Here is a 72,089-nt window from a genome sequence, read left to right as displayed (position 1 = left end):
AAATAAATACATCTTTTAAAAATTACTTATTTAAAGAAAAACACTTGTGTTATCACCCCCCAAAATAATTCTTATTTAATTAGCTTTATCTTGCCATCTCACAATATTTCAATGCATGTATTTGAAAATATCATGGTATGCATGATAAATTCAAAACAAAAAAGATATAATTTTTTTTATGAATGATCCACTACGCTTGATACACTTGATACTACTCAGTGGTTTAAAAAAGTGATGGAGAAGAAATAAAAAAAAAATAATTTGTTATTGTATCACAGAGGAAAATTTTTTAATTCACTGGTTTTCCATGTTATATGTTTTGTTTTATTATGTAAATGGTATACGTAATATTCATACAAATCCTTATTTAACAAATTCTAATATGTGTTAAGATGTTTACCACTGGGGGGGTCCAGCATGGTGTCCTAGCACCTAAAGTCCTCGTCTTGAACACACCAGGATCCCATATGAGTGCCAGTTCTAAACCCGGTAGCCCTGCTTCCCATCCAGCTACCTGCCTGTAGTCTGGGAAAGCAGTCAAATACTGCCCAAAGCTTTGGGACCCTGCACCTGCATGGGAGTCCCAGGAAGATCCTGGCTCCTTACTTTAGATTGGCTCAGCTCCAGCCGTTGCAGCCACTTGGGGAGTGAATGATCGGACAGAAGATCTTTCTGTCTATCCTCCTCTCTGTATATCTGATTTTGCAATAAAAATTAATAAATCCTTTTTTAAAAGATGTTTACCATTAGGAAACCAGTATTGTGTCATGATCAGTAGAGCCTCCAGCACCCTCTAAACGGCCTGGGAAAAGCAGAAGAGGATGGCCCAATCTCTTAGGTCTCTTGCACCCACACGGGAGACCTATATGGAGCTGCTGGTTCCTGGTTTCAGCCTATCCCATCCTTATCATTGCAGTGACTGGGGAGTGAATGGGTTTGATGTAATTTCTCTCTCTTTTGTTGTTTCTCCCTCTATTTTCAACTGCAACCTTCAAATAAATAAATTTTATTAAAAGAGATAACTGAACAAGTGTTTTCTGAAAGAGGTTATCAGACAAGATCGGGCACGTTCAGGGTGGTATGGCCGTAGACCGAAAGAGGTTATCAATGAATGACAAAGGAGATTTAATAAAAATAAAATTAGCATTTGCACACTGTTTAAATTAATACAAAATATATTTTCTATAAATGACTCCTAGATGTTTACTTCTTCAATTATGTCTAAGTATTGTGGATTTCTGAACTTTGCCACTAGATTGAAGATAAAGAGCAGAAAGGAAGCAAGGAACATACCAAAGTTAGAAGTCATATTTACATTATACCTCTGACCTGAACGTGTGCTTTCATAGCCTCATTTAATGGTACTGATTATATGTATGCAAGTATTTATTTAAAATAGCTAGTCTCTCCGAATTAATATAAGTGCTACATGAGCCAGGCATGATGGCTCAATGGCTGAATCCTCACCTTGCAAGAACTGCTATCCCATAATGCCATCATTTCGTATTCCGGCTACTCCACTTCCCATTCAGTTTCCTGCTTATGGCATGGGAAAGCAACATAGGATGGCCAAAAGCCTTGGGATCCTACACCCATGTGGGAGACCCAGAAAAAGCTCCTGGATCCTGGCTTCAGATCAGAAAAACTCCAGCCATTGTAGTCACTTAACCAGCAGATTAAACATCTTTTTTTTCCTGTCTCCTTCTTTCTGTAAATCTGCCTTTCCAATAAAAATTAAAAAAAAAAAAAAAATTTCTAGGGCCCGGCGCAGTGGCGCAAGTGGTTAAAAGTCCTTGCCTTGCACGCCCAGGATCCCATATGGGCGCTGGTTCTGGTCCCGGCAGCCCCGCTTCCCATCCGGCTCCCTGCCTGTGGCCTGGGGGGGTGATCGAGGACAGCCCAAGGCTTTGGGAACCTGCACCCGCGTGGGAGACCCGGAAGAGGCTCCTGGCTTCGGATTGGCATAGCATCGGCCCTTTGCGCTCGCTTGGGGAGTGAATCATCGGACGGAGGATCTTCCTCTCTGTCTCTCCTCTCTGTATATCCGCCTTTCCAGTAAAAAATAATAATAATAAAAATAAATCTTTAAAAAAAAAGAAATATATATGCTAGAAGTTCTATTGTGCTCATGTAAATGGATAGCTTTACAGGTACACAGATTGTAATAGCTTAGTGCATAGTATTTCATATGGCATACTTTAACACTTAGGTATGGATAATAAAATACTAGTACTTTCTGAGTAATGGTTTTGGGGATGATTTTGACATTTATACCTTTTGCTTATCTATATTTTTTCCTAAGTAAACCTAGGCTTTCCCCAATAGAATTAAATATAAAATTACTGCTTTATAATATGGAAAATATTTAAATGGATATCACAAGGGGAGTGAATCATCAGACGGAAGATCTTCCTCTCTGTCTCTCCTCTCTGTATATCCGCCTTTCCAATGAAAAAATAATAAAAATAAATCTTTAAAGAAAAAAAAATTTCTAAAAAAATACTATGTTATTTAAAGATAGAAATGGTAAAATAACATTGTAAATAGTTTTCCAAATTGTTATTAAATAGCATATTTGGAAATGGAATATTGAAATCATCTCTTTGGGCAGAAAGGTATGTCTACTTTTTCATAGTGCTGGGGGGAAGGAAATTGCAAGAAATTGCTAGAGCTTTCTAGGTGCACTGGGAACTCACTAATTGTCAAATAATCAACATATTATGTAAAATGTTTCAGCCTTGATATATGATGTATATTGTATAAGTACTGGACAATGATTCTTCTATGATAATTCGTAAATGCCCCATTAACACTTGTGTATGATACTGTCTTTTGGAAACGGAAGGGACACATCAAATTTTGGTCAGCACACTGTTTATGTACTGGTGTCAGGGAAAGAAGAAGAGGAAGGGCAAGGGATTCTATACTGAAATGTTTGTGATAAATGAAGGTTAATTCCTGTCTCATACATATGCGCACTTGCTGTATTTGTAGCAAATATGATTTAAAAACAAGTTTAATTGTCTGTCTTATCTTTCAAAATGTTAGTTTACCATTATATGCATAAAGTAATACATTTTGTATTAAAATTCATTTTTGAAAAAATCTTGTAGAAATAAAATCATTAATGTCACCTTCAAGCATTTCAGATGCTTACATTGATGCAGATGGCTTCATAGAGGTCAGAGAGGGAATAATTCAGAGCCCAAATGTCCCTATTTACAAGATGTTTTTAAATAATAGCTTCTGTTGCATGTGCACCATTTCTTCAAGTCATATTTCAAATCCTTCATTATTTTAAACTCCAGTGGACAATATGTGCCAAGAGCAAAAGATGCAAAATCGTACATTTCTAAATATTGAGGGCTTTTGGGCGGGGCGGTCTGATACTGTGAAGTATGATATACTAGATCAGTGCTCTGTTCCCTGGTAGGTGAGGCAGGGGAAGGGAAGTAAGTGCAAAGGATCGTGTTCTTTTGAGGATGCTGTTCTTTTGAGGATCAGATTGTCTAACTGCTATTCTTTAACTGCATTTTAGATAATATTACTATGAACTTGTAGGACAAGCAAGCATAAGTACCCACAAGCACGAGCAGTAATAAAATTTCTTTTAAAATATACTTTTGTTCATTGGTAGGAAGTATTACCTGTTGGGAGTGCTTCTTATTAAATAACCTCTGAAGCTCTGTGTACTGATGTCATTGGAAGTACCATGCTGAAGGGGAAAACTCCCTTCTTATACCATAACATAGAGCACAGTTCTATACACTTTTGCAAAATATTTGTGTTCAATCAAGACAATATGCTCGTCTTACTGCCTCTAAGACTTTTATATGGTCTCCATTAAAAATGTAGACAAAAAGAGTAGACTTAGTGAAGTACATTATACATCCATTTTGTTCTAATTAAAAGAAATACACTGAGTAAAGACTTGCTCAAACACTTTGAAGCACTAATCCAAGCTTATTTGCTAGACTCATGAAGAGGATCAGAAGGAATAAAGAAAAGGGTATATGTTGTTTTATTCATATTTATGATTTATCAAAATTGATATAAATGTACTTCTCTCTGACTATATGAATACACTGTTAAAAGAGAGAAGAAAATAGTCAGCGTTTCTAGTACCACAATAGAGGAAGGAGCAAAAAACAAATGGGACATCTATCTGAGCCAAACAACGACAGCAAACATCTGGGCAAGTGGAAACCCTAAGATCAAGTATATCAGCCAATGGACATTGGAAAGGGTTCCTCATCCTTAGATGGTGAAATCAACAGGATTTGATAACTATAAAAACCATAACCCTCAGAGCATGTGCCACATCAGAGACCCTGGGTTGACTTCAAGAGGCCATTCCTCATTCTTGAGTACTAGTGTCGTTGGGAGGCTGGGTAGGCTTCTCTCCTTATTTCCTCCTACCCCATCCCTCAGAAACAAGGAGAAAAAACAGAGAATTTGAAAATCATGATCACACCCATTTTTCCCTAACCCTCCACCCTTTCTGCCTTGATCAACTATGTAAACATCACCAAAAACAAAATTTTTGAAATTTATTATAAAAAGTTAGTGCTCCCATTGCTAAATTATTCCCCAATTGTCCACAAGGACAGAAAAGTTAAAAACAGAAACTGAGTCCAGGGCTCCTATGTGAATAGCATTAAAGGATCACTGCTGTTCTTCTGGGTCTGCATCAGCTGGGAAGTAGAATCAGCAGCTGCAGGTGGGAACTGAACCCAGATAATATTGCAGTGAAGGTCAGGGTATCTAACCCTCCATTGTCCGAACTGTTAGATCAACACTGCTAGATCTAGATTCCAGAGCATAGGATTTTAACACAACTGCATCAACATCTTTATCCAATACCTTCTGCCATTTTTCTATTTTAGAAAATATCTTTTATTCTGGATTATACTCTTACCAAAATATGGTGGCTTTGGGACACTGACATGGTAAATGTTTACAACATATGGAAAAGCATAATGCTGACTGCAAAATCTTAACCAAACAAAAATATTTTCCAACTGAACACTATATATATATGCATGCACACATAGGCATTCAGAAAAGCTGCAAACTTTATATAATTATGGATGCCTTAGTTTTCTTCATGTGTTTTTCATTTGTAAATGCACATATGCAAAAGTTTGAAGACAATGTTATTTTAGTAAAGAGAGCAGTATCTTTTCTTTAGGACATAATGAACACCAAAGTAGCATACACTATTGGTATTTCTATGTGACTCTTATAAAGAACATATCGTTATCAAATAAAACTGTTATCTACTTATGTGCCTGCTACTGAAGTATAAAATGTTTAGACGTTCATGGCATAATATTTCTGAAAATATTGATTATTTTCTCTGGTTAAACAGAGTGTTATGGTTTTAACTTAGCCTCTTCTGTCACGTGAAGATACAAAACAAGGAAAAGGTTTAAGAATGAAACATAACAGTTACTTGCTAACAGAAAATTGCATCCATTAACAAACTTAAACTGTATTTTATTGTAGTGTACTAACAAAAGTATATTATTATCAAAACTAAAGGTAGGGAATCGAAAACATCTCAAGTACATTTTCATGAGGAACCCAACAGCTTAACTCCTATGATAACAGTATTATTTAACTGATCTCATCTACATGGTTTTCACTATTACTGGTAAATGTGGAAATTCTAAATAGAGATATCTATTTCAGTAAAGCAGTAGGTTTTGGGAGCATGGGAAAGTTATGGGTTGCATATGTGTATAGAGAATCTGAACTGATATTTGACATTAAAAGTCTCAGGGCATTTAATTTTCCAAAAATACCTGGGAGTATTTCATAAATTAGTACAACTTTGCAGTCTCAGAATCAAAGTATCCATTACATAGTTCCACTGTGTGAAAATTGCTAAGGTCAAAACTCAGAACTCATATTTCCAGACAGCACTGAAAATCAAAAACTGCTACTGATTTTCTCATTGTCTTATGTCATGACATATCAATTTTAGCATATTTAGGTTATCTTCCTTTACCCAACATTAAGACGAAGTTATCAAATCTAAAATTTTCTGAACCACCCCCAAAAGAAGTTGGTGGAGTCATTAAAAGTGTGTTAGCCCTTAAATCTGCTTTCCTGTACTCTCACTTAACCTATTCTTGAAATAAAAATCTATCCTACTTTCTAAAATGGCATTTCAACTAACAATAATTTGCATTCTTCCACATCCTTATTTTGAAAACTATTTTAAAGCATTAAAAATAATTCCTTCATCAGTACTAAAGTCTGTATCTGAAAGTTTTTCTGTAAGTATGAAAAATGTGAGATATAATCAACCAATAACACAAGCAATAGTAAAAAGAATCATGCATGTGGGTCACAAACTCATTCCCAGTGGCAGAGATTACAGCATTTGTGTGTTAGCAGGAACATGAAGTTTCTACTCCACAGTTGCTGCTTCAACTCAAGGAACAACAATATTTCTCAGACTAATTAACTCTAAGTGGTGATTTTTCTCCAATTAGAAACACTTGGTTATTATCACTCAAATTATTCCAAAGAGGCTTTTAAAATTTCAGGGATCAAATGAACTTAGATTTTCTGCAGATTCAATTTCCTTCTTCTCTGCTGATGATAGACAAGGGAGCAATATGCCTTCAAATTGTGTATTTGCTAAAACCACCATGAACAAAGCAAACCTGATTCGTTTCTGATAATCACTCATTTTATCATATCCATGCCTTTCATTGTGCATCATTTTGATAATGAACAAAAATCTTTACATCCAAACACTGTGTATTTTGACGATTTCAAGTAACAAATGCGTTAAATGCCAAGCTTTGAGATAGATGCCTTTCATTTGTTTGTGTAGCCAAAATTTTATTGCTTTTCTTAGACATAGCATAAACCTGCAGTAAATGAGCATGTAAACTTGAAATCCAGAGTACATCAACAAGAGGAATATTTGCTCCAAGACAGATTCATATATCTTAAAATGATTTTGAAATTGTTTTTAAAACCAGTTCATATCTCACATGTAAAACCACTGTTATTTAACTTTGACCTAACTTGTCTCTCACTTATATCTATGCATTTCTGGCAAGCATTAATTTTTTCCTTTATTATCGGACAAAGACTGACAGAAACAATGGTACTCACACTCAAACACCATGAGAAATGATGGTACTCATAAATGAGAAGCAAAGAAGCGAAAACAGTTTCATCTACATGTCTTTACACCAGAAGCTATCTATCTCAAGAAACAAACAAACACTAAAAATGAAAACCTCTGTTTAAGTGCTGTATTGGGGCTAACATATTTCAGTTGGGTAAATTCACACAAGCACCTGACCACTTCTTCAATGAAAGTTTCCTTAGCCCACTACCCAAAAAAGTTCCTCTGCCTTCCTGGGACCCACAGCGGTTCTCTCTAATGCAGCTGGAAGGGACAGACACTCTACTTCAGGTCCCTCACACATAGAGGCTGTTCCTTGTTAAAGTTATTCATATAACATTTCAATACCAAATCTCATTACTCCAAATAAGCTTTCCTAAGGCGTGGAATAATACAGATGTCTATCACCTGATGATGGAAAAAGAAAATGCTGTATTTGTACACTATAAAACTCAGTAACTCAGCCAGAAAAAAATTAAAATATGTCTTATGCAATAAAAAGGATGTGAATGTAAATCATGGTGCCTAGTGAAATGAGCCAGTATAAAAAAAATCATACATTTTCTCTGATATACTGCAGCTAATATAGAATATATGAATGATTAGGAATAAAATGGTCCTGGGACATGTTTATTATTTTTAGACACTGTTTAGAGTCCAGTGGGATTGTGGCTTTTCTACATTTTATTTTTCAAATGTTATGATGAGTGGCAAATTAAGCCTGTGATTATAGATTAAAATTATGGCTTTGCAAAACCTGATGATAAGGGGGAATAGTGAGGGTCTGTCCAAGAGGAGGAGGAAGGTAAGGCAAGAAGAGTTGTCTTCTTGGAACTGTACTTACAGAATGCACAAAATCTGTTCCATTTATAATTTAAAAACAGACAAAACACCCTAAACTTTCCCTGTTAAACTATCACGTAATATTTTTTTGGATTGGACTGTAATAAAGACTTGGTTACAAAGAAGTGAATATTTAATTTTAAGGAAAATATCAAAATAGTTCTTCCAAACACTGTACAATTATATATCCCCATTAATGCAAAGGAGGTCTGGTTGTTCTTGTTTCATGGCAGCATTAGATGTGTGCTTAATTTTAAGCCTAATAGTGGGTGTCCAGCAGGATCTTACTGTGGTTTTGATTTTCATTTCTCCCATCACTGCTATGCTTAGTGACTATTTTCATTTCTGAAGTTAATCAAAGCTTCTTTATTTAACATCACTTGGAAAGTCTGTCATTTGATTAATGAGCTTCAAGAGCTCTGGAAATATTATAGATACAAGTTTATGTCTTCCAACTTGTGGCATGCCAATTTGCTTTCTTAAGTATGTCTTTGATGCGAAATAGTTCAAAAAAATCAAGTGCATGATTTATATTTCATTTAGATTTCATTTTTTCTGTGTATTCCAGGAAACTTTTATTCATTCCAAAGTCATGTAGTATGATACTTAATAGAGAGTTGATCGTCTTCATATTTTTTCCACATTCATATGTACATCTATGTGATATAGGAAAAAAGAGTTTTATGTACATGATCTTTATTGGTTTGATGATATCTTCTACTACTAATCTTTTTTTATATAAATGCATGAACTTCGAGAAAAATTTGCACTACAGATGATAATATTATTGGCCATTTTTATTAATATCGTGAATAGCACTGTATGTACATTTTATAACAGCCTTGCTGTCCTGGAATACATCTCACTTGGACATGGTGTATGGGAGAGTACCTCAACAATTTCAAGGAAATTGAATTAAACAGATTATTTTTATTTAAAATGTTTTTGAATTATATACATAACATAAAAATGTTGAAAGTCCATGGGATGCTTATTCTGAGATAGTTATGCATAGATTTCAAAATTTCAATATTTTTGTAACAAGATAAACTTTCAATTTTCATAAATGTTTCACATAACATTCAGCTTAATTTGCTGATTTGTTAAAGATTTCATTCACGTGTTCTGTTTTTTAAGATTTATTTATCTATTTTATTACTGGTTGACTGACTTATTTGAAAGGCACAGAAAAAGAATGTGATACCCATAAATAAATAAATCTCCCATATGCTAATCCACTCCACAAATGGTCACAACAGCTAGGTCTGGGAAAGGCCAAAGCCAGGAGCCTATAATTCCATCCTGACTTCTGATTTAAATGATAGGGACCCAAGCATACCTCAGCAGGAAGCAAAACCACCTGCACTCGAACCATATCAGCATTCTGACATGGAATATCAGTATCCAGGTAGTGACTTAACCCACCCTGTCATGACAGGCTCGTGACTGTTCCTGAGGGATACTAAACTATAGTTTGTGTTATATACATGTCTGGTTTTGACATCAAACTAATGTCTCATTAATGAACTGTGAAGTATTTCTTTCTGTCTTCTAAATTAGTTCGAGATATTTAGCCTTATTTACTTTAAAATATTTGATTGAAATCATCTGTAAAATCTATATGGGTTCTTTGCAGAAAGAAACTTTTTCTCATTATATATTCACTGAGTTACTGCTGATTGTACTGGATGTCTCGTTAATTTAACATTGCTGTCTTTGCAGACAGATAGACAATATCCTCCCCAGACCTCATTTTTACACATCCCATGTTTGATTTGCCAATACATGATCAGGCATAAGTTTTGAAAATGACATTGAAGCGCTGGTCATTGTTCACTATCCATCCAGAGGAAAATAATTCAAGGAATCTACTTTAGATTAAATGACTGATTTTCAACCTTTCCAACAATGTTTGAATTTCTAACATGAAATCTAGAAAACACAAATAAATCATCTGACATATTTTTTCAAGGGGTATGCCTCTTTGAAGAACAAAATTTCCACCATATATTAAGAATTTGGGGGCTGCTACACTCTGGGGTACTCTATAGTATGAGCACTAATTGCCTTTTCTTGGTGATCCTACTTGGCCATCCTATTCATATAGGATTAAATTTGGCATTTAACATCCAATTCTCTTTTATTACTGGAAAGGGTCATTTATATCCTGTAATAAAGTTGGGATGTTAATGGAACACTCCATGTAGCAAGTTAGGGGGAAGGAATGTTCCTCAAAAACAGAGACCAGTGCAACAGCTGCACAATCAGATCTAGTCCTGCACATATCGACAGTCCATGGGAGCACGTTTTCTATTTAGTGTACGTTGTACTAAGCGGAGAATGCAGTCTGGAACATTTAGGTCATCTGGGAGCTATTCCTTAGCCAGGGCAAACAGTACTGCATACATTAATAGCTCTTAAGGGCATCTTTCTAACACAGATGAGTATACTCACCAATGCTCATTATGATATGCCTGAGTCATCAAGAAAAGGGTAAATTATGCTCAGCATGCTCTGTTTATTAAGGAATGCCCTTTTCAAAAGACAACAGAAAAATCTTGCTTACAAAAGAGATCTAATCACAGAGGGGAGAAAAGTCACTTGTTTTTCTTCATTTCCCTCAGTAATCTTCTCAAGTATTCTCAGGACAGAATCTGATTAAGAAAACATTCCAGCTCAATTCAAGATTCCACAATATACACAAGTTAATATGTTCTAAGACAAAGACAAATTAATAGCTTTTTTCCTTTCAGGTATTACCATAGGCCCCCTGAATTAGGTCCTACAGGATATACTGTCTGAGAAAATAATTTCCCTTTCAGCTCATCTTCAGCCCAATTAAAGGAGGAAAATGGGGTGTCAAGGTAAGGGATGAGAAAAATCCCAACATTTCTGCCCTTTGTCCCACCTTAAGTTAGTAACTCCAAGTAACAAGAGATAAAATTTCCAAACTGAATGAGCACATAGCCTAAACTCAGTATAAATGTGCATACTGTCTGCTTAAGTGGTAACAGCAATGATGAATATTACATTTTCTTGTCATTTTATCTTTCTCTACAATAATTCAATTCTTTTTAAAATGGATTTAAATAAAGGTGTTCAAACTTCACTGAGCTGTTATAATTAATCAAAGATAGGTTAATAGAGAATTGTTTTATAATTAATCGAGGTTACAGCCTAATTTGTTAACACTCTCTGCAAAGATCCCTAAGAACTGCATCTTTCATTCTTACATTGTCTTTTCTCATTTTGTTATCAAAACATCTTAAAATACGCACAGCATTGTTTCCTTGCTTTTTTTGGATATTAACATAAACTCAAATCATTTGGGGGAAAACAAAGCACTATGAAATCCTAATAAAATATTTACCATGTTTGGATGCACATGTAATAAATTTATTGTCTGAAATCATGTTGTACTAAATAAATCTTCCTTAAAACATTCCAAGTTATAAAGATAGAAGTGCTTTCATTGCTTAATATTTTTTAAATCACAACATTATAAGAAAATATGAAGGAAAAAGAATATACATTATCAATGTGGCTAGGGCTATTCAAAAAGTACAAGGAAAATAGAACCAACTAGAATGATAAATTCCATAATAAAATATATCATTCGTATATCATGGCCATCAAAAGTGATAATACTGCATTTGAACTTGTTCCTCACTTTCCTGTTTAGTCACTGAGAATTTCATTTTATCCCCTGGCTTACTATACAAAATTAAGTAAAACAGATGAATATCATAGATATGAGGACTAGAAAAGGAACTATCAGGCAAACAGAAACTAAAATCAAGCAGGAGTAGCTATCTTCCTATCAGATGAAAACTGACTTTAAATCAAAAAACTGTAAAAAGAGATGAAGAATAACATTATAGTTTAATGAAAGTTTCAATTCAGGAAGAAGACACAACAATCAAAAATATATATGCGCTCAACACAAGATCACCTTGATCTATACAGCAAACACCATCACATCAAAAAAGGAGAGATAGACTTCAACACCCCACTCTCTTCAATACACAGATCAACCAGACAGAAAATCAATGAGGACACACTGGTATTGAAGCCTACTACAGAGCAAATGGAACTAAATGACATATACCAGACTTTCATCCCATGGCTACAGAAAACACATTTTTAACAGCACATGGGAACATTTTTTTTTAGGATAGACCATACATTATGCCACAAATGAAGTCTCAAAAATTTAAAATGACTGAAACTTATCATTTATGTTTTCCAACAATAATGGAATAAAACCAGAAATTAACAATAGTAAAATACTCACAAATACATGGAAATTAAGCAACGTGCTACTGACTACCAATATATCATTGAAAAACTAAAAAGCAAACTAAAAAGATATTGAAATAAATGAATATGAAAAGAACATCAAAATTTGTGGAATGTAGCAAGAGCAGTATTAATAGAGAAGCCTCTCAACTATATGACAGAAAATGCATCTCAAAGATTAAATAAAAAAGAACATATCAAACTTGAAATCAAAATGAGATGAAAAATAAGGATCAGAGTAGAAATGCATGAAATTGAAACTAAGAAAACCATAAAAAAATCAACAAAGCAAAAAGCTGGCCCCTTTAAGAACAAAAACAAAATAAGACAAGCATTTAGCCAAACCTGCTTAACAAAAAATGCAAAGAAAATATCAAAGGCATAAAATCAGACGATGAGAATGAGGATATTATAACCAACATCACTGAAATACACAGTATGATAAGAAACTGATTTGGAAAACTGTATATAAGAAACTGAAAAAATTCAAAGAAATGGGTAAACTCATGGATATATATAATTACTCAACTAAATCAAGAACATTTAGACAATCTAAAAACACCCATGGTTTGGGCGAGTGAACCAGCCAATAAAAGATTCCTTTCTTTTTGTTCTCTGTTGCTCTGCCTTTCAAATAAATAAATAAGTCTTCAAAAACTAATGTATATATTATTTATGTTTCACTAATTCTGCCTTTAATAAGTGATTTTCGATTAAAATTTTCCTTTTTAAAAACATACATTTCTTTAATTAACTAAAAGGCATACCAATGAAGAAACAGGTGTAGAGGGATAAGTGGAGATTTTGCACTTAGGGTTTCACTCCCCAAAAGTCTACAATAGTTGCTCAGTGGGGATGATGCCAGGACTCGGAAATGTTACAGGGAGGCAAATGTCTATTTCCACGGGATACGTAGAATATATAGCACATAATAAACTCCACTGCTATAGAAAGAAGACCAGATGACATCTATCTCTTAATCATTATTTGCTGAGGAAAGAAATGAAAAAGGCAACAGAATCATCAAGGGAAATTTCTCAATTTCATTCCAAATATTTCTACCAACAAAGAAAAGTAAAATGTTTTATTTGCTTTTTTTGTGAAATAATAAAAAAAAAACTTGAGAATTCTCACTGTGAAAAAAAAATCTGCTTAAACTTATTTAAATGTTAGGACTAATTATAAGTGAAGACTCTAGAATTTATCTAACTAATTCACCAAACTAAAGTAGTCCCTCTTCAGAGACAATGCTACATTTTTTCCACATGCACTAAAATCTCAGAAAGATTAGTGGTAGTCATAGAAATCTGAGGTTTGTTGAGGAAATATTACACACAATTACATATAAAAAGAAGCCTTTTCTTAAATTTCACATCCCAAAAACAGGATCCTTAGCCCTTTATTTACTTAAAAAATAGAACTAATATATAATAAGAAAAAATGAGTACTATTTTGGTAGGTCACTGAGAACAGAAATAATTCTCTTGACAATAGAATAGTAGCTACTTTGAAAGGTACATGCAGAATATTAAAATCCTAATGATTAAAAAAAAGCCACTGATGTTATTAAAAGTGAATTATGTATACACTATTTCTTCACTAAGCTCACCACTGGTTATGCTGAAACTGTAAGGAAGAATCAAGGCAACTAATTTATGTTACCATTCTAACAGTGGCTAATGTGTTATGATGTAACATGTGTTTCATCTTTTGAAAAGCGCAAAACTTTGTAGCTTCTAGTCCCAAAGTAGCTACTGCAGTGCACAGCAGTGTAACAAAGAGTGGCAACTGAAAATGGAAAATCTTTCATTTCGCCCATAAAACCCTATGAGAGTTCTTGCTTCATGGTAAATCAATTTTGAACTAAGGTTGAAAATATTTTCTGGCTTGATATGGAAGTTTATTTTAGGTTGATTCTACTTTTGTCTCACAGTGAGGAATAAACCAATATATAAACTTTCAGGTTAAACATCACAGAAATATTTTATGGTAACTTTCACTACCGTTTAGGCAAAAGGCAAAGCCATGAGGACCTCTTTCTGGAGGGGATGCTCACAAGCTTGCCACTTTCAGAATCTACTCACATTAATGGGAGAAAAGTGCAATACACAAGTCGAACCAGCATCTTATTTTCAGTTAGATGAAATATTAAAATGTTTTATTTTTAGTATAAGAAAAACTAAGTGACAAATAGAAAAGGAGGATATAAATGAATTATTTTTTCCATAGTTGTTATTCAGCTTCACATTAGAACATTCTTTCTTTGCTACTTTGCTCCAGAGAAAGACCCTTCTTTCATTTCCTTTACTTAGCTATGCTGTAGTATTTCAGCATGTTAAATGACATATCATATTTTGTTAGGTTATAGTTTCCTAGCTTACCCCTTTTGTCTACCTGATTCATACTGATCTTTCAAATGTCAGTTTCAATATCACTATTTTAGGTAAGCCCAGGTTGACTCCCCAGTATTCATTCTAAGCTCATCTCTGTGGTTTCTTCACTTAATATCACAGCGTTGTGCAATAAACATTTCTTTGATTGCTTCATTAGCATCTGTCCCTTATAAAAGCTCCACGAGTGAGGGTCTATCAAACTCATAGTACTTGAGGAAAACAGAACAAAATGAAATGTAAGTATTAGAAATGACTGGATAGATGAATGGTCTCTTAAATATGCACACAGAAAATAAATGAAAAATATTAAGCATGTATGAACTGCCAGATACATCTTATTAAAAAGGTCAGTGAGACTAAGTAAAATGATAGTATATTGGAGAAGCAGTTTTTATCTTTTGCATCTGATATGTATAGCATTTTTGCTTACTGTAAGTGGAGAATGGTTAATGCACATCATTGCTTTTTCTGATAATGCTCATGTTAAATGAAAATCAGATAAGGTTCTTATTTTACATGCTTAGAACCTTATTCTATACTTTCAGATGTGTAGCTGCCACAATAAGCATTAAGAATCACAGCTTGGATGTTATGTTAGATAATTTTTCTGAGAGCTAGCTGGGACAGACTTTTCTAAACTATCGTATCTTCCTACTTCAGAATTATTTGGAAGCTGTGTCTGTACATCAGCAACTCTACGACAGAGTTGTCTAGATACACTGTCTCACAGAGACACCGTATTTCTGGAGCATCTTCACAGCACAATTTCCTACAACGTATGTGAGATCAACATCTGCTCATGCTCATTGCTCATGATTTTTCTTTGTCTTTAGTTCTTATCAGAGGTTCTTTAAACTCTAATTGCAGTTTGCATTCTTGAAACATTTTTTTTTTCTCCTTAAAATGAATCACTGGCTTTTCCAATGACAGAGGGAGGGAATAAAGTACATGGAGTCGGATGTCCATGCAGAATTGTAAGTAGCGGATTAAGGACAGAAAAGTCAATGAACTCTGCACTGATTAGCATAGCGGATTTAGATGGGAGATAAGCCACTGACAAAAAGTTGAGTCTGAAGAATATTTGGTTAATGATACTTAGCTTTCTTTTGGTGATTGTGTGTCTTCTCTAGAAAGTTTGCCTCTGAAATAAATACTACACAGTCTCTCTTTATAAGGTTATCTCTTAATGGTGAGAGGATTCTAATCAATCATGATTCTATACTAACAAAATGGCTATGCCTCAGGAGAAAAACAATATAATAACACTGTGAGAACTGAACGTAAAAGGTCAGTGATATATTTACAAAGAAATTTCCTAGAAGCCGAAAGAGATAAAAGGTTGTGGCAAAGAGAATCTAGGGGGAAGTATAATTTTATTTATGCATCTTAGTGTTCTAAGTTTTTTATGTATGTATTGTGGCGATTAAGAGATGCTTTAGTTCAATGGTATTAACTAAATAAATTGCAAACTTAAGTGAAAAACATGCTCTTAAAACTTACCTTATAAGTATGTGTATATATATATATTATATACTTATATACATATATAGTATATGTGTACATACATAGTGGAAAACATCTCTTAAAGTTTACATATATTATACATATATATAGAGTGTATATATATATATATATAAAAGAAAATGCCACTCTTGATCAGAGATTGCTAGAAAATTGCTGCCATATTCTTCTGATATCCATTGATGCTTGTTTTGCGTTTAGCTTTAAACTTTCTTTCAAAGATATATTTAGAACTATATACTTCTCAAGGATCAACAATTTCAAGTTTAGAGAAATTCCCAGAGATTTTCAACAGGAATTCAAAACACAGGTATTAATACAAATATTGACTTTATATTTTGTTGAACATCTAGATTTATTGTCTCCCAAGGCAAATATTGACCCTATCTTCCAGGTCGATAAATCTCTGTGTTCACTGCAACAAAAGTCAATATCTGCATCATATCCATTTTCCCAGACAATATCTATTTCTATTCAGGCTACAATGACTAGTGTCCAAAAACCAACATTTGTGAAGAAAAGAAAACATTGATCAAATGCTAATTGACAAATAAAAGTTCAAATTTGTTGGCCACACAAATAAGTAAGCCTAACATGATCCAATGATGACTTCATATGAAGAAGTTGGACTTACAAATTGGCTAATGCAAGAAAAACAAAACTATTTATGATTAGAAACAGAATGTGGAAAGGAATAATTAAGCAAGTTATATGCAAGTATTATCGTAAGAAAATATGACACTTGTAAGTTATTTCTCAAAAAGGTACAAATTATTAGAATTTTCCCTATAACTTATCTTTAAAAGATACTTTTGTTGTATTATACTTCCGAGGCTTACGATCGTTCTTTCAGCATAACCTTGTCAACAATACTGATGTCATCTCTAATAAAATAAAGTGGTATGGTAATTGAGACATGAGCTTTTAAAGTTATAATATCCTCCATATAGTCTTCTATATGCAAAATAGTGGAAAATATTAGGGGTAACATTCTATAACTTCACTGTGAACAATTTGTGATTCCAGACATGATTTTAACTTTGAACTTTTTGTGATTCCAAATATAACTTTAGCTTTTTCTGATTTCAGTTGTTCATATTATGTGTACACTGGAAGTTAGAGTTCCTGTCCACCTTAACTAAACATCTGTGAAAACATACAGAGTATCTGGAGTTTGACTTGTGCTTCTGTTTTCTAAAAATTTACTTATTTTTATTTGAAAGGCAGATTTCAGAGAAAAGGAGAGGCAGAGAGGGAAAGATCTTCCATCCCCTGTCTTATTCCCCAAATGGCCACAACAGCTGGAGCTGAGCCCAAAGGCAGGAGCTAAGATCTTCTTCTAGGTCTCCCACATGGTTGCTGGCTCCCTAGGACTTGGGCCATCCTCAACTGCTTTCCTAGCCAGATGCAGGAAGTTGGATTAGATGCAGGAAGTTGGATTAGACAAAAAGAGGTGCCCATATGTGATGCTGGGGCTTGAAGGTAAAGGATTAGCTTGTTTAGCCATGGCACCAATTTTGTGTCTAATTTATAAAATAATGTAATTTAAACCACCTGCGTCTACTTGTCCTTATAATCACTACAACTATTTCCTAATATACCTAGCTCTCATCTGTATCCAAAGACACAAAAAGTGCATTCCTCACATACTACAATCTATTATTTATTTTACTATGCTATTCAATTCTGCTTGATTGATCCCTTAAAATTATTCTCCAGTTTGCATTTACTTAGTTTGGACAAAATCCCAAAGTTTCCGATCATGGTTCTCATAAAAATTCTAATTGCAAGTTATTCTACTGTAGCCTAATTAAATTAGTTCCTTCTTTGTGTGTATTCAGCAATAATGGTGCCACTTTTTAACATGCTCTAACTATATTTAATTATTGCTTTATCTAAAATTTAGTGCACTATAACTTCTCGAGCCAATTTTATAAGAATTATGGTCTTGACAGAAACCTAGTCTCAAAGAGATTGTCCTGTGTCATCATTATGAGTCCCTCCATGGCTGTATATAATCCTATCACTGAATGACAATGCTCATGGATTTTGGCACTGAGCTACATAAGTTAGTGGCAACAAAATTGGAAATGGCATCCCATTCACCTTTCAGGGTGACAGCATTAATACAGCTGCTTCTCTTCATTTGTGCTCCAGAGGCTGACTCAGGAGATGGTATGAAGGAAACCTTGGGGGAAAAAAGTTTGTTACAAAGAAACAAAAAGAAGGGAAAGGCTCCTGATACAAAACATCTTTTCTCCTTGCCAAACTGTCCTTGGAAAGTGACTTCACGGCTAATTTCAGGGTACAGAATGAGAGAATGGAAGACATACTGATTTCAATATATACTTGTCCTTGCTGAAAATTAGAATCTGGAAATCTTTTGACTTCTCTAAATTCTTTCTTTTACTCTTTTTCACATGCAGGACCATTTTCTGTACTTAGTTTTTAGGCTTATTTTTTACTTACTTATCATCTTAGATAATAGAATTAGATTAAAAACTAATTTCTCAGAACACTTAATTTCTCCTGAAACTATATGAATTAAGCTGCAATCCTGAAAAATGTTTCACAACTGATTCTAACAAGGAAAGTGAATAGTTAACATTAAAAAAAATGTTTAACTGCATCAGAGACTGGGGGAAATTTGTAATGATGTCATAATCAAAGAAGTTACATAATGAGGTCAAGTTTACTTTCTTAACGTTGATTTGGTTTTCTCTTCCCAATATCTTGCTTTAAAGTTGAATCAGTTATAATAAAATGGTGTCTGAGGACCCCTTTTTTTACATATCCTGTCCACATTGCCTTTATCTCTCCATGGCTAGATACCTGATCCCCCAGCTCAATCCAGCTCAGCCATTATTTAATCTTGCTTTACACTGCAGGAATCCATCTGAACTCCAGTATACCAGTTTCGAGTTTATTCCCCAAAAAGCCCTATCTTAATACCCAAAATTCTATTTTTCACACCGAGGCCCTGAATTCTAATTGCAGAAACTTTTAAAACTAAGAGCAATTTCTAAGTGGAAGTTCACCATTAGAAACAAAAATTTAAAAAAAGGAAAAAAGCAATCTGTAAGATAAGCAACAATACAGGTCAGAGAATACTGCTTCTTCCTGGAACATTCTTTCTTCCCCTGGGTAGGTAACCCATGTAACAGCATTTCTGAATCATCCAGGACCCATGGGCTAGTGCTACAGTCTCCCAGAACTATTCTTCTGCCAGCATGATAGAATTCCTCCCTCTTTAACTCTGAAATGGCCCATCACGTCTGATTACCAATTCTCAGTCCCAAACCTGTCAGGATATATACAGTTCAAATTTAACCAAAACAGTTATCTGTAAATCGCAATGTATCTTTCCTATAATTTATTACAACTATTACTCTTTTATTCTTTTTCTAAAGCTTTACCTCTTCTCCAAAGACAGGCAGTAGACATGCATAAAATTTACTCAAAATGAATCACTGCATTTAATTCAAGAAGATTATTTTTTTTAAGATTTTTTTTATTATTATTTTTTATTGGAAAGGCGGATATACAGAGAGGAGAGACAGAGAGGAAGATCTTCCGTCTGATGATTCACTCCCCAAGTGAGCGCAACGGCCGATACGATACTATGGCGATCCAAAGCCAGGAGCCTCTTCCTGGTCTCCCACGCGGGTGCAGGGTCCCAAAGCCTTGGGCCGTCCTCGACTGCTTTCCCGGGCCACAGGCAGCGAGCTGGAAGGGAAGTGGGGCTGCTGGGATAGAACCGGCGCCCATATGGGATCCCGGGAGTGCAAGGCGAGGACCTTAACCACTTGTGCCACCGCGCCAGGCCCTCAAGAAGATTATTAAAGAATTTAAAAAGCCATCTCTATCTTTATATGTCTAATGTGGTATTCTGTTTGTATAAATACTATTTACATATCCATGCACACTTGTATCTGGAGTGTTTACTATTGACATATTTCCTATATCTGTATGCTTTAGTGTGCACATATTATTGAAAAAAATACACAAAACATGGTCATACCACTTACTGGATTCTCACAAAGTGAATGCACCATGTCACTAGCACTCAGATCCGTAAGTCCCAAATCCTCATTCTTCCTGGAACTTCCTTCTATGCACAGACAGTCATTCAGGAATCAACCTCACTCAGAATAGAAGGCAATAAAATCAATTAATGGATTTCACCTGCATGACTTTTAATTAAAAAATCATATTAAGAAATAACAGCAAAAAATGGAGATGATACATGTATATCACACTATTATATACTAGTTAAGCAATATTCTTGGTTTTAATGCAGTGTTGGATATAAAATAAGTCTGCAGGAGGAGATACAAGAAAAAAAGACAAAATTCCATTTCAAGTGATAATTTAATCATCTTGAACTAACCACTCCCCTTTGAGATAAAAGTTACACAACCAATATCAAGAAAAACACTAGCAAATTAGAATTATTTTTAAAATAGAAAAATTAAGATAATGAAACCTATATAAAGCATACTGACACACGCTAAAGCTTAGAAAATTGAATGAAAAACGCTTGCTATAATGGACCATGACAATGTCAAGTATGGTAACCTTAAATTGCAAATGTCATTAAAATTCCAACTCTGTCTAGGCACAACCTGAATTATAACCATAAGTATGTTCTTAATTTATATTTTGTTTTTGTCTGAAAATTCCCTCCCCTGTAGCTGTTGTAAACCACACACACACACACACGTGCACAAAAGGTAATTATTTCCACTTTTGTTCATAATTGCATACCATTTTCCCTGACAGCTTTATATCATTAAATAATATTATTCTTAAGTACAAAGACTCTAGAAAAATGGAATTAAAAGATAAGTTTATCTTAATGCAAAAACATTTGAAAAGAATATATAGCTTTTCCATAACAAATACTGTCCATAAACTTTTTTAAGTATGGTCATCTATTCAACTCTTGTCTCTCATTTGTATCCTTAATTATCTGGAAATGCCTAATTTTCTCTACATCTCAAAATTAAAATGTATTTTATCTGTGCCTCTTCTTCTGCTTGTCATTTCTTTATTCCATGTATAACAGTGAATTCAGGAAACATTCTTCTTCACTCATTTTTCCATTATTTTATCTATCCCTTATTATCTAAATAATTTCAGTCTGGCTTCAGCCCTTACCACTCCACACAATTTTTATAAATCTATCAGCAATAACCATGTTGCTACAATCAAGAAAGATTTCTCTAGTTTTTCACAGAACCAGCCAGGACAGTAATGGATTAAACAACAGGAACTATAGCCTTGCCAAATTAATACAACTCAGTACAAGCATAACTTAAAAAGCCACTGCAATAACAATAGATTTCTCAGAATGGGAACAGATTTTTCAAAATATATTTCTGCTTTACTTTAGTGAGACCTAATAACTACATTTTTAATCTTAATGTTTCATAATTCTTAGAAAATTGCTTCACTAGTTTTACTACACTAAGATCTTAAATCTATTCTAAAGACATTTTTTTCTTTCTTTTTTTTAATGGCCATCCCTTCTTAATTTTTAAACACAAAATATTGGCCAGGCAATACCATGCGAAAAGAACTCCTTGTGGGTCTCCCAAATGAAAATCAAAGATCAAGTACTTAAGTCAACAAGTATTATCTCCCAGGTGCAACACTAGGAAATTGGATCAAAAGTGAAATATCTGGGACTCAAATGAGGCACTTGATCCAGCAAGGAACCCCAAGTAGTCGTTTAAACTACTGTACCACAAAATGTACCATGTAACTACATTTTTGGAAAATGGCAATTTAAAAACATGATTCATTTTAAAAAGTCACATTTTCCTCTGCAGTATGGAAGACCACATGTCCTAAAAGTTTTCCCAAAGGAACATTTAAATATTGGATAAGATGGAAAGCATTGTTTAATATATTGCATATTTGTCATGAAAAATGGGGAACTACAGAGGCAAAAACTAAAGTTCATAAATATATACAGAAAGCTAATCAAATGGCATAGTCAACATAACCACTGCTGCTTCCTGCTAAGACCCAAGCACTCAGCAGACATATAAGCTGCTGCCCTTCCCTAAGGAGGACATCTTTGAGGGGACCTACAACACAACACAACATTTAAAAAGCTGCATACACAGTAAGAATTAATGAGAACTAAAATATGGAACCGCAAAAATTTAACATCATGGAATTTTGCCAATTTTGAATGGAAACTTTCTCCAAAGAATTTGTAAGTTACAAACAGGCTTATATGTAAGTTTTTGAACTGAATGTGCATAATTTGCTTGATCCAGAGCTAGAAAAAGAATCAGTGATTTGATTTTCAAACAGAAAACTTAAATTAGATCCAGGCTAGGGTAACCCCAAGAGAACCTAAAATAGAACTCTTCCCTTACAGTTTGCCCATAAAAGAAAAGTTCATAGTTTAATAAAAAAAAAAAAGGGGGCAAGGAAAAAAGATACTATGACAAACAGCAAAAACAGAGATGAATCAGATAGTCAAAAGTAAGAACATTCATTAAAGTGAATTGTAAAGGTAAACTTATCAGAGGATATAAAATAACTTACTTAATCTATTAAAAAAAAAAACAGTATCTTAAGCCAAAGAAAAGTTCAACCAGATTGTTAGATTGTTGAAAGAATTAAGTTCTGCATACTAAATACATGTGCACATGTTTATCTGTGTGTGTATCTGTGGGTGTATACAAAATTAAATACTACAGAACAGTGTTAACTACCAGCAATATCATTTTGAGGATTTTTTTAGAAATAGAAAAAGAACTAAACAATATGGATTCTTTTTATTATAACACATCTGTGGCAAAATTGCTAAGAAACTTAAGAAAGTTATTAATAGAAAAATTAGACTTTTTGTCTCTAGGATGAGGCACACAGAAAGAATCCAAAGTAGCAGTTCCTGTATGGTCTTGGGACTCAACTCCAGCCCAAGAGACACTTGCTGGCACTCTATAAAGACAAAACTTCATAACTCGTTGAATCAATATTTCCAAAATGACTAATTCATAATGTTTTAAAATTATAAATTACAAACTATTTCTTTAGATTACTAGATAGATGGGTTTTAATTTAACGAATGTTAAAAGTTCATTTATATGCTTTCAGGTTCCACACTGAAATTTAACATCCATAATTATTTGGAAGTTTTATAAAAACTTTTCCAACTACGTGTTTGCGTAAAGCTGGATTGCACCATATATTTTGAATAAAGGCAGATATTTCAGCAGACATGATAATAAACATCCATTTGTTTCTTAAAATCAGATATTAAAAGTCTGAAAATATATAAAACAATGTAATGATTACAGTTATTTTGCTTTTTAAGATTTATTTATTTTTATTACAAAATCAGATACACAGAAAGGAGGAGAGATAGAGAGGAAGCTCCTCCCTCCGATGATTCACTCCCCAAGTGACCGCAATGTCTGGTGCTGTGCAAACCCAACACCAGGAGCCAGGAACTTCCTCCAGGTCTCCCACATGGGGTACAGGGTCCCAAAGCATTGGGCCATCCTCAGCTGCTTTCCCAGGCCACAAGCAGGGAGCTGAACGGAAGTGGAGCTGCCAGGATTGGAACAGGTGCCCATATGAGATCCCAGCGCGTTCAAGGCAAGGACTTTAGCCACTAGGCCACGGCACCAGGCCCAATTATTTTGCTTTGAAAAGATATTCACACAAATACCTAATACTAACAGTTACCAACTTATGTTTGAATTAACAAATTTAAGAAAACTCTTTGCATTAATTTATAATGGTAAAATTGATAGATAAAATATACCTAACAAAACCCTTTTGAACTGTATAGCAATTTTAAGAGTATAAATTCAGGTGCAAAAACATTAGAGAATGACAGGCCTATCATTCTATCAATGTTTCCAAATGCAATTCAAAGATCAGACGAGTGTAAGAAACCAACAGGCAAGATGATAAAGATGGCAGCAGCCTTAAGAATTCTTTAGTGCTCTAGATTCTTCAATGGAGAAACGAGTAGCTAATAATTTTTCCCTTACAACAAAATGCTTACAGTTTAATTCTGAACTCCTCAGGTATCTCAGGATATGAAGCCTTTCCAGGTCACAACATTTACCAACGTCTATTACTTTCATTGTTTTCAACATTCACCAGAAAAATCCCAAACTTGGTTCATGCTGTTCTAAACAGGGGCAATATCTGCCTGTCAAGTTCTAGGTACAAAAGAACTGAGACTCTGTCATGCTATAAATACTCTGAGAGCTAAAAAAAAAAAAAAAATGTGAGTTAACCTGAATTGTTATTTATTATTTTTTAATATGTGAGTGAAACACACACATGTGTGTGTGGAAATGCATTGTTCCCAGCAGGGAGCTGACATACCAACTGTCCAAAATGACTGAGTCTGATGGGCTTGAGCAAGGAGCTAGAACCTCCACTCCTATCTCCCACGTACATGGTACCAAAGCTAACTACTTAAGCCATATCTGTCACCTTAGAGGGATTTGGAATCTAGAGCACATCCAAGAAAGAAATTCAGGCACTTAAAATGGATTCAGCATCTTAACTACTGTACTTGGTGAACTTTTTTTTTCTGAGACAAAATGTCTTCTATTTCATTTTTGTTATTATTATCACCTTTTCAATTACAAGGAAAAGCCTGTAAACTTTAGTAACTGAAGAATGATTTGGTTTTACTAAGTAGAAATAAGAGAATAACCAATAGGTCTAAGTGAACTTATGAACATGTATGGTTCAGCTTTCAATACCAAATTATTTTTAGTCAAAAAGTAACTGTCTACCATCAGACTGTTGTAGCAGGGTGAAATACCAGGCCAGTTTTCCGACTGTGGCACTGACATACCATGTAGACACTGCTTCCCATGCAGCACCCTGCCAACAGCCTTCGAAAGCAGTTGAGGATGGCCCAAGGCCTTGAGCCCCAGCACACAAGTGGGGAGACCCAGAGCAGCTCCTGGATCCCAGGCTGAGACCAGGATGCCTGTGGCCATACTAGTCGGAGAATGAACCAGAGGATGAAAGATCTTGTCATATCTCTCCCTTTCACTCTGTGATTTTTAGGTACAATAACTAAATTTTTTTAAAAAATTCTGCTACTAGACATATTTGGCGATTTTATGGATTATATTGGGTTAAATGCATTAATTATAAATAATACTCAGGATGTTTAATATTAAAAGACCAATTTTGATTATAATATTTGCAAAGTTTACATATGGGCCAAATGCATCTAAAAAGTCTAAAGATAAGCATAACTAGTCCTTAAAAGAATATCACATAATTCTCTAACAGAAGGGATAATATTTGTTTGCTTAAATATATATCTTAAAATTAACAATTATTTTTCTTTTCTTTTTCAAGATTCATTTATGTTTATTTCAAAGGCAGATCTGCTGGGAGAAGGTCTTCCATCCACTGATTCACTACCCAAATGACCACAATGGCCAAAGCTGGGCCTATTTGAAGTCAGGAGTCAAGAGCTCTTCCAGATCTTCCCACAAGGGTGCAGGGTCAGGGTCTCAGGATCTTGGGCAATCCTCTGCTGCTTTCCCAGGCCAGAAACAGGGAGCTAGGTAGGAAGTGGGACAGCCAAGGCATAAACTGGCATCTATAATGGATACCGGTGTCACAGGGTGAAAGATGGCACTAGCCACAACATAACTGTTTTCATGTTAAATAGAAATTTCCAGCAAGAAACACCTAAAATGAAAAATCAGTTAATTATGTAAGCAATATAATGAAGTAATGAATTATTTATTGGCCATGATCATCATGTTTAGGAATCAGACTTGAAATTTGCCTTGACATTTTTTTAGGATTTATGGATTATGGGAAGATTATAAAAGCTACCATTAAATAACCAAAAAATAATAAAATAAAATGCTCACTTCAAAAATTACAATTAATTGAGTGGCCTTAATACTCTGATCAAACTGAGAAAGAAGTTTATATAAACAAAATATTCAAGATTTCAACACAAAAAGTGAATAAAAGCTTAAAAATAATTAAATTATAAAAAATACTATAGAGCAGAAAAAATGTCAACTACTATTAAAATTGTGGACATTTCATTAGCAAGATTAATAAAAATGTGCTGAAATCATTAGATCTTTACAATTTTTAGATACCTCCACCAATGTATAGTCACTTTTCAGAGAATATTTTAGGTCTTTACCTAAAATGGATAAAGAAAACTAATCATAAAATACATACCAAGACAATGTCATTGTATCTATTCTTCCTATACCTTTATTTTCTGAATTGTATATTAATTTAGCAGTTAAAATCTAATTAGTATTAGCAGACAGAAGAAGAGTCCAAAAAAAAAAAAAAAAGCAAATGTCTCTATAATTCAGTTTAAAACAAACATTAGGTAATTACTCAAACTTACTCAAAATTGTGAAGAGTGGCTTGCCTGCCAGAAAAAGGAACAAACTTATTTTGCCACACACAATTAGTGCTAATGCACTAGGGAAAAAAAAAAAAAAAAACTTTTCCTAGCAGATCAAGTAGGTATGCCTTCATTTTTCTAATGAGAAAAACATGTAATGAGAAGATAGAAACATCTACCCTTTGGCATTACATATGTTTTTCCTCTAAGCACTAATTTAAATGCTGCATCATCATCAAAAATAAAAAATATCATCAATGAAACAATAAAACCGCATTAACGAAAGCAAAGATCATTGATGACTATCTTTTCATGAGCAAAAATGGAATCCTTCGACTCAATACTAGCACAAGTAGCTCGGTCTCTTTCTCTCTCTCTCTCTCTCTCTCTCTCTCTCTCACACACACACACACACACACACACACACACACACACACACACATCTGTTATATTCCTCTTTTTTCCTCCTCTTCTTATAGGGATTCCATTACACATATGAAACACTCTATGGAGTTGACCTGTGTCTTCCCACCCAGGCCCCAAGAGCAGAAGCCAGAATGGACTGTTAACAGCACTGATTCCAGTCCACGTACTAGAGACCTCTGGAGGACTTTCTGGCCTGACCTGCATGGTAAGGCATATTCCTTCTACAGAATTTCTAGACTGCTGAAATGTGCAAATGGAGTGTTATCAGTCACCTTGTCAACAAATAAAAAGAGACATGTTGATCCCCAGTGGCAAAGACACAGAAACAGCTCTGTTGTTACACATCAGTGGCATGGCTTATAAAGATGCAATTCTATGAGTATATAGAATATCTATTGTGGAAATCTAGGGTCCTGTTGCTAGAATTAGATTTTGCAAAGTCTCTGCTTGAGATATCTAAGACCAGAGTCTACCTAGGTCAAAACACATTTATATCATCCTATGCTTAATCCTTGTAAAGAAAATATTGGAAGAAATCTCAGAGATGTCTTCAAATATAATCCCCAAGCCAGATTCTACTGAATAGCATTTTATTATAGTAACCTTTGCAGCTGTATAACAGTCATTCCTTTAATATCACATAGTGGAATGCTCACCTCTGTCCAACACAGGGAAAGGAAGTTTGTTTCTAGGAAAAAGAAGTCCAGTTGAAAAGAACACTGGTTGTAAGACCAGCAGTGGTAGTTCCTGTGGATGCTTTTGCCATCCCTGCCATTGCCAGAGAGTGCTGATATTTTCCTCCAGGTCAACTGTATCCTAACAAAGTAGAAAATTCCATCCAACTTTGTTTTATATGCATACTTTCATCCTCAAGTTATCTCAACTTTCACAATTTTTTTTAATTAGTCATTGTCTACTTCTTCCATGAGCATCTCTCCTCCATTATGTTCCCAGTTCTCCAAGCCAAAATTCATTGCTTAATTCTGCATTCTTGTAGTGTATCCTGATACATGTATCTTATGCAATTTTGTGCATTATTAGTTGCCTATTTTCAAGTCCATCACTCTGATAGAACTGAAAACTTAAAATTATTACATCTTTTTCATTTGTAGGTAACAAGCTTCTAGGGGGACAATTGTTACAAATGTACTCAATATTGGTTACATGAATGAATAAATTTTCTCTTGCATATATATTTTTAAATGTGAAGTTATGGTAGAATGTTAGAAGAAACAAGCCCTATAAAAACACTTAAATCATATCTCTGAAACCAGAGATCTATCACAGATAACGAATATAAAAAATTCTTCACAATCTCTCAAAATTAAAATCAGATCTCAGAATTTTTAAGTTTGGAACATGATGATTCATATGTTATCTTCAAAATGTTAACTCTTTCTTGGAAGAATATGAATGATAATTATTATTATTATTATGCTATTTATCACTAATCAATAAAACAAATAATTTTAAATAACAGGTTAAGAAAATTATAATAATAAAAAACAGAATAATGTAAAAATAAACAGTCTGTAACATCAAGCTCTCTGACTTTAAACTCATAATTTCACTAAATGATCTTTCTTAACTTTGTCACTGGTTTGAAATATTTATCTATACACCCGACAAGTGTGATTACCCTGATACCATCTCTTGCTACGATCTTTCATAGTCCAATACCCTAACAATGAAAAATCCAGAGCAAGAAGTTTGCACCTCATGCCCTCCAGGTAACACAGACTTTCACGTTGCATTTCCTAAGACCAGTCTCTGCCTTTCCTTGACCTGAAGGAACAAGACCCTCCATGCTAGAAATGCCCTGGAAAAGTTGGTCCTCATCCCCATCCACTCCTCCATTATCATTAAATTCCCCCATTCCTAGGAACACTCCCAAGACTGAAAATTATAAAAGGCCCCGGCTCCTGAAGGAGCGGGACCCTGCGCCAGGTTTGACTCTACCCATCTGGCTGCACTGTGAATTTCTACCCTGTAACAGTTCTGTACCTGATCCCTAACAGTAAATAAACCACTCACTTTCTAAGTCAAAACTTGACCTATCATCTTTTCAGTCAAAATAGTATGAGACATCAAAATTTTGGAAGAAAAATGAAATTACAAGAAATGTACTTTTCTGAGCACAATTTTTAAATTCATTTAAACTTTTTTTTACATCTTCCATGAACTTTTTCAAGAGACTTCATATGCACAGATTTCAAAATGTTTTCTACCAAAATATGTATCTTTTAATTCCATTGTCCACAATTTTTTTGAGAGGCAGAGATATGCAGCAAACAGAGCTTGAATTCACTGCTTTTCTCCCCAAGCCCACAAAGATGAAGCCAGCTGGGAACTCAATCCAGGTCTCTCACACAAGCAAGAATCCATCACTTAATTTACCATCACCTTTCTCCTATAGTGCACAATTTCTGAGAATCTGAAGTGATGGCTGAAATCAAGACTGGCATTCGGGCACTCCAATATGGAAGACAAGTATCCACCACTGGGCCACATGCTCATTCCTGTACAAACTTTCTGAAGTACCCTCACATGCTGTATAGGAATAAATAATAGAACTATGAATTTTCTGAATTGAAATATAGCTCGAGGGCTGAAGTAGAGGAAAATAAATGGAGAAAGTTAACAATAAATAGTGTTTCAAACAACACTCCTATGAATTTGAAATATTATGTATGAACCAACTAAAATTCACTCAGTAGATATAATATCAAAGAAACAGACAATTTATCTGCAATGATTTGTGGAAGTTTCCATGGGTTATTATATGTACTGCACACAAGGTAAACATCATCTATGATAATCACCATAAAAAATCCTAAGCACCAAAATATTCAGCGCTGTGCAGCTCTGTAAGGATTCTATCTCAGGCAGTAATGAAGATGTATGACCTTTTGTTGTATTCCTACGGTGCTGACAATCTTTGTATCAGGTAACCTAGGCGACAATGCAACAATAAGACAAACATTAAGGATTGTATTCTAGTTTTTGAAAGCAGGAAACAGAATGGATGAACTGATTAGCACATTTGAATGCACTGGCCAGCATAACTTGACATTCATTTGAAAGGTAGTAGATTGCAGTTCTGAGGAACCTATTGCAATGTTAATCTCCTCCCGGGAAAGCATGCCTCAGCATGTAACATTTTGGGAGCACTGATTTTCTTATTGCAAGTAAAGAATAACAAAAATAAATGCTTTCATATCAGAACTGACTATTGTTTGAATGAATTTGAGCAACAAAGAATTCTCTAAATTATGAAAAGTAAGAAGCAGGCCAGTTAGCTTGGGGAAAACAGTGCTTTGAACTGGTCCTGTCAGAATAAAATGAAAATCAAAGAATTACTCACAAGAGGCATTCAAATTTCCATTTTTATTATAGAGGGAAGAGGCATAATTAGAAACTAAAAACTACCGACTTCATGAAAAAAATTCAACTAGAATGTATTGATCATATGCAGTCCTAAACTAGGAATTATTAGGACTAAAGACAAAACAGAACATCTCAGTCATTTCATAACTATTTAGTAAGATTTATTTTCAGAAAATCTCTGGCCATACATTTTATGGTACAAAAATTATAATCATCTAAGCAAATATATGATAATATAAAAAAATCACAAATGCCTTGAGGTGCCATTGTTGCAGAAGCTACTGATGTGAAGAAATATAACTGATCTGATTAAGATCTCCATATTTCAGAGAACTTTATATTTTATGAGGCAAATAACATCTTAACTCCCTAACGGGCAGCTGACTAAAGTCTTTATACTTCCATGTTGGACATGAGGTTCAAACCTAAGTCTAAACTCTAGCTGTATCAACCTCTGCTTAACAATAGACAATTTATGCAATGTCTTTGTGTTCTGAATCCCCCAGGCTAGTATCTATTACAAATGTTACTGGATATACAATGTTGCTGTTTCTCAATATTTTTTCCAAGTGAACATAAGGGTAAGAGAATTTTATGTATTCTTCCATATGTAAAGAAAACTCATTGTAGTAATATTTACAATTGCAAGAAAATGGGAAAACAGAGGAATACAATGCAGGTTAATATTTCAGTGGCCTATCCAATTTAGAAAATATCTGGAATAGTCCAGAATAGGGTACCTAGTCTGAATAGGGTACATAAAATTTCTTGTCAGCAGCAGGACAGGGTGGTATAGTCGCAGACAAAGGAATCTGCTCTCTCAGCACGATAAAGATGATCACCCCATGACAAGAAGACAGACCCTACCTCCTTCAGAATGGCTGCGTGGTAGTGTAAGTCAGGAGACTCGTTACGAAGGCTCTGAGGAGGTGTGTGCTCTTGTGCAGGGCTACAGAAGACCTATCCTGAAAAATCATTAAAAGCCAAACAAAGAAGGAAATATTTTGGATGGGATAGGACAGTGTTCTCCAAAACATGCTGCATGGAAAGGAGAAGTGTAGATGGTAAAAAAAAAAAAAAAAAAAGATTAATCCAATTTAAACCAATCATATTAGATTGGATATTAGCGTTCATTACTATAATTTAATACAAATATGATGTTAAGATTTGGAGGGACAAAGTTGACAATAATTGTACTACTGGATCAGCTATTATGATATTTAATAATAAAGCTCCAAACACTAACATATTTCTGATATGCACTAAACAATATCTACAGTGGTTAAAGATTCCTAAGCAAGTCAAAATAGTACAACTGATGAATTTATTGAGTTCATCCACATAGTACAGTGTTATTTAATTAATTTAAAAAATATGTTATCTGGAGCTAACATTGTGAAGCTGCTGGCTGAGTCACCAGCATGGCAAATTCCAGTCTCAGCTGCTCCTGCTCCACCTCCAGTTCAGCTCCCCACTAATGTGCCACAGAAGCATCAGAAGATGAGCTGAGTCTCTGAGCCCATACTATCTAAGTGAGAGACCTGGATGAAGTTCTAAGCTCCTGGCTTTAGCCAAACCCAAACCTAGCCTTTGTGGCATTTGAGTATTGAACAAGCAGATGGAAGAAAATCTGTGCGTGTGTGTGTGTGTGTGTGTGTGTGTGTGTGTGTACATGCCCCATCCTCTAATTCCTTCAAATAAATCTTTTTACAAAGAAAAAAAAGAAAAAATTCATAATTAATTCAGTCAATGTGTTAATCCTAGTAGGTATGAAACAAGAGATATAACCTTCTTTTTTGTTTCATTTTATTGCTATTTGTTATATCTCAAGGAATTGCCTGTCTTAAGTCTGACAGGTAGATCATAAGGTTATTTCAAACAGTTTTACATACTAGTGAGAGTTTTCATTGCACAATAACACCAAGTTCACTCAATTATAGCATAGAGCTTCAACACTACTCTATTCAGACCTTCTCTTTCCCCAGCTCGATCTTGTAAAACTCACACTAGGGTAGGCAGGACATCAATATTATTAATCCTAGATGCACATGGCCAATTTTCTGGTGTGTTAAAATTACTTTTTTAATAACTAGAGGTAGGTAAGACAAGCTCTCTTAGGTTGCTACAATACAATCTTCAGGGACTCAGGCTCCTTGAACTAGCTTATCTTTTTTGTTTGTTTTTTTGCCTATGCTTTCCATCTCAACTTCAATATGATTGAGAAAACTCTGATTATCACATCAATATTTTCCATGTCAGGAGGAAAGCGAGATGGAGAAGGTTCTGTCCCTTCTATTCAAGCATACTTCTCGGAAGTCACAAATGATGTTATTGTTTCCATCAAGCTGAACTTGATCACATAAGCTGTCTTGGTTGTTAGAGCACCAAGGCAAATTGGAGAAGAGCCATGTACTCAGTTGAATATTATGACATTTTTCACCAAGAATAAATTTAGGAAAAAGGGAATTTGTAAACAATGAACAAAATTTGGATCCTTCAACAATTTTCCACTGTATAGTTGACTCATGCAGTTACACACAATCTGGTGTTGAAAACTTTGTGAGGAAGTTGCCCACTCTAAATCATTCTTCATTAGAATGCATTGGCAGTTTCCACTTGACAACAGGCAGTCATCTCCATGATAACTCTTTCTAATTTCAGTTTGCTGAAATTAGGGTTGACACCTCCAGTGGCCATGAACAACCTTGCTTCATTTCTGAACCTGTGCCTATCTGTACAACACATCAGACCTTTTGACATCACCTTATCTCCAGATGATCTGTGTATTTGGAACTCCTTTTAAGACAACTTAGGGCCAGCTTCCCTCTGTGTGATCAACATATAGTCAACAGAGGAAAAACAATTCTTGGATTTTTGGGGTTAAGCTCACTTACGTACTACGCCTTTCTTTCTGCTCTGATATCAAAAAGTCAGCCAGACTCTCAGTTTTGGCATACACCAATCAGGTGCCAACTTTTGCCTGCCCCAGATTGTGAAGCTTGAAAGCCCCCACTTGCACACTGCTTTAAGTTGATGTTGATCTACTTAGGTAAATTTCACACAATCATGATTAACACAGCTTTAACTAAGTCTTAAAACTGGGTGGCATAAATTCCTCAAACATATTTCTTTTCAAAATTTACCTTCTTTGAATAATTCGAATTTCTATATGAATTTTACAAAAGATTTGTTTCTATACAAAAGAACTATAGGTTGTTAATTAATTTTACTTTGAACTTGGGGAGAACTGACAGTTTAATATTTGATTTTTAGATCCAAATATCTCTCAACAGTTTAGATCTTCATCAATATCTCTCAGCAATTTTGTGAACTTTTCAATGTAACGGTTTTAAATCTCTTTTGAAGTTTATCAGTAAACATACAGGCATATAAGGGTTTCCATTTCCCTGCATCTTTGCTAGCATCAGCTATTACTTGATCATTTTGATTATAACTACTGCTAGTGAATGAGACACTAACTTTTTTTTAACATGAAGAAATTAGAACTTTATTTTTAAAATTTGGTTTCATTTTTTTCCTTCTGTTTTATTTTTAATTTTTTTACATTTTATTATTATTATTATCATTTTATGATACTGTTCCATATTCCCTTATTCCCTCCCCATCTCCCTCCCCCCTCCATCTAGCTCCTCTAGATCATTACTAACATATAGTTCTTCATACACAGTCATATGTCCATCATTGCAGACATGGACAATGGCAGAGAGTCCAGAATCCTATTGTCAAAATATAGTAAACAGTTTCATTGTAAGTCCATCTTTGTCCGGAAGCAGAAACGCATACTACACTGCATCCTCACATCTGAATGTTAGTCTCCATTTCACAGCTATTGTACATCCCCTTAAATGAAAAGTCATCATACAAAATCAACAATAGAAAGAAAAATAGAAATTTACAATGCCTTGAAGTTAAATGACATGTTACTAGATATGACAGTCTCCATTACACTGTTACTATACATCCCCTTAAATGAAGAGCCACAAAACAAAATCAACATCAGGGAGAAAAAAGAAATTAACAACACCAAGAAGTTATAACATGCTATCAAATGACTAATGTATAGCTGAAGAAATGAAAATCAAGAACCTTTTTGAAGCAAGTGATGCCACTACATGATCTAGACACTAACTCTTTATGCCTTGGTTGACACCGTCTGATGATCGGTGACACTGAGAACTTCTTTCATAAACTGATTAAGTATTTGTGCACATTCTCTTTGGAAATTTTTTTCAAATCATTAATTTTTCATCATTCTTAAACTGAGTTTTTTCTGCAGAATTTTTCAGCCTCTTTTACACTCCATGCCAGATGAATAAGAAGAAAAAAAATCTCTTCTAGAAGGTGTTCCTTTTACTGTATTAAGGTTCCCTTTACAACACAGAAGCTCTTCAGTTTGATATAACCCCCTTTGTCTATTTTTGCTTCTATTGCCTTGTGCTTTTGGAGTCTAATAAAATATTTTGATGTTAATTTTGATATTACTGATTTCTTTAATTATTTATCCTATATTTTTCTAGTAGTTTCACACCTTTAGTTTTACATTTAAGTCATAAATCCGTTCACAGCTGTGTTTTTACATGGTTAAAGACAGCAAAAGCAGTCTAGTTTCATCTGTAATCATATTTTATCCCAGATTTAATCTAAGATGGTAGCATGAAAAGTATGACTGCACTTACGAACATACATTACTACATGACTATATATACTCAGAGAAGACATTAGTATGTCTCAATAATAGGAGAAATTTTTAACTTCTTCACACTCTACCTTTTCCGCCAAATGTAACAGGTAATATTTTGATCAAGAAAGCAATGGATGCTATTTTCTTAGAAAAATGTCTTAAGGCAACAAAGATGGCAGGCTGTAGAAAGAAAGATCTGGGAAGCAAAAGAAGTGAGTAAAGAAGTATTGCCATTGTTCAGTCCAGAGAAGAAGTTGAGATGAGCTGCAGTAGCAGTTGAAAGAGAAAGAAATTCAGGATGCAAGAACAGGATGTGGTGGCCACCTGGAATTGAGGATCAAAGAGAAGATAAATGCTGAGATGACAACATTTATTCATTTGTGGGCAGGATACTGTTAAATTAGCCAGAAATGATACCAATGGAAAATACACCAGCTTTCAAACAATGATACATTCTGCTTTACAGTATCGAGTTTTAGGAACTATGGAACTTATTCTTACTTGGTTCTCATCACTGTAAGTCAATTAATCACTATGATGAATCCCTTATGTGCTTGCTTGCTTTTAATCACTAAATTTTTGCAATGAAAACAAAAATTATTGGTCTCATTTTATAAATATGGAATCTTCAAGGTTAACTGGAGAAGGCAAGATTCCTGAGAAAAGACTCTTGTACTAACTTTGCTAACAACACATAGATGGGAAAGCCATGGCTACTGGCAACAGGGTCAATACGTGGTTCCTCGGAGATAGTGGCTTTCAGGAAACACAGATTTCCCACTTGACTCGTTTTATTCTTTAAAGATAACAGGAAAGGAGAAAGCATCTGGTATTTGAAATGCTGTGATCACAAAAAAAATAGTACTTAATTTAAAAACCAAATAGAGAAATGCCTCACTCTGCAAGGAAGTCATGCAACATTATTGGATGGACACAATAAGATTTCCATTACAGGAAAATATAAAGTGGCTTTCCAGAAGAATCTCAGTAGTCCAACACATATTTCCTCCATTCTAGTACAGTCAACTTACACCTGTATTTTTATTATTATATTATTAATTTCTATGATAGCTTTGTAAATATAGGGATTTGCCCACTTTCCCTCCCTTTTCTAATTTCCCATTTTTCTACGTACCATTTTACATCGTATTTTAATATAGTCCTTCAGCTACAGTCATAATTGCAACATTTTCTTATTGAAGTGTATCATGGTATTTTTTTTAAAGATTTTTTTTTTATTATTTTTTCATTGGAAAGGCGGATATACAGAGAGGAGAGACAGAGAGGAAGATCTTCCGTCCAATGATTCACTCCCCAAGTGAGCGCAACGGGCCGATACTATGCAGATCCGAAGCCAGGAGCCTCTTCCGGGTCTCCCACGTGGGTGCAGGGTCCCAAAGCCTTGGGCTGTCCTCGACTGCTTTCCCAGGCCACAGGCAGGGAGCTGGAAGGGAAGCGGGGCTGCCGGGATTAGAACCAGCGCCCATATGGGATCCCGGGCGTGCAAGGCGAGGACCTTTAACCACTTGCGCCACCATGCCGGGCCCGAAGTGTATCATGGTATTATAGTTCTAGGCAATGCTAGAAAATCTAGTATCATACCTTCAAAGTATATTAGCAGTTTCCTTGGCAGTTGTTAATTTATTCAGGAGTAGAGATACATAATATAATATTTCTACATGTCCTAGTATGCTAGTCTCTATCATATAGTTCATTCTATTTGTTTTGTATTTTGTTTGAAGGTTGCCTTCCATCACAGCAAACATACAGCATTTATCTTTTGGGGATTGGCTTATTTCACTGAAAATAATGGTCGCTAGTTGGAACCAGTTTGTTGCAAATGGTAGAATTTGTCTTAATCATTAAGCAGCATTCCAATGGAGTAGATATACCACAATTTCTTTATCTATTCCTCTTTCAATAAAATCTCAGCTGTTTCCAAGTCTTTGCTATTGTGGGCTGTGCTAATACGAATATAGGGATGCAGGTTGCTTTTTCATGTGTAGATTTCCCTTATTTGGATTATTCCCAGGAACGGGATTTTGAGCCATATGGTAGATCAAGTTTCCATTCTCTGAACACCCTCCACACTGACTCCCATAGTGGCTGAATAGTCTACATTCCACTAACAGTGGGGCACGGTACCTTTCTCCCTGAATCCACATCAGCAGGTATTACTAGATTTCTGTATTTAGGCCATTATCACTGGAATTAGGTGGAACCACAATGTGATTTTTCTTTGCTTTTCCCTATTAACTAGGGAGCCTGAGCATTTTTTTCATCTATTTGCCAGCTGAAATTGTTCTTTCGAAAATGTTCATTTCCTTCATCCATTTCATCACAAGGATGTTTGTTTTGCTGTCATTAAGTTTCTGAAGCTCTTTATAAATCCTGGATATTAGCTCCCTATTGGTTGTATAGTGTGTAAAGGATTTTCCCAATCTGTTGATTACTTCCTCACTTTGATGATGATTTCCTTTGCTATACAAAAGCTTCTTAGTTGGATATAGTGTCAATTGCTTACTTTAGCTTTGATCAGCTGTGCTTTTGGTAACTTTTGGTGACGCAGAAGTATTTGCCTATGCCCATATCTTGCACAGTGCTTCCTGTGTTTTCCTGTAATAGTTTGATGGATTCAGATCCTTGATTCATTAAGAGTTTATTTTCTATTAGTTGATTTCTTACTTCTGCAATGTGGATATCCAATTGTCACAACAGCATTTGTTGAAAAGACCAACCTTTCTCCCTGAGTTATTTTCAGTACTCTTGTTCAATAGTTGGCAGTACATGTGTAGGCTCACTTCTGGGGTTTTTATTCTGTTCCATTAATCTTCTTCACTGTTTTTGTCCCAGTAGTAGGCTGTTTTGATTAGCACTGACTTATAATATGTCTTGAAGTCTGGAACTGTGATTCTTCCAGCCTTATTTTTTTTTTAGGATATCTTTGACTGTTTGTGTCCTCTTGTGCTTCCAAATGAATTTCTGTATCATCTTCTTTACAATTAAAAAGAATGTTGTTGGGATTCTGCTTAGGATTGCATACAATCTGTTTATTAATTTCTGTAATATGGACATTTTAATGATGTTGATTCTATTGATCCAAGAACATGGTAAATTTCTCCATCATTTAATTGCCTCTTCTATTTCTTAATTTTCCTCATAGAGGTCTTTCACATCCTTGGTTAGGGTTATTACAAGGTGTATGTATACTTACAAGCCTGTTCTCTGTTGCCAGTTCCCTCCCACGTGTCCAGAATGCTCACTGAAAAGTTTGACTAGATCCAACCAACTTATATGCGTTATCCTTGGCACATTAACTGAATTCCCTTCTATTCTTAAAAATTTCCAGTTTTGAGAATTTGTGATTGCCATAAGGGTCACTACAAAAACATCTGGTTTTTTGTATAAAACTACAAGTTAAGCTACCAAAAGATTGAAAATGTACCTATCAAAGCACATAGAAATGCTGTTTCTACCAAGGGCAAAGAGTTAATCTCACCTGAAGTGTCATCACAAGACATATGCTAGTCAGATAATTCTTCTAAATGTAATATGTTCTTTCTCCAAATTATTCTAGCTACTGCCACTTTCAACCACAAAAAAAAGAACATTCACCTAAGCTGAACACACCACTTCAACCACATGTCATTGCTAATAACTAGGTAACAGGATGACACCAGAAAGAAAAGACAAAGTTTCTGGGATTCAACCAGAAAATCTTTTATGTTAGACTATCATCACTCAAATTTCCTTAAATTTTTATGCCTGTATTTATAAGGTGTTTATAAAACTTGTATTTATTTTTAACACTAAAGGCATTGTTGCAAAACAGACATTTGGGTAGGTAAACAGCTGTTTAAATTCAGGCCATATAATCACAAGACATTAAGATCTTAGGTTATAGACCATTTAAGTTAAATCTTGTCTCACATTCTTGGAATGTTTCAAATCACTTATGTCTGCTTTTGTTTCAGTATCTGCTATGCTGATTTCAACAGTTGGAAGAAAAATATGATAATGCATCAACAATCAAGGTGAATTTATTTATCCTTAATAATATATATTTTAGAAATCTAAATGAGTAGAAACAATAAACTTCCAGATGTATTGACAGAAAAATAGGGTAAAAATAATAATCTTTTCAAAACAAAGAATGCAAATATCAAATTGTATTCTTGTGCAATTCTTGTCAGATATTAGCAAATTCAATTGCAACTCCTTTAATTGCAAAATGGATACCTAGGACAAGTCAGTAATTTATAATTGTAGTTGAATAAAAAATTATAGTTCCAGGAATGATTGACATGAATATATCATTACCAATTATATGCAGGTGTAAAATACAACTGTGTGTTATACTTAAGCTGATATCTGAGGTTTCTAGAAGTAAAATTACATTCATTTAACATACAGATAATGTATAAGAAAACTGCTAGGTGCGAGCATTTGACATAGCAGTTATGTCACCACTTGGGATGCCTATATCTTGAATTGGAGTACATGGTTTGAATTTCCACTCAACAGCTTCCAACCCAGCTACCTGCTAATTCACCCACTTCTAGATTTCTGCCTGGCCCAACCCTGTTTGTTGCAGAAATGTGATGAGTGAACCAGGGGATAGGATCGATCTCTCTCTTGCTCTCTCTCTCTCTCTCGCCCTAACCCTATCCCTCTCACACTCTTCCCTCTTTCCATTTCATCTTCATCTTCCTCTTTGCTTCCTTCCCCCATCCATACACACTTCCAAATAAAATGTCCATAAATAAATATTAAATACATTTTTTAAAGAGAAAGATCTACAACATTTGAATTTTTATTTCCTGGATTTAAACATTGGCTGTTGGGTTCATGATGTGGGAATAATTATTCATGGGTGTGAATAATTTGCCATAACACAACATGGAGCTTCCTGACTTATTCAGGCTTTGAGCTTGAGCATATCCTCCTTCTTACAGAAGCATCGTTAAAACTCCTTACTTGCAATTACCAGAAGCAATAATCTATTAAAATAAGGCTTTTACTAATTGTTTTTGATGTAACCAAGTGAATTAAAAGTGGTTTGAAGAAAACATGAGAAAGTATATTGAATTTTAAAGTAAGTTACAAATTACCATAATTCATTCCTATTGTGTCTTCTTTTTGTGGATGCCTAAAATAAATGTCATGAAAGTGAACAGGATTTATATTAGTGTTGCCAACACATACTTTAAATATGTTGTGTCTGCTGTGTAAGCTTTGTTTCAGTTGCTCTGTATCTAACTCCTTTTCTTTTTCACAAAATTTAATCCTTTAGAACCAGGCTGGCCTTATTGGGTTAAACAAACCATCACTTATACTATTAAAGTTTTTCTTTATTTCCAAACTGCTCTTTCAGTTGACCCAACAAATTGGTATGCACTATTATGCATGTTTATCCAGTGGGGAGGAATGAAGCCTACCCAGGATTCTACATTTTTAAGTAGCACCTAGATGATGGTGATACCATTGATACTAGTGCCACAATTTGAATAGTATAGACACTTTCACATCTATCAATACAAACTGACATCTTCAGTGTAAATAAGAATAAATAATTTAACTTTTAGAAAGCATAACAGCCTCTTGGATTCAAGCACACCACAGCACATTCCTCTGTGACATGCTACGGCCAAATCATAAGTACGATCTGAAGTACAAAAGGAATCAAGAATATTCTGAAGAGATGGCATAGGTTTTTGTTCACTTATTTGTACTTAGCATACATATTAGCCAAATGAGATGCTGATAATATGAGCATAAATCCTCTTTATTTTTGCACCATTTAACTTTCTTGGGAAATCCCTGAGTGTATCTTAATGGATAAAAAAGAATGTATGGATCAAATCAGACATTCTAAACTACAATAAAAGAAACATTTGATAGACTGGGAGTTTTCAGTTTTAAAACCAGACAGGAATTTTATGTAACATAAAACATTAAACTATTTTTTTACCTTAAAACTGAATCTAGTGGTTGGCAATTAATGAGTTCCTCTATCAAATTTACTCCCTTGAATAGTTAATAAATGGGCACTGAATGGTACTGAGGCATTACAGATTGAAATTTTCTCCCAATGCTATGAGTGAAAATAATTAGAATAAATGAGGAATCACAAAAATGGAGAATCAAGATTCATCCAGCCAAGTGCTCTTGCAAATGGGTTTAATCCTTAATTAGTCTTAACATTACATTAATTCGTAGTCCCATTTCTATCAATTCACACATACTTTACTCTCGACTCAGATGTAAGTCTCTTCAATAAGCACTATTTAAAATTTAAATTAATTTTAACTAACACAAAAATGTACATTTCTATTAGGTATCATGTAATGTTTTTACATATGGATGCATATCCCATAATGTCCAATCAGGGTAAACACATAATCTAGCTTTTTAAATATTTAACAATTACAAAATTGTGAAGCCATTCAAAAACTCTTCTACATTTCAGTGGTCTCTGCACTACCTTGCCATTATCTGTATGCCCGCTCCTGTGTTACAGAATATCAAACTATTTCTATCTGACTATAACTTCATATCTATTAACTAACCTTTCTCAATCCTCCCTCTCCTACAAACTCTGCAGATGCTGGTATCCACCTTTATGTTTTTTAAATCACATATGAGATTAATTTATTTAGCTTCACATATTAGTGAGATCAGGCTGTATTTGCATTTCTGCGTTGGCTTATTTTACTCAACACAGTGATCTCCAGTTCCATTCATGTTGTGGCAAAAACAAAATTTCATCCTTTTTTGTGGTTTTCTATTACTGAATTGTATGTATGAACCACATTTTATTTATTCATCCATTTATAGTCAGCTTGTTTCCATTTGTTAGCTAATTTAAATGCAGAATGACAATAAACATGGGGAGGCAAATATATCTGACACACTGATTTTATTTATCTTGGGCCATGCTGAAGCCAGGAACTCGATCTTGGTTTCCCACAGAGGTGGCAGGGCCCAGGTGTTTATGCCATGGTCTGCTGCTTTCCTAGACACATTATCAGGAATACAGAGCACAATCAGAGTAGCCATGACCAAATCAGCACTCTGATATACAAAGCTGAGATGGCAAGAAGCAGCTTAACCTATTATGTCACAATACTGGATCCAGAAAGTTTTCAAGTCAGAGTTGCATAAATATAAATGTGCAGGCCATAGTCTATATTTGTACATATCTGTAGATACATTATATATCATTTTTACATATGTACACACACACACACTTAGGAGTACTATCAACAACTCCATACCATCTTATTAATCTTGATATGGTTTAGGCAGGCAGTTAGTTCATGGTTAGGAATTTGGAAGCCAGAGCTCCCTTGCCTGTGTAATCCTTTCTGTCCACGTGTGAATTAAATGACACTCTCCTGTCATTACCCACAGACCCTGAGGGGCAAGGTGTTGCATTGTTGTGTAACCATACCTGCCCCAAGGCCCTTAATGCCTGTGCTAGAATGGGGCTCAGGCTCTACACTCTAAGTTCTGTGCCTCATGGCTTGGGCTCTTGGCTTCTTGCCTACCTATTTGCTTTCTTGCTTTTTTGTGGACAAACTTCGAGGACAGAAGGTACAAAATTTCCTTTCTGGCTCACTTTCCCTGAATACTAGCCCATTTATGTCTGTATTCTTTACCCTTTAAATCAACCTTACGACTTCTTAAGCCATGTTGCTGCCTATGCTTAAAATGATTTTTTAAGAGAGAAGCAAAAGCCTCGGAAATAAATATTCAGTGCAAACCTAGGCCACAACAGTCTGACTCAAAAGTCAGGAAGCAGTGGATTCCAACAGAAAAATTTCCCCCTCAAACACTAAATACTAAAATAAGAATCCTATACTCAAAAAGGACTGCATAATTTGTCATTACTGTTCTTATGATTAAAGATCAGTCAAGTATAATTGAAATAAAACTTATACAATTGGACAAATGAAATATTTTAGAATGGGTGCAGCACAGGTTGTCAAAATAATCTTAATAAAGGAAATCTAAAGTCAAAAAGAACAAAAAGATACCCTTTAAAGAATATGCGCAAGAAGTAATCGCATGATGATGATCATTCTGCATGTAGGTTATGAAGAGGAAGACTTAGAACATTTCAGTTGAGACACTGTCTCCAAACAGTATGGTAAACAGAAAGTAGATCTTAAGACTGGATAACAGACGGCTTGTGAAGAGAAGTCAGTCATGCTACCAGCAAGGCTTCTACTTAATATGGAAGATCATATAAATGTAGATAAAATAGTCCCCACATTAGAGAGCCAGGAATATTCTTTGTGATCTCAAGAATAAGATCATTTTCAAAGTATAATTTCACACACAAGACATACTAGTATGGTAATGAAATACATTGATCCTAGGTAAGATGATATACATAGCATTTGAAAAATCAATAACCCATTACAAAATAGTACATTATTTTAATACATTTTAATATTTATTAACACATGGGTCTCCACATTTATAACTTTGAAAAATACATTAATTTAGATTGAAAAGAGTGTTCCAAAGGGCCAGTCTAACGGTACTTTCTGTTGAAGACATATATTTCTAAGAAAATATAAAAAGCAGAGTACTGTAAAAGCTAATTTAAAAATTAAGTGAAGATCAGCTTTGTTTACCAACATGATTGGTTTAAGGGACAGGTGACACTTAGTGAAACATGATCTCCGGGTCCCAAAAACACTTGCATTTGAGTTAGCACCCCTAGCAAAGCAGATTCCCCCATGAATGTGGTCAGCCAATCTGATAAGGGCCAACCTGAATAGTACCAAAATGTGAAGCAAAGACAAATTCTCTGCCCTTCGTGATCTGAGACATTTCATTACTCCTACTCTTAGAGGTAAAATGTTCTTGAGCCCTCAGCAATCATAGGACTTAAACCAGCATCTCTTCCTTATCCATTCCCAGGCTTTCATCTTTGTGCTGAGAGTGACATCACTGCTTGCCCTAGGTCTCAGGTATTCAGAGTCACTGAATTACACCACTATCAACTTTGCTGGTTCTCTAACTTGCTGCAAGCAAACGTGAGATTTCTCCTCAATAATCATATTCCTGTAATGAATCTCTGTTATATAGTTATTGATAGCCAATTGGTTCTGCTTTCCCAGAGAATTCTAATACGAATGATTTATCAACAATATAAAGAGAGGCATTTACATTCTGATGCAAGTGTGTAAATCATACTTGCCTTGCTATCTTTCCTCATTCCTTTCTCAACTCTAAATATTTTATTTCTTATTCTCCACACACGTGTTGCCACTAGGCCTTCAAAAGGCTTGGTTTCAAATCAAATAGCACTGAAATATTTTTTTCTTCTATTTCCAAATCAAAATTTCCTGTTTCCAAAAAATACAGCTATTATCAAGAAGACATAATTGACATTCCAGTATGCATGATTACTACGTTTAATCATCTCAGTAATGTATATTCGTATTTCAAAAGAGGAAATTACTCTTAACTTTTTCAGCCCATCAATGTAGCCATATCATATTATTAATAAAATAATGTACTTGTCTTTTAAATATTTAGGAATACTAAACTAAGAATCTATACCTTGGATTCTTTCCTGTTTATTTCACCAGTTATATTTGATATTTTATTTTAACCACACATAAATTTTCCTAAGCTTAAAAATGTTACAAGTGATTTTTACAGGAGGTTCCATCCCCAAGTCCTTTGTTAAGCACTATTGTACAATCATTATCTTCAATTTTCAAAGGAGGGCACGGCTACTTGAAGAGGTTATTTTTATTTCCCAAGTATATTTGTAGAAATGGGTTGGCATTTCAAGACTTAATTTTAAAACACTTTGGTATGGTATTGTGTTAGTTCTTTTTAATCCCTGCTCCATAAGTGTCTTGTTCAGATGTCAGATGCCTTAATTAGCAGTACATATTTACACCTAGCACTTGATTGACTCTATTCGGGCTTTCACACTCATAACCTTCTTTCATATCTGATTGGCACAAGAGGCCTGCTAATTTGTCTTAAAGTATACAAGAGAATTTCACTGATGAAAAATAATGTTATGACAGGCAACTAGAATGGCTAGAAAAATTTCAGGGATTTTCATCCTTGTAGGAAGAGGATTTAAAAGTTTATGATCCCAATAGACCAAATACAGTTTGTTAAGGCACTGTGGCCCATTCTGATTTGAGAATTTGTTGAACAGCCTCAAGAACTATAGTTGGGAAAGATCTGTCAGCGTGAAGACTTCACTGCCTAATTTTGTTTCCCTTCATCTCCTCTTCCATATGTTACTCTCTAATAAACCTCTGCAGTCCATTTCAGTGCCAATTTAAATAAAGAACGCAAAGCTGTACTGAGGTTTTGGATTTAGGGATATAATTGATCCCATGTTCATTCATCAAGAGATAATTCTGTTGTCTAATTCTAATTAGTTAATTAGATGAATCCTGCCTGCCTAGAAGACTGCCGCAACTCATTTCGTTAAGATTTATTTATTTGTTTCTTCATCCATTTACCTAAAAAGCGGAGTGGCAGGAAAGGAGAGAAAAATGCAGAGAGATCGTCCATCTGCTCATTCACTCCAAAATGGCTGGAATAGCCAGAGCAGGGTGAGGAAACAGGAAGTCTCACACCGTGATCCGGTGTTTTCCCAAGTGCATTAGCAGCAAGTGGGATCAGAAAATGAGAACTCAAACTGGCATTCTGATATGGGTAACACCACACTTTTAATAGTCCCTTCATGCAAGACCTAGTTGAAGTATCTAAAATACAGAGGATTTACATCAAGCCCAAAATGCAGGTTTTATTAATCTTGATTTTATAGTAAAAATGATTTTTTTCTGGGAAAGGATCCCATCTAAACCTAGCTCTTCTTATAACTGACTATAGGTTAAAACAAAAAATGTGGATTGAGACAAAACCTATAGCTTCCATCAAAAGAACTCAAACAACTAAAATGGACAAATGTTAAGTTAAATCAGTTCAAACATGAGGTCAGGTCTGAATTCAGGCAGGTGGTCTAATCCCAAAGGCCGCTTCCTTAAGCCACTACGCCATAATGTACTTCTGAACTCTTGTATTCAGCGATACATTAGAAAGATATTGGAAGTTTGAGAAGTCTTCCTTGCATTTCTTTTCTGAGGATGATTAATTTTAAAAAGAGGGGTAGGGGATTTAAAAACTCATCAGGAAGCAAAATTGGTAAAGAATTGTCTAAGGAAGTACATAGGAGAATTAAGAAGACTGAAGAGTCAAAGTTTCCCAGCCAGATTTCAGGTAAAGCATCTGTCTGACATAAGATATATCCCTTTCTCTGCCAAACAGGCACCAAATAGCACAAGACTGATGATTTCATCTGCCAACCAAAATCGGAATCTCCTGGACAGTCATCTCCTCTTTAGGATCTCAATAAAGTTACTACACAAGATGTTTTGGTCTTCCATTTGCTAAAATTCAATTGTCTCAGTCATATAAATTAACTTCTTCATTTATATACACTGTGTATATCATTTATTTACTTCTCTATTTAAACCAATTCTTTCTTGACTGCCTCAAGACCAATAATTTAATGTTACAAATAGAGACATTAATCACCTCAGATAAAAAAAAAAAACAAAAGGACTTATGGTAGTGCTGGATGGGCACATATATCTATACCAAGGCAAGGGGACACTTTGATTAAAACTGGTCATTTATTTCATCAGTCAGCCATGTACTTAAAAGTGTCCAGATTCCTAGAATTCTAACAGTCATTTTCTTTAAGCAAATTTCATAAACTAGTTTCTAACACACACACACATAAACATATCTATACAGATTTGATTTAGTCTTATTATCTTTGTAGTCAGTTACTTATGAGAGGACCTCAAAAATTATGAAAAATTGAATTGAAAGATAAGTTTATTTTGATGCAAAAATCTTGACATCCATACATAGTTTTTTATAATATTCACTTTCCATGAACATTTTGAAAACCTCTTACATGAGTCATAGACCAGCATTTTCTATTTATTCTTTATATATCAGCAATATTATTAAATTATCTTATGGGTAGACTTATGACACATTATTCTATGTAAAAAATGTGCTCAAATTTTACAATGTTTATAATGAGCTTATCTTTATAATGTCATTTGAGAAATCACTGAATAATTGTTTATTGAATAAAATTGTCTCATCAAATCAATTGGTGAGCCTCAAATTAGTTATTTAATATTCATGAATGGTGATTAGGGACTATGAAAGGCCATGATTTCGTGCAAATGACTATACGGGGGCAAATGGTACTACTACCTTGTTTTGTTGTTACTCCTGTATGAAGGAGTTTGTTGAGACAATATTTAGGTAGAAATCTGAAGGTGAGTAAAAGCAAATTAAGAATAGGTTGTACTTCCTAAATGTCTATTATTGTTACAAATAGGCAATCTTACTCAAAAAGTGACCCCTCTAACATCACATAACTTTCAAAATTATATTTCTTATGGAACTCATGCTTGAAATACCTCTGTCCCTCTTAGAAATCCAAGAAACAAAAACATCTGACATCTAGACATTCTTGTACATAATCTCTTAACACAGAAGTAAGTAGTGATTAAAAATTTCAGTCCCAAACTTGCTGAGTGTTTTTAACTCATTTCCCAATGTTCACTACTATATAGCATTGTTCACGAGCAGAGGCTTTGGAGATAGGTTTTTACAAATTCACTGAGTATAAAATAAATAAAAACCAGCCTTAGGAAAAAAATATTGTATTGTTTTGTTTTGTATTGTATTGCTTTTTTTTAAACAACTATCATTGCCACATTTGGAGCTGGGTGCAGCAAGGAATGTTGTTTTGATTAGTAAGACAAAGTGTGTCTGTCAATTCTGTACAAGGAAAAGAAAGAAACAGGTACCTCAGGCACACACCTACACATGGCAGACTAGTTTCCAAAAGGGAAATCAAAACAAAACAATTCCAAGTTGCTCTGAATGGTGAACGGTTTGATTATGTGCATAGCTTTACAAATAAAAGTGTTTCCTTTACAAGCGATGGGAAATAAGAAAGCCCAGAGTTACAGGTCAAGCTCTAGGAGAGAGAAAAGAGATAGAATAAAAGAATAAATAGAAATCAAGTAAGAGAAGTGGTCAACAGAGTATTCCCCCTCCTCTACCCACCCCACCAAAAAAAAAAAGCGTAATAGTGTGCTCTGGTAGAAAATGTTGAAAGAACAAAACAGGTAAAATCCAAGGTTACATTTTCTTTTCTTGGTTGTGATTACTTCCCTAACTATAGAAACTCTGTATATATATATATATATATATAGCAATTTCTTTGATACCTTAGGGAATAGAGATCCCTGACTGTGAACAGGAATAGAAACAGAGTATCTGCCTTCATAGAGGGTACAAGAGAATAAATTCGAAAGAGTTGAAGCTAGCAGCAACAACTGAGAAATATGTAAAATATTCTCTCTGAGAATATATAGACACTATTTTGATAATCCTCAGAAACCCTGAGCCTTTTGCAGTTCTACAGCCCATGCCAGATGGTGCTTCTGATCACTTTATTTAGGTAGTGAAAAAGGGAGTCTAGCCTGAAAATTATTAAGAATGTTGGGCTTCTTTTGTTAGTCATGCATTACTGTAATTCATCAATAACAAATAACTCTAATTCCACAGGGCCTATTTACTGCTCTGTGTGTAAATAGAAGACTTTGGTGCCCAGGTAAGAAATGGAATTGGCCAGTAGGCAGGGAAGGCAGACACTTTCAGAAACGTAAGACCCTCTGTAAGTGTCCTGGGGGGTCCTTTAAGAATAAGATAATACAGTTAGAAAGCAATGATGACACTGAAATCAGAATTTCCATTCTTCCTTGTAGAGAAATGAACATCTCTTGGGATGCAAAAAATAGTTAAAAACAAATATTCAAGGAATCTTATCATCCGAAATATGTAAGAGCATAAAACAATTCTTAGGCACTAATTACCTTAACAATGGTAACATTATAGACTTCTATTTAGTAGTAAGACAGAAACATGTTTACTTAAGAAAAAGGGAGCTAAGAACCAAAGAGAGGAAAGGGGTTGTTCCAATAAGTCGGAGTAATTCCTCAGAAAATAGTGTTTCTTTGGACAAAAAAAAAAAAAAAGAATGAAAAAGAAATGGACAAAAAAAATGAAGAAGTAAAATGAATTGTACTTTGTATTAACATTGTACCAGATCATGCCCTTAACAGCAGAGAAAGACTGCTTATCCTAATGGTCTTAACATTTGAAGAGGAGAGCAAGGTTACTGTTTACGGCACAAGATCAGTCAATGAACAGGTTCAAAGAGCTTACTGAAGTCACAGACACAAAGAAATAAGCACTACAATACCCAATTCCTAACTGTTTTTTCATATATTATTCTATCTGCTTGTGAAATAATGAATTGTATCAATACAGCATCATGTATTTTGTTCACATAACAAAGTAATACTGTTTGCACCTTCTCCGTTCTGTGAAATCACATTGACAGTTCATATTTAGTTTTAAGTAACGGTTAACAAATTTTTAAGAACCGATAGCAATCAACTTTTGTGAGCTAATATTAGATGAGTCCAACATATCAGTCACATTCTAATTTGCTACATCCTCAAACTCACAACATGGACTAGTAAAGAATGTGGATGCCTGATAAAGTTAAGAAGGGATTAACAGCAGGCTTGTGCGGCAGCTGTGATGTGGGATTTGGTAAAGCAGCAGCACTCACTATTAAAAAATGACTCTGCTTATCCCACACTCACAAAGATTTGCACAGCTACTGCACTGTACAAGGTGAATGAAAAGAACATGTGTGTTACATGGGAGGGGTTATTCCTTAACAGTTACAAAACACTTTGGGAAATTATCAGAAATTAAAATCCAGGAGGCAATGAAATGAAACAGAAAGCCTGTACTCACAGGTGAATTTTGGGGTTATTGATTTTCCTGACACATAAAGTACATTCAAAGGCTGTCAAAACCTAGACAATAGATTCTATCATCTGCCAAAAAAGAGAACTCATTTGCTCAAGATCCCTTCCGCTGATGGCTTTTTGATTCTGATTGCAGTGAGGGTCACAACACCCTGGATTCAGTACTAAAACAGCAGCCTCCTTTCTGAGGTTACCATGGAGGGTGTGCTCCAAGTTACCCAGGTTAGAATTCTTTATAAAAGCTCAACTTTGAATAATTTTTAAACACTTAATTGAGCAAAATGTCTGACCCTCTTCCATTTTGGTGAATTATAAATGCGAGAAGAAAAATAATAACAGTTTTGAAGTGTAAGATATAAACAAACAATAGGTAAAACACTTTTAAATTAAATTATTCACTTACTAGTGATGTTTTCATTAACAGCAGAAAAAGATCCTATGCTAAGCTTATTATTTTAAAAAATTCATTGTTGCATATCTTACTTAAGATAATCCTTGAATGTGTCAATTATTCATAGAGATTACAAGAAACATTATTTGTGTTATCTTAATGTTCTCAGTCTTAAAGTCTTAAAAAGTTTTTTAATAATGTAAAATCTTAGCAAAACCCTATTATTTTCTCTTTATAAGGTTTTTACAAATATTGAATGTTAGGGGAATTATTGTAAATAATATTATTAGCTCATCCAGAAATCTATCCACATTATTAAACATTCTCACCAGAAACCTGAGCAGCAAGGAAAAATAAATTGGCTTACTATAATCTGTAATATTTATAAATAGAAATTTACCAAGATTGCCTCCACAGTTCTTCAAGCAGTATAACACTAAAATCAACATCACCCTTCTAAGGCTGAAAAACGTTTCCCACAGTCTTTTTTTCAGATATTGCAAGACTTAAGAGGTGAATCACTATGAGTTTTGTAAGGTACTGAACCTTTTTATCTGTAATGCTTTTATCTGTAATGCAATAAACAATGCTCTGTTGATTTATTTTTATGCTGCACAACACCAACTAGATAGCCATAGCATGAACAACCACCACTCCAGAGGCCAAGCTTCCTCCACACTTGTGTTCTTTTGTATCAATGACCCAAAGAAAACATAAGCAATAAGCATATCCACCTGTACCAAACTCTGCCGCTTCCCTTGGCTCCAGCCCTCTGGGCTAGAGGATACATTTACTTTTGCATTTTGTAGATGGTCTTCTACTAAAAAAATGAGCCAAAAACTTTAAAATGAAAATATCTGATTTCAATCAAAACAATTCTCCCTTTTTAAAGAACTATCCGCCTATAGAGACTTATATATAATAATCTGCAATGTGTTGGTAAGGCTTGCATTTACTTCAGTTATTCATACAGTTGATTTCTTGTGAATATGTAAACACCATATATTTTCATATGCTATTAAAATGCTTGCCAAAATTTTGAGCAGACTCAAGAAAAGATCATGCCAATATATTTCAGGATAAAATAACCTGATAAACAGGATAGCCCACCTCAAAGAAATCTCTCATCTAGATTCTTTCATAATATGAAGAAGGATCTAAAATTAGAAATATGAGTTCTAAATCACAACTCATTTGGATGGAAGGGCCTAGTTAAATTGTGATTCTTTGAATAGTACTTACTTAATATAAATATTTCAATTTTATGTTTATACAATTTAGTTTTTATACTTAAATTAATCGGTATTGCAAATAACATCTTAAAAAGAAGTCAGTCAGCATAAGCATAGTGTAATCATGAGCTAATAGTTCTTCCATTCCAGAAAAATACCTTTATGAGAGATTGAAACTCACCAAAACTTTCAGACCCACAAATGTATAATGTAAAAGGTAATTATCAGAATTTCATATATTAATAGAAATAATTTCCCTGGTATAATCACAATTCTGAGGAATGAATCTGAAGACAACTATTAGTTTATATTTTAGAATAAGAAGGAAATACATGGTGACTTCCCAAATATTAGGAGAGAACTTCATTGTAGTATCTCCTTATTAACAGTTATTTGTTGAGACCTGGCTAGAACATTGCAAGCAGAAATTATTAGGGAACACAGTTGTGGACAGAAAGAAGCAGAAATTTCCTACGCAAAAGTTTAAAGAGATGTTGTTATATACAGATTCAGAGGAAAACACACACAAAAACTAAAAGATATAGTAGTAACAGAAAGGAATAACCAGGTGTCAACAGGCTGGTCATCTTCAGAGGAACGAATGATATCTATGATGGCATTTTCTTTGCTTATAGTAGTTTGTTGGCAAATGTGGACTTTCCTTGATTCACAGAAACAACATCCCAGTCTACACCTAAAACTTCACACAAAGTTCTCTCTTTTCATAGACGTTAGTAGTAACACTGGTTTAGGGATTTGCTCACTCTGGTGTGAACTCAAGTTAACTAAATGCAATACCCAGGATTCTATTTCCAAATAGGGTCACATTCTAAGACTTTACTTAAGGCCTCAACAAATAAATTGTGGGAGGAAGAGGAACAAAAACAAAAGTAATCAATATTAAAATTCCTAATGAAGTTATTATATCAATATATACCCCAATTTCATGAGATGAGAAGTTTGAATCACCTATGACATCTCCAAAATCTTTGACATAAGGATCATGAGAAACACATATTAAGTAAAATCCAAACAGAAGCCAGTATTACCTAATCATGTTGAGACACAGAAAGACAAGGGAACACTAAAGAATGATCACATATTTAAAGATATGAAAGACATATAAATAAGTGTAATGCAATATCTTGATATGGATTCTGGAACAGAAAATTAAGATTAGTGGGAAATTGGAGAAAACAGAATTGTTGGTAGCTCGGTTAATAGCACTGTATGAAAGTTACTACCTTGCTTTGGTTTACTATGATTATGTAAGATATAAAATGAGAGGAAACTGATTAAAGTCTATACAGTAAATCTTTGTACAATATGTATAACTCAAGAAAATGGAGATTTTGCCAAAAAGGATTAAAAATAAGACAAAATGAATCTGATGTGACAGGAAGTTGAAGCTGATGGTGGAAGTAAATGCTTGACAACAGTATTTTCTTTATTTTTATTGGAAAGTCAGATATACAGAGAGGAGGAGAGACAGACAGGAAGCTATTCCATCCAATGATGCACTCCCCAAGTGACCGCATCGGCCAGTGGTAAGCCGATCCAAAGGCAGGAGCCAGGAACTTCCTCCAGATCTCCCAAGCAGGTGCAAGGCCCCAAGGCCCTGGGCCATCCTCAACTGCTTTCCCATGCCACAAGCAGGGAGCTGGATGGGAAGCTGAGTTGCTGGGATTAGAACCAGTGCCCATATGGGATTCCAGCACATTCAAGGCTGGGAAAGCAAGACTTTACCTGCTAGGCCACCGCACCAGGACCATTAACAGTACCTTCAAAAGGTGGTTTCCTGCCCCATGAGGACAGGTAGAATTCATGTGAAGATCTGATGATATGGGAGGTGGGATTCATCTAAATCATCTAAATCATGGCACAAAAGTACAAAGAGGAGACTAAGGCTTCAACACAAATACTGCTGCATCTAACATCTTTATAGAGGCTAAAGAGAGACTGCTATATTCAAGATGCTGAAAATTATCCTAAATACATTAAAAAATCATTAGAGGCTAGCAATGCAGTATAGTAGTCTAATCCTCAACCTGCAATGCTAGCATCCCATGTGGATACCATTCAGGTCACAGACACTCCACTTCTACTCTAGCTCCCTGTTGATGGACTTGGAAAGCAGTAGAAGATGGCCCAAGCCCTGAACCCCTGAGCCCATGGGGGAGAACTAGAAGAGGCTCTTGAATCCCAGTTTCACACAAGCCCTGCTCTGTCCATTGAGGCCCTTGGGGTGTGAGCCAACAGATAAAAAATCTTTATGTCTCTCTGTCTCTCCGTAATTCTTTCTTTCAAGTTAAATAGATAAATCTTAAAAATTTTTATGTCATTCATAATAGGAAGCACTGTTAAAAAGTATAAGTAACAATCTTTTCTAAAGGTAATGTGGTCAAGGCATGTATTTTCAGGTAAAAAATATGATTAGCTTCTTCCAAAAAAAAAAAAGCCACTGCTCATTCAAAAAAGTGAAAATTATGGCACATGGTTTTCAATACAAGAGCAAAATTGACATGGCTGAAGAGACACATTCCTATAATATTGAAAGGGATGTAGATTGACACAAATGTGTTTATTTTAGCAAAGTTTAAAATTAGTCAAATTGTTTGACCCAGAATTTTTACTTTTAGTAATTAAACTGAAGGGAAAAACATTAGAAGTATGTGCATCAATTATTAAGATAACTGTCATGCTATAAATATAATTAGAGGCCTTATGACTGTACTGTGGTATAGAGAGCTAAGCATCTGCCAGCAATCCCACATGGGTGCTGGTTGAAATGCCAGCTGCTCTGTGTGTAATCCAGTTCCCTGATGATATACCCAGAAAAGCAGTGGAAGATGTCCCTTGGAAGACCTGGAAGAAGCTCTCATCTCCTGGCTTTGGACTAGTCCAGTCATTGTGGCCATTTGGAAAATGAACCAGCAGATCAAGGATCTCTTTGTCCCTCCTCTGTGTAAATCTGCCTTTTCAACAAAAATAAATCTCTAAAAAAGCATTACACTATAGATGTAAATATTATGTATTGAAGATCTCAGTGCTATCCGTAATACTGGTAAATGTGAAAATCAGAATAAAAATCCATAGATTCACAAAAATATTCTAGTCTATCTGTATGTATATGCATGTTGATATGAGAGGCAAAGAGAAAGGCAAAAACAAATATCCAAGATGCTACAGTTATTACTCCTGAATAACTGCAAGTTATTACCCCTAGATAATTCTAAACATCCATTGTTGGAGCCATTGAATGGAAACAGCCTGGAACCAGATCCCCTGCTACAATGACTGCACTGTCCAGAGAACAGGGCAAGCAATAAACTAGCCTATTAAGCCACTGACACTGATGATTTTTGTTACACTGTGTCTCTGGTAGGGATTTGTAATGTGGCAACTTGTCATTACTGAATCACGTTTCCCAATGGTTGTGTTTTGTTAATTGAATTCTGATGATTGAGGATTGGTGGTAGTAGGCAGCCTCCAAGACAGTCTCAATGTACCTTGTCTTTGGGGATTACTCTGAGAATTTTCTGTTTGTTTAATCTTTGCTTCTGGGTTTTTTTATACTTACCTATATACGTATGATTTTTATTATAACTTCTTGATAAACCAATGACAGTTCTTCTTTTACAATAGCAATGATGCTTTAAGATCTTTCAGGATAGCCTTATAATATGTTGCCGTCCCAAGTATTGAAGAGGCATACAGACACTCACTGTTTCTGTAATGTGCTCAAAGTTCTACGTATGTTCTTAAGCTGACATTTTTCTATTTACATATGAACATTTGGCATTTGTGATGATAGTCTTGATCTGTTTATAGACACATGAGATGCTTTTCTTTAGAAAATAATTCATTTATTGTACCAAAATGATGTCAAAAATTGTCCTTATTGAAACACTTTGGCTCATACAAAACTTCCTTCTTGTATGTGGGGACTGCAAAACACAGTTCTCTAAAGTGCAGCAAAAGCAAGTGTGCTCTATCTCATCGTCTCTAATGAAATTCATTATAATTTTTTAATTAATTTATTTATTTTGTTATTCCAAGACACAGTTCTATGGGCTCTGGGATTTTCCTTTCCCTACCTAAATTCCCCACAGACACTAATTTTCCCCATGTATTAACTATAGTCCTTAACAATCAGTCATAAGTCCATCATCCTGCTATGTAAGGTCCAACATCCTGACCTTATAGACATGAACAGTGGCTAAGAGTCCAGCATCCTATTGTCAAGATACACTCAACAGTTTCATTGTGAGTCCATTTTTGATTTCGAAGTACAGAGGCATACTGCCTTATATCTTCACATCTCTACTACAGTTACTACACATCCCGTTAAATGAAAAGCCATAAAGCAAAATCAACAACAGAGAGAAAAATAGAAAATGTATAACAACATGAAGTTAAACAACATTTTACTGAGTGACCAATGTGTCGCTGAAGAAATGAAAAAGATAACCAAAGACCTACCTGAAGCAAATGATGCTATTGTGTGACCTATGAGTCAATGAGGAAGTTTATTAAAAAAAAAGTTTTGAATGAATGAAAATAAAAACAAAAATGTCAAACCCTATGTGATATAGCAAAAAGAGTATTGAAAGGGCTACTGATCTCATATTTTGCATGAAGGTTGCCTTAGATCAGAGAGAATATATGATATTTGCCCTTTTTGAAATTCATTATAATTTCCTTCATTTATGTAAAACTCATTAGTACTATAAACATTCCTAGTTCAAGTTTCAAAATACTTCAATAAAAATTTCAATATTCAAAATCTTAATCAATTCAGTTTATTACTTTGGAATTACCTATGTAAAATAAATTAATATATTATGTACAATAAAATAAGTTACAACTTCTCCTTTTCCTGACACATATTAAGAAATACAACTGTTGGTCTGATAGATCAAGATATAATGACAAGAGATGTATTTTAAAAGTAAACAAATGTGTAAAAGTTCTAAGTTTCATTTAGTATATTTTCCTACAACATACTTGGGAGATAATTACACATACCTGTGGTTTTGAACAATTTCAGCTTAGCTAAGGAGGCGTTCTGCTTGTAAAGTATCTCACCCTTGTGGTTCTTGGTCAGGATTGGTCATAGGGGAAACCTGTATGAAGTCTAGGATGCAGAAGTAAACTGTAGCCATTATGTTTTGGGAGGGCTGGTGTTGTGTTTTTTCAGCTCACACACAAATCAACAATGACCTGTGTAGTTCCCTTGTTTGATTAAGCCAACAGTTTCAAGCACACTAGATCTATATGCATATTCAAATTGAGAATAAATGTGCCTACTTCTTCTTCTACATGTCATTTGTGTCACTGAAATTAGAGGCAATGAGAAACAGCTGTGGGTTCCAATTTATTATGTGTTACATCTCATCACTGTGAGTTGTAGTTAATCCTGACTCAACTTCATGCTCATATCTCATTCCCAGTTCTCCGTCTTCCGGTCCAGCATGAGATACAGAATTGACAACCTTCCACAGACTGTTTAGCCTGTTCCCACAATCATGCACAGTCAAACTGCTAGAATAAATTTTGTGTTGTAATAGTTAATGGTTTTGCTTCTCTGTTTAAATATAATAATATAATGTAATAAAATTTAAAGCAAATTCTCTCATATTTTTCTTTACAAGCTAGAAATTATCTCTGAACCAGGAATAATAGCACAATCTTGCATATTATCATGAGACTTAGAAATAAATGTGGGTAGGCATTCGACCTTGTGGTCAAGATGCCCACATCCATATCAAAACACTTGAGTCTGAATCTAATACCTAGCTCTTGTCCTTGATTGCAGCCTCCTGCTAATACAAACTCTGGGGTAACAGTTATGATTCACGCAATCAGATTCCTGCCATCATCTTGGCAAATCTGGATTCCCTTCAGCTCCCTGCTTTGGGCCAGGCCAGCCCTAGTTGTCACCGATTTTGGATGAGTAAAATAGTGGAATGGGCCTTTCTATGTGTCCCTCTTTCTCTATCTTTGTACCTTTCAAATAAATAAGTTTTGAAAAATGTAAAAAAAAAAAGAAGTAATATACATAAAGTGACTTATTTAATAAGCCCCAAATAAATAAGAGCTACTATTCCTAGCAGAAATATTTTTAAGTTATTTATAAAAATAGCAGTCTTAAGAAGTGAGAATTTGTATCTTCACATACATGAATAATCAGAAGTTTAAATTCTTATCCTAATACATATTTTGTAAAAAATAATCAATGTTTAATTTAGACTCTATGAAAACTCCATGGTAGATTGTTTACAAATATAACTTCTTAAGGAGCAAGTATATTACCTATACTGAGGTTCCAGAAATTCTAAAACTCCTCATAAACATTTTTGTTTACTAAGAATGTATCAACAAACTCACTATTGACCAAACAATTGCCTCATTGAACATTTTTAATGCACATTGTTATAATTTACATTTAGTATAATTTTAACATAGTTTCTCATTGCATATAGTGTAGTATGATAACTTGCCATTATACTAATCTTCCTTGTACTGTGTGTGTGTGTGTGTGTGTGTATTACTTTTTGTATTAGTTGTCTCACATCAAAGTGAACATACATCCTTTTCCATTTGGAACTGGTTTAATTCACTAAGCATAATGGAATACAGCTGGGAACATTTTCTTGCAAATGGTAGGATTTTATTCTTTTTATGGCTAAGTAATATTTCATAGAGTAAGCATACCACAATTTCTTTGTCCATTCATCTGTTGGTGAACCTCTGGGTTGTTTCCACGTCTTAGCTATTTTGAATTGTGTTGTTGCAAACATGGTACTTTAGATAGCCATCTCAAATGAAAAATTCATTTAATTTGGATATATTCCCAGAAGTAGCTGGGTTATAGGATAAATCTATTTTCAGTTGTCTGAGGATTCTCCATACTACCTTCCATAGAGGCTATACTAGTCTACACTTTCACCAACAGTAGATTAAGGATAATGTGGATTGCCCACATTATCATCAGCAACTGTTGTTCACTGATCTCTATAATGTAGGCCATTCTCACTGGAGTTATGCTGAACCTCAATGTGGTTTTTTATTTGCATTTTGATGACAACTAGAGAACCTGAGCATTTTTTTTCATGGGTATATTAGCCTTTCAAATCTCATCTTTCAAAAAATATCTGTTCATATCCTTTTGTCATTTCTTAACAAGATTGTTTTGCTGTTGTTGAGTTTCTGGAATCTTTTATAAATGTCAGGTCTATATGGATCCCTCTCTGTTGTTTAGTATGTGAATACAATCTCCCATTCTGTTGGTTGTTTCTTCGCTTTACTAATGATTTCCCTTGCAGCACAGAAGCTTCTTAGCTTGATGTAGTTCCACCTGTTTATTTTTGCTTTAACCGCCTGTGCTTTCCATGTGTTTTCCTGGAAGTCTTTGCCAATGCCAATGTCTGCAGAGTGTTTTAATGTTTTCCTCTAGCACTTTGATAGTATGTGTGTATAGGTTTAAACTCTTGATCCATTTAGAGCTGATTTATAAGGTGAACGGTATGAGTTTTATTTCTTACTTCTGCAAGCTAATCCCTTTAGTGTTTAACGACAAATATAAGTGACTATTAGCTTTGTGATTTTTCAAGATGTTTAAAATGCCCATTGTGTATTTAAAATGATTTTAAAAGATATTTGAACCAATGCTCTTAAAACATTTACTCAAGAATTGGTGTAAATAAATTTATGGAAGACCTAGTTAACTTGATTCCAAACTATTTCATGCTCATCTATTTCTTTTAAGAATAACTTTTGATAATTACGGTGCTGTCTTTCTATAACTATTGTCATTCAAAAGTGTGACAAACCATATTCTGGATAACAGTGTTATTTTAGTGTGCTGTTTATGATGCTCCTGAGACAACCTTGTGGTTTTGCTATTACAGCCATGGTAATGCTATTTACTTGATCTTCAAGCTTCCCAGTATAACTGTCGTCCCTGTTCTTTTGCTTAATAATCACTCAACAGCACTAATATTCTACTTAACCATCCCCTGTTTCTCAACCTGCTTGCAACACTGGGTAAGCACAAAGCAGTCATAAAATTCTCAAATGCCATAACCTAGTCAGAATAAAAGTCCTATTCAATGTTGAAGAAAAATAATTCTTTTGTTAATAGAAATAGCTGTGATGTTCAAAACATAATACTAATTCATCACTCCCCATACATTTATTCCTTTTCTTTAGAGATTTACAAAGTTGCAACTAAGTGATTGCAATTACCTAATGTAGTATTACTTAAACTGGTGGCATAGAAACATTATTAAAGATCAGTGAAGTCTATGACAATTTCATTTTGTGTTTCCAATATAATGATCTCTCAATATTTCTACTGGGAAGAAAGACTAAATTTTATATATAATTTACAATGGACAGTTCTTTTTAGAAAAGTTCCTAAAATATATCTCAACTAATTGTACTTGAAACTACAAAAAAAAGTTAATTCCTTTCATAAAAAAATTCAAGCAATTATAAAAATTTGAAAAATCCTCTTTAAGACAATTAAGCCTCTCTGGTCAAAATTAACCTGGAGTGACTTTCAAATAAAAAATTGCTACTTGTAAAAGTTTAACGAAGGGGTTGGCATTGTGGCAAAGCAGGTAAAGGTACCACTTGTCACGCTGGCATCCCACAAAGTTGCTGGTGGTTCATGTCTGAGCTGGTCCACTTCTAATTCATCTCTTTGCAGATACCCTTGAAAAGCAGCAGCAAATGGCTCAAATACTTAGGTCTCTGCCACCTAAACGGGAAACCTGAATGAAGGTCCTGGATTCATCCTAACACAATCCTGACCATTTTAACAATCAGGGGAGTGAAGAGTAGGTGGAAGATCCCTCTCTTCATTCTGTTTCTGCAACTTCTTATTTTTTAATTTCAGGGGAACTCTATTAACATAATTAGCCTTAGTATGTAGATCAAAAAGTAGGTGCATGGATGAGTTAGTGAATAAATAACAAAAACTGCTATGAAATTTTCCAGAAAAACTAAAAATTAGCAATTTTGCTGACCTCCATAAGATAGTGATCAACTAGCAAACTTCTGCTAAGGCAACTAGTAGATCAGATAGTTAAAGAATAGATACCTCAAAGAAAAAAATGAGTTAGGAAGATAACTTTAATTGGGCAATGCTTCCAGACACTACTCAAAATTCAAACAAAAATGTTCAGTGTATTACAAAAAGCCAGGTATAAGGTAGCACAAGAACACAGAACTCCTGAGGGCTATAACTGCGTAAGTACACACACTCACTTGCAGGTTCTTCGTCCTCAGCCTCCTCAGGTACTCAGAAAAACAGACTGCTAAAAGACCAAAAGAGCCTGGACCTGGGTTGCAAAAGCATTAGGGCAAAAAAACAGCAACCACTGTGGGAAAGGCACAAAATTCCAGTAGGATCCCTCTACTACCTCTCCTGGAGATTAAAAAGCATTAAACACCTTTGAGATGTGGAAAAGTAACCTTTATCAGTACTAACTGCAGCTGAAGGTAGTGGCAGGAAGACAGAATCTCAAGGACTCTCCTCCTAGAACCAGGTAACTATTGCCTGCCTGAGAGTGTGGAGTAATAAAACAAGCAAAGGATACTCTTTCCCCACAATACTAACAAGAGTTAAGCAACTAGATGCTATGCTTATAGTGAGGTAATAAACACTTTGGCAATTTCTCTAACATAAAACACAAAGGGACAAATTATACATCATCTATAATTTTTTGAAAAACGAAAATAAAACAAAAAGAAACAAAGAGGCTGAAGGTAAAAGAAGAAACAGAATTCAAATTCACAAAAAAATTGAAGCTGGATATATGAGAATTAAAATAAATAAATTTAAGGAAGCTGTTTTGGTAATAGAAAGCAAATTTCAAAACAAGAAATATTATGAGGAATTTAAAAGAATAAATAATTAAAGGAACCATTAACAAACAAGACCCAACCATTCTTAATGTTTACATTGCTAAGAGCAGAGCTGCAAAATTAACTCAGAAAAAAAAATGATTAAAACAAAAGGAAAAGGATGAAAACTGCAGTTATGCTTAGATTAGTCTTTCAGTAACTGATTGAACAAGCAGAAAAATCAGTAAGATTAAAGACTTGAGCAATACAATCAACCAACTTGACCTAACTGGCCTTCAAGAAGATTCAGCTGAACATTTTATGCATGTTATTTTTAAAAGTACTTTCCCCAGGACAAATCATATTCTGTGTTTTTTAATTTAAAGAAATTTAAATTCAGAAATATAATTTCATCATAACAAAAAGGCAGAATTTTTAATAGAAACATATATGGGAAATGTCCAAGCCCTGATAATCAAACAATTCAACTTCAAATAATCTGTGAATTAACTGCAAACCACAAGATAAATAAGGAAAGAATTGGTCTGAATTAAAGTGAAATATACAAACATTTATAGGATGAAGTTAAAGAGCTACTAATATATTAACCAATTACAAGAGATGTAGAAAAGATAGAAAGTATGAACAAAATGTAAAAATCTTCAAATTTATAAACAATTATTAACAAGAAAAGTTTTCTACCTTAATAAACAAGGAAATAGAGAACTGGACCCAACATATTAAGAAGAAAGAAAACAATAAGAAAAACTCAAATTTATGGTAAGGGAAAACCCATTCAGAAAAATCAGTTAAATCAAAAGAAGTTTCACTAGTATACTGCTCAAAATCTTGATCAAAGGAAATATTAAACACACATTATCAATGCCAGGAGAGAAAAGCATGAGATCATCAGAGCCTATAAAAATATTAAAAGAATAATAATGCTTAACAGCAGCAGGCAGTTGGCAAACAGTTGGTCAAGCTGACCTTTAAAATGCCAGCAACTCCTATCAGAGTGCTCGTTCAATACCTACCTGCTATGTTTTTTATTTGTTTCTCTGATAATGTGTCTGGAAAGGCAGTTGAGATTAGCCAAAATATGTGGATACCTGCCCCCCATGTTGGAAACCCAGGTGGAGTTCCTGTCCCAATCTCCCCCAGCAATGGGCCATTGCAGCTAAGTGGAAAATAAACCAGAGAATGGAATGCAGCTCTCTGTCTCCCCTCCCCCTTTCACTATGCCTGTCAAATACACGAATCTTTTAATTTTAAAAGAAAGAGATGTTTAACAAATTTCTGCACATAAATCTGATTAATTAGATGAAGTGAAAATCATGATGGAAGACAAAACTACTGAAAACTACTTATAAAAAAAATAAACTGAAGAGTTCTATATTCATAATATAAATTAATTTTCAGTTATACTTTCAGCTTATAAAATCTTCCTTAAAAAAGAAATCACATGGGCCTGGTGGCATGGCCTAGCAGCTAATGTCCTCACCTTGAATGCGCCAGGATCCCATATGGGTGCCGGTTCTAATCCCGGCAGCTCCACTTCCCATCCAGCTCCCTGCTTGTGACCTGGGAAAGCGGTCTAGGAAGGCCCAAAGCTTTGGGACCCTGCACCCATGTGGGAGACCAGGAAGAGGTTCCTGATTCCGGGCTTCTGATTGGCACAGAACTGGCCATTGTGCTCACTTGGGGAGTAAATCATCGAATGGAAGATCTTCCTTTCTGTCTCTCCTCCTCTCTGTATATCTGATTTTGTAATAAAATAAAAATGAATCTTAAAAAAAAAAAGAAGAAATGGGTGAATACTAAGCAGAGCATTTTAGAACATACATGTCCATTATCACACTGCCGGCCCCAGCTTCCTGCTATTGCATACCCTGAGAGGCAGATGGTGATGGCTCAGGTGAGTGGGCCCCTGCCATACACATGGAAGACCCTGATGGATTTCCCAGCTCTGAGGTTTGACATGACCAAGTCCAAGCTTTGACAATCATTTGGAGAGTGAACTAGCACTCAAATATTTTCTCTTTCTCTCAGTCAGTCTCTCTTTTTCTTTTTTTCTTCTTTTCAAAGAAAAACAATAATTATTTGAAAAGAAAAAAGGCATTCCCAAAAAATGTTTTCAAAAATAAAAGTGATTTCACAGTTCATTTTTACTTAAAGTAAATGAAATTACAGACCCATATTCTAACTTACAAGAACATGAAAACCTCATAAAATTATGACAAACAAAAATCACTAATATATTAAAGGAATAGGATAGTAGTTTAAGTCAGTGCTTGGAGGTAGGTTCAAGTCCCAGCTATTCCACTTCTGATTCAGCTCCTGCTAGTAGACTAGAAATGGCAGGGATTTAAAAAGTCAACAGAATTATGCTCTCTCATAAGTAAAATTAAAATATGAACAGAACAAGAAGAATTCAACAAATTTTAACATCCATTCATGATTTTTAAAAATTAAATCTCTGTAATTTTTTAATGAAATTACTTCCTAGACCCCCATAAGCAGTGTGGGAGATCACCCCTTGGTCTCTGCCTGCTTGGCCCATGTGGGAGGTCATAAGGACAGGGCACACCGTGGCCATGGGGGAACGTGGCACATGAGCCCTCAACCTGATCTGATCACTGGCTGTACAACGAGAGCAGTGGGTTGTGCCCCAGGCTTCCTTCTCTACCCTTGGATGAGCTGTGCTGGGATTTCCTTGATAGGAACTCTGAGAAGTTGGTGCAGTCCCACGTTGCCAGCTATACCTGATGTATGTGACCTGCAGTAGGATCACAAGAGAGAGACAGAGCTGCCTTCTAGCCAATTACACTGCCGTTGGTGGGTGCTAGGACTGTCCAGAGATGCTCCTCTGCCTTCCCCTTTGCTTAGTCTACATAAATTTGTTCTTGCTTTACAATAAATGGGCATGCTTGGCCAAACAGTCTCTGGTGATTCTTGCTGAGGAACAGCGTCACCTCATCCCCGTGGTAGTTGCCGGAAAGAGCACATTCCAAATCTGCATATATTATCCTTAATGGAGGAAACTATTTGCCTTAGCCCATTATCAATAAAGGAATGAAAATTCAGCTCTCAGAATTCACAGTGTTCCCAAACAACACAACAAAAAGTCAGTTTGGTCTTGGGACAGAAAAATTATCTTTGTTCTAACGATCATAATCTAAGATTTACAACTCCATCTGGTTACATTTCCAAGGAAGAAGTAAACTTTTGCAACTACATAATTTCTGTCTGATGTCTTAGTGCATACATATTTGAGACCTGTGTTACCTTCTCTTGAAGCGAACGCATAAGTAAAGTCACCTTTACACATTGAAATTGGTCACACTTAGAAGCCATGACATTTCATAGTAATTTTCTACTGCCTCTCACTATAGAATAACTTCAGTGTAAGAATAAAGCCTCTTACGACCAAATGTTCAACATACATAATTAACCTAACGGTAACATGAAAACAAATTGTAGCAAACAGCACATACAAGCTGAATGGAAGCAGGCTTAGCACTAATTTAGCCAATAGACAGATACTTTCATGGCTCTTAATCCAGAATGTAATTAAAGACAGTAAGATATTTTTTGTAGATCTGACAATTTAACTACTAATCTTCCTAACACTTTGCATAATCACCATTCACTTGTTTTACTATTTAAAAGAGAATCAATTATTGAGTTCACTAATGCCTTACAGTCACTATTTCCTACAATCAAATCATTGAGCAGTACAGTATTTGTAATACTCACCTCAAAATTATCTTCTGCTTGAGGCTCAATCTGCCTCACCAGTCTTCGCAGCAGAGTTTCTGTGATTCCCCACGTTACTTCTACAGCCTCCTGTTTTTCTCTGATGAAGCCACTGACACATGGAATCTGCACAAAGGATATAAATGAAACTCTTAACAGAACAAACTAGAAGATGTAGAAGTTACCCATACAACAAAAGTTGTCATGTAAGCTGAATTAAAGATTTGGTTGGATTTTCAGCAAAAAGACCTAACAGAAACTTCCAAAACTCCTGTGTCAAAAGGTCTTAATAAAGCCTTGGTATTCAAGCCACAATTCTCCAATGGAGAATGTTGCTTAAGGAACCCCATTCTTTGTCCATCCTCCTGGTCCGTAACAACATTTTGACAATCAAGAGACCTGAGAGAGCACTCATCTTCTCGCGTGGGTTCTGAACAGAGAGGATAAGAAGTCAGGCCTGTGAGTCTGAACCACAGAGAAGATGTGGGTTCTATCCCCTCAGTGACATGCTGGGTATAATCACGCCGACAGCATCTATCTAAAAGCAAAAGGGTATCTGCTTCCTGAAGAGGACTTTTTACTAAATGAAGAAGCCATGCTGTACCAGCTATTCCTCTAAATGTGCTGATCTGAATCAGCACCCTCCCTTCCCAGGATAAATTAACAGGAGAATGTGCATTGAAAAACTAGAAATGCTGCACCATTGGAAGTACCTCATCCTAGAAGAAAATAACAAAAACCATAAGTAGGAACTAATATATAGAATATTATCTTTTGAAAAGTAAAGAAATTACTACACAAGTGATGGAATTGTATTGCTGACTATATACATCTACTAAGGAGGAAAAGTATTTCCCATAATTCACTATCTGTTTTAGTAACAAAGTTAAGCTCCATAAAATTGCTGTCAATTAGTTGCACTGGCAAAGTAATCAGCTTACTACTCATTAATTAAGGGTTCAAAATGTCTGATGTCCTTGAGTGTCACTTTTTGCAGCTACTTCTCCTGAGAATCGTTACACATATATCTTGTTTTTAATGTGCTCTTTCAGTGCAGAATTTTCCCTATGAATTGTAGTACAATTTTCAAGCTTCAGCTAACTGCATTTTCTATTTTTAGCATTCTTTGGTTGTCTTTTGATTTTCCTGTCAAATAATTGTATCCATTACCACTCTCTGCTTGGAGTTATTTTAAATATTGATTGCGAATTAGTTGTTAAACTGTGATGAGGCACTGATGTGGAAAAATGCATCTTCCAATAATCTTGCTACAAAGATTACCACAGATATGTTCTGCACCAAACAAATAAAACCTAAACTGTACAAGAGAAAATACAAATTATGTGACTCTTATCCTGCCTTTGTGAATTAATGAAAGACAAAAATTATTAATGTATTTTCTCAGGTGCTGAGAGGGAAACATAATTTAAATGTAATCCCAGAACAGATTTCATATTCAGTGACATGAGGAAAGAAGTAGGTAATAAGCCCTCATTGAAAAAGATTAGAAATTTTTAGGAATGGAACCATAAGATATTTATCCTACTCCTTCTACAGAAAAATCCAAGGTCACAGTTCCATTGATTTCTATTTATACTAGGCAAGATTCTTTAGCTTTTTGCCATTTTTCATGCAATAAGCATAAACACAAGATGCAAGACCATAAAAGTAACAGACCCTGTCCTCAGTGTTCAATGTATGATGTCAGATGGAATTTTTTACAAGGTATCATGGACAGTCAGCAAAAAGAAAACTGAAAATCATGCAGGAGAGTTTAAAAGGCTTCCCAAAGGGATCAATGCCTGAATTGAGCTTCGAAGGAAAGTAGATATTCATTAGGGAGACTAGGCGAGTGACAGCAGGGATAAGGAATATCCCTATGTGTCTGAAGAACGTCAGATTTCTCTTGATTACCTGACAAGCACAAGCAAGAGGAAAAGAGACGCAATATGAAAATCGAAGTTATCAAGTCAGTCTGAATCTAATTAACTCTTTATCTTGCCATTTTATCATACACCACAACAATTTACAGGGGTTCAAACTAGGGGGAGGCCTGAACATTACACATGCAGATAGGATCATGGCAATGACTTAAGGAAAGAGGAGACAAAAGATGAAGAAAGATTTTTTTTCTGTTTCAGTTTTAATTTTATGATACAATTACATGGGTTCTGGGATTTCCCTTCCTCCCTCCCCAAATTCTCTCCCCAACAACTGAATTCCCCCATATTATAACAATAGTATAGTCCAACCAGCCAACAGGATCGAACAGTACATCAGGTAAACTACTCACCTGGATCAGGTGGGATTCATCCCTGGCATGCAGGGATGGTTTAACATTCCCGAATCAATAAATGCAATATACTATATCAACAAATTAAAAAATAAAAATCATATGATCATTTCAATAGATGCAGAGAAGGCATTATATAAAATCCAACATCACTTCATGCTAAAAACCTGAAGATAGGCACAGAAGGAACATTCTATATATAACACAATCAAAGCAATGTATGAAAAACCCAACGCCAATATTATAGTAAATGGGGAAAGACTGAAAGCTTTTCAACTAAGATCTGGAACTAGGGTCCTGCGCCGTGGCGCAAGTGGTTTAGGGTCCTCGCCTTGCACGCCCAGGATCCCATATGGGCGCCGGTTCTACCCCAGCAGCCCCGCTTCCTTTCCAGCTCCCTGCCTGTGGCCTGGGAAAGCAGTCAAGGATGGCCCAAAGCTTTGGGAACCTGCAACCGTGTAGGACACCCGGAAGAGGCTCCTGGCTTTGGATCAGCATAGTATCGGCCCGTTGCGCTCACTTGGGGAGTGAATCATTGGACAGAAGATCTTCCTCTCTGTCTCTCCTCTCTGTATATCTGCCTTTCCAATAAAAAATAATAAAAATAAATCTCTAAAAAAAAAGATCTGGAACTAGACAAGGATGTCCACTCTCACCACTCCTATTCAATTTAGTATTGGAAGTCCTTGTCAGAGCTATTACACAAGAAAAACAAGTTAGAGGAATTCAAATCAGTACGAGGAACTGAATTTACCCCTGTTTGCAGATGACATGGTTCTATACCTAAGAGAACCAAAAGACTCAGTCAAGAGACTATCAGAATTCATAAAAGAGTTTGGCAGGGTACCAGGATAAAAAAATTAATGAACACAAATCTATGATGCTAATAAATACAAGTAACTCCAAGGCTGAGAAAGAAATTCTAAGTACAATGCCCATTAAAATAGTGGAGAGGAATCTTAAATACCTAATAATTAATATAACCAAATACGTGGAACACCTCTATGATGAAAACTACAAAACATTTTTTTTAAAATGGAAGAAGACATTTAAAGATGGAGAAACTTATCATTCCTAGACCATCAGGATCAACACCATCCATATTACCAAAAGTAATATACAAATACAACACAATCTCTATCAAAATCGCAACAACATTCTTCTCAGAAATAGAAAAGATACAAAAGATGTAGAAAGTTTTTAAGGCTGTAAGAATCTGCTTGTTTCACAAACATACCAGTGATTTAAAAAATTGGTGCCTTCAGGGTTCTTACTTAAGCAACAAGTGGAATAGGTCATTTATTACGACAACGAATCAAAGTTAGGAAATAGTTGTAGAAGAAAGACTCCTCGTTTAGACTCAAGATGTCTACAGGGCATGAGAGCACACATATTTAGGAAGCAGTTACATTCAAGTATAAAAAAAGTGAAATAACAATTTAAAAATCTTTTAAAAATTGACAGGCTGAAGAAATGTCATAAGCTGCACTTACACAAAGTTAAATTAGAAAATGTATTTTATTGAACTCATGTTATTATACTAGAAAGTGAACTATTTTATATTGATCTGTAACATCGCCATATACAGCATATTTACTTTTTCTATTTAGAAAAGCTCAGATCTTCTGATTTTAGTTTTTTATTGTATAGTATTAATCTGAGATTAAATACAGCACACCTCCACATGATTGAAGTCAAAACATGACGGGAAGCATAGTTTTCCCACAACACTAAGTACAGAGCTACAGTTGAAGTTGGGAACATTCAGTTATTTGGCTGCTTTATTGTCAGTATAATAATAAAAAATGGTATAATAAATAATAATAATGATAATAAATATAGGCTCTGGGACTAGATACTGTGAGTTCATATCCTATTTTGAATTGAAAACTATGGGCTTCAAGCAAATTCTTAACTTTCTAATCTCTCCTTTCCATATCTGTAAAATGGGAATAATATCTTCATTTTATATTGGATGATTTAAAGAACATCATCTATGTTAAGTATTTTGAACAGCAAGTGTGACATGACAGGACACTTTGATGTCTTTTAGTGTCTCTTATAAATATTTATGCACAGAGCTAGATGGGCAGTGGAGCTACTAGGACAGGAATTGGCACCCATGTGGCATCCCAGTGCTTGCATGACAGGGATTTAGCCACTAGACCCACCTGTCCGTCTTATTTATATGGTGAAGATTTAGCAAATGATGACGATAGTAACAAAGTACATATATATTATATACATATAAAAAATCAAATTATCAACCTGGAGCAGTAGCCTAGTGGCTAATGTCCTTGACTTAAATGTGCAGGGATTCCATAAAGTTGCTGGTTCATGTCCGAGCTGCTCTACTTCCCTTTCAGTTCGCTGATTGTGGCATAGGAAAGCAGTAGAGGACAGCCCAAAGCTTTGGGACCCTGTACACATATGGTAGACCAGAAAGAAGCTACTGGCTTGTGGCTTCAGAAGAGCTCAGCTCCAGCCATTGTGGCCACTTGGGGAGTGAATCAGCAGATGGAAGATCTTTCTGTCTCTCCTACTTTCTGTATACCTGACTTTCTAATAAAAATAAGTACATCTTAGGAAAAAGTCGAATTGTATTCTAGTGGAACTGTTACTCCTCCTCAAAATTCATTTACGAAACTAACTAACTTGCAAAATCACATATCAGTAGAGCGTAAAGAGAGGCAATCTAAAGTAGACATTATGAGTAATGATGAGAGTTTTGAAGGGAGAGGATGAGATGGGAAGTTACTAATCAGCCAATAAGCCTTATAGAGATCTGCTGTACAACACTGTGCCTGCAGTCAGTGATGGTATAGTATATCCATAAAAATAGAAGCTGTGGGATGATTTTGTTTACTAGTTTGTAAACTGACCCCCATTATCGGGTTAGTCCATGTTGTAGCTTGAGTTTATCCATCATTTGCCTCAGCTTCCTAGTCCCTAGTTTGAGGACAGAAGGTAATATAAGGTACCATGAGCAGCATTTCTTTACGTGTTTATGGTCCAATAAAGTCTTACAACAAAAAAATGTTAAGAGAACAGATCTCATGGTGGGTTTTTTTTTTTTCATTTGATTAAAAAGGAATCAAAGAAAAGGAATGGAGCACTGTCAGCACTGCAGAATGCTCCTCTTGCCTCCATCTAATCACTTCTCTTCCCCAATCCCCAATTACATACTAACCTCTGTTTATAATTAGCTAAGAGTTTTCATCATGAAGTAACAATGTATCAAAGCTACTTCTTTATCTGTTAAAACAATTATACTTTATTCTCTTCATCTCACAATTTACATTGATTTTTAAATGGCAGACCAATTTGTAATTCTGATAACAAGCTCAACACAGTTACAATGTATTATTCTATTACTAGATTAAATCTGCAGATATTTAAAAGCTCTGCATAAAAATGGTTTAATCTTAAAATATATTTGCATAAAAGGCTCCCTGAATATTGAATTCATGTGGTGATTAGAACATAAACCTATCCCAATTTTCCTTTCTGATCTCTATAAATAACATATTGTGGTTTTTTTTATTGCATTTAATTTTATAACAACGTTTCATAGGCTCTGATGTTCCCCCTTTCCTCCTCTTGCACGTCCCCCATGGTGAATTGCTCCACCTTTCTGCAGTATTACAGATCAAATCTAGTCTTATTTCTTTCAATGCAAGCATGCGCCTTGCATAGAGTCCAGTATCTTGTTGCCCAGCTGAATTCAACAGTTTCTTGTGGAGACTAACTCTAGTCTGGAGACATAGCTGGCAGATTGTTGTTCCGACCAATTAAATGCCATAACATCAACATCAACAACAGTTTCCAACATTATGGGGCTAATGAACAATGTAATAGTACATTTCACAGGAACCCTTTTACAAATTGACAGCATTTCAACTTAAATTAAGGCAAACCTTTTGGACCTTTTGGAATTGACTCATTTCCCTTAGCATGATAGTTTCCAGTTGGGCCCATCTGGCCACAAAGAACTGCAATTCGTTTTAATAGCTGAGTAGTATTCCATGGAGTAAATAAACCATAGCTTTCTTTAAAAAAAAAAAAAAAGATTTATTTATTCATTGGAAAGTCAGATAAACAGAGAGGAGGAGAGACAGAGAGGAAGATCTTCCATTCGATGAATCACTCCCCAAGTGAGCACAACGGCCGATGCTATGCCAATCCGAAGCCAGGATCCAGGAACCTCTTCCAGGTCTCCCACATGGGTGCAGGGTCCCAAGGCCTTGGGCCATCCTCGACTGCATTCCCAGGCCACAAGCAGGGAGCTGGATGGGAAGTGGAGCTGCCGGGATTAGAACCAGCACCTATATGGGATCCTGGCTCATTCAAGGCGAGGACTTTAGCTACTAGGCCATGCCACTGAGCCCAAACCATAGCTTTCTTATCCAGGCTTCTGTTGATGGGCATTTTGGTTGCTTCCAAGTTTTTGCAATTATTGATTGGGCTGCTATGAACATGGGGGTGCATGTAGGTTTCTCGTGTAGCAGG

This window comes from Ochotona curzoniae, unplaced genomic scaffold (genome assembly GCF_017591425.1).
Source record: "Ochotona curzoniae isolate NIBS_2020 unplaced genomic scaffold, NIBS_Ocur_1.0 contig_2210, whole genome shotgun sequence".
NCBI classification, from domain to species: Eukaryota; Metazoa; Chordata; class Mammalia; order Lagomorpha; family Ochotonidae; genus Ochotona; species Ochotona curzoniae.
This window is presented reverse-complemented; position numbering follows the sequence as displayed.